General features: G+C 38.7%; 2 protein-coding genes across 4 annotated transcripts; one reads left to right on the plus strand and one right to left on the minus strand.

Annotated features, from left to right (window-relative positions):
- The first annotated feature begins 6744 nt into the window (after positions 1-6744).
- Positions 6745-24807, plus strand: SHISA4 (shisa family member 4). Of its 3 annotated transcripts, none has more exons than XR_005553651.1 (6): positions 6745-6897; positions 16987-17158; positions 19096-19229; positions 19972-20148; positions 21434-21588; positions 24689-24807. XR_005553651.1 is itself a non-coding variant. In XM_039319080.1 (5 exons), the coding sequence occupies exons 1-5, from the start codon at positions 6834-6836 to the stop codon at positions 21478-21480; spliced, it is 594 nt and encodes a 197-aa protein (XP_039175014.1). In that variant the 5' UTR covers positions 6745-6833; the 3' UTR covers positions 21481-24252. The 3 variants fall into 3 exon arrangements, 1 of the variants encoding a protein (XP_039175014.1); XR_005553650.1 differs by lacking the exon at positions 24689-24807 and adding an exon at positions 21680-24252; XM_039319080.1 differs by lacking the exon at positions 24689-24807 and having other exon boundaries at positions 21434-24252.
- Positions 24808-31940: 7133 nt separating this feature from the next.
- LMOD1 (leiomodin 1) lies at positions 31941-60612 on the minus strand. The gene is made up of 3 exons (XM_039319079.1): positions 60196-60612; positions 34646-36163; positions 31941-33654 (listed from the first exon to the last, which is right to left on the minus strand). The coding sequence occupies exons 1-3, from the start codon at positions 60454-60456 to the stop codon at positions 33628-33630; spliced, it is 1806 nt and encodes a 601-aa protein (XP_039175013.1). The 5' UTR covers positions 60457-60612; the 3' UTR covers positions 31941-33627.
- Between the last annotated feature and the right edge of the window lie 336 nt (positions 60613-60948).

Genomic DNA, 60948 nt, shown 5'->3' on the forward strand with positions numbered 1-60948 from the left:
AAACTCTTTATATGTTTCTAATTAAATGTCAAAGTTCTATCCTGGAAGCCTTAGCATCAATATATAGTAAATGAGGTTTTCTTGTCTTTGCTCTGATTTAAATCAACCAGCAAAGCCTCTTTCTATAATAGTCACAGTTCTAAAAAAACATTAATATAAGATTATTAGATTTTATCCCTAGTCATGCTGAACTTGTCTAGCTTGTAGCATGGATGCTTTCCATTAGTATTTTCTTTTAATAAAGCCAGTTCATAATGGGTTTTTTGGGTTGGAATCAGAAGCATCCATAGAAGAAGGGAAGCAAGAAGTCAAGAAGGTGAGTGTAACTGTACAAAACCCCACTCTTATCTGCCTAATGTGCACACTAAAAGGGTAAGTGGGTGGGTGGGAGTTTGATTGCATGGTCGCAAGGACAGACCTGACTTTTGACCATCACTTGGTAGATACTTCTGATTGTAATAATGCTATTAAATTGTCACAAGAATCTAAAGATCAGACTTCAAATATTTATGTGCTGGCTTGGAATCTACACAAACAACAGGAAGCCCTCTTATCACTCATATTCCTGCATCCACTGTGAGTCTTAGACTCCACATCACTGATCCAAGTAAATTTTGTGATGACAAACCTGATGGTAACTATGCTTATCCAGCAAATTCACACAAATATTATACATGCTCTAATGGGCAGACAATAGTCAAGAACTGTCCAGAAGGTTTGGTCTACAATGGCATCAAGGATAGGCAGGATTGGCCAAGTGATTTGATTGTGGATGAATTTTGTAAAGACAAACTTAATGGCAATTACACTTACAGACCAGATCCATTTAAGTACTATGCTTGTTGCAATGGGAACACTGAGCTCAAGAATAATAATAATAATAATAATAATAGTAAAGTTGGAAGGGACCTTGGAGGTCATCTAGTCCAACCCCCTGCTCGGGCAGGAAACCCTACACCATTTCGGACAAATGGCTGTCCAGTCTCTTCTTAAAAACTTCCAGTGTTGGAGCATTTACTGCTTCTGGAGGCAAGCTGTTCCACTGATTAATTGTTCTCACTGTCAGGAAGTTTCTCCTTAGTTCTAGGTTGCTTCTCTCCTTGATTAGTTTCCACCCGTTGCTTCTTGTCCTGCCTTCAGGTGCTTTGGAAAATAGCTTAATTCCCTCTTCTTTATGGCAGCCCCTGAGATATTGGAATACTGCTATCATGTCCCCCCCTTGTCCTTCTCTTCGTTAAACTAGACATACCCAATTCTAGCAACCGTTCCTTATATGTTTTAGCCTCCAGTCCCCTAATCATCTTTGTTGCTCTTCTCTGTACTCTTTCTAGAGTCTCAACATCTTTTTTACATCGTGGTGACCAAAACTGGATGCAGTATTCCAAGTGTGGCCTTACCAAGGCATTGAAGAGTGGTATTAATACTTCACGTGATCTTGATTCTATCCCTCTGTTAATGCAGCCTAGCACTGTGTTGGCCTTTTTGGCAGCTGCAGCACACTGCTGGCTCATATTTAAGTGATTGTCTACTAGGACTCCGAGGTCCCTCTCACAGTTACTACTATTGAGCATGGTGCCACCTATGCTGTACTTGTGCATTTGGTTTTTCTTGCCTAAATGTAGAACCTTGCTTTTTTCACCATTGAATTTCATTTTGTTAGTTAGTGCCCAGTGTTCAAGTCTGTCCAGATCCTTCTGTATCTGAAGCCTGTCTTCTGGAGTGTTGGCTATTCCTGCCAGCTTGGTGTCGTCTGCAAATTTGATGAGTTCCCCATCTATCCCTTCATCCAAGTCGTTGATGAAGATGTTGAAGAGTACTGGGCCCAGAACAGAGCCCTGGGGCACCCCACTACACACTTCCCTCCATATAGATGCAGTTCCATTGAGGACCACTCGCTGAGTACGGCCGGTCAGCCAGCTACGGATCCATCTGGTGGTGGTTCTGTCTACCCCACATTTTTCTATCTTGTCAAGTAGTAGGTTGTGATCTACTTTATCAAATGCCTTACTGAAGTCCAAGTAAATTATGTCCACAGCATTCCTCTGATCCACTAATTTTGTCACTTGGTCAAAGAATGCAATAAGATTTGTCTGGCATGATCTATTTTTGACAAACCCATGTTGGCTTTTAGTAATGACTTTGTTTGCCTCTAGGTGTTCGTTGATTCGTTGTTTGATTATCTTTTCCAGGATCTTCCCAGGTATTGAGGTCAGGCTGATAGGTCTGTAATTTCCTGGATCCGTTTTTTTTTCCTTTTTTGAGGTCCACCAGACCTGGTTTTTCCTTTTTTGAGGTCCACCAGACCTGGTTTTTATTAACAGTGAATGCCAATGTAGTTGGCCACGCAGATCTTTGTAAAAATAAATATGGTGGCAATAATTCATAGTTACGATTAACATAAAAATTGTATTTGCTTAATAGATTCATGAGCTGTTCAAAAAATCTTCTCTGTAATGCGATCACTGACAACTGCATACAGGCAGGAAATATTCCTTTTAATATGTGGAATATAATAGCAACTAATTATCCTTATTTAGATACATGCAATATAAATGCAATGGATGTGTTAGAAAACACATACATCTTGCATTGTTAGCTGAGGTGATAAAATTGCATTAAATCATTATTAAAATACAGAAAGGCAGACAGTTTTGTGTGTTTTGTATCAGTATCACTACTATTACTGCCACAGCATGTATGTTTGACAAGTAGCTTTATGAATATATTATAAATATGCTGAAACATTTGAGGAACATTATGGATTTTCCAAAGGAGAATACATACTGCTCAAAAAAATAAAGGGAACACAAACGTATAGGATCCTATATGTTTGTGTTCCCTTTATTTTTTTGAACAATATATTTAAGTAGGGTCCAAATTCTGTAAAAGTACCAAAAATATTTCAAAGGGACAAAGATTTAAGGCAGACCAATATATTAAACTATTTATCCATATACATGCTAGAAATACATTGGAGCAGAAGTGGGCAATTAACTTTCCCAAGGACCACATGAAAAACTGGGACTATTGTGGAGGGCTGCCACCATTATCACTGCCCCCTGCCCCCTCCCTGCTCATCTCCCGCTGCCACCACTGCCCTGCCCCGCCCCACCAACAACATCTCTGACACTGCAAGCTGGAGAGGGACAGCAGACTGGCCAGACATGGCCTGCGGGTCATAAAATACCCAGGTCTGCATTGGAGAGACACACATAATAGTAACAGAGTTGAAAGGGACCTTGGAGGTCATCTAGTCCAACCCCCTGCTCGCACAGGAGACCTATACCATTTCTGATAAATGGCTGTCCAGTTTCTTCTTAAAAGCCTTGAGTGATGGAGCATGTGTAGAGTGCAAGATTTTGAAATATTCCAGTAACTCTGCAAGGCTTTCTGTACTTGTTGCTAATACTGATGAATCTTCAAAGTAAGTGGGAAAGCCTAATTAACTCTCATGTCTGTTGATCACTTCATCTTCTTTAAATGCAGCAATAACATTTATTTTTTAATCTTGGTACTGTACTATGATATTGCTCTTAGCTTGGAAGTAAAGGAAAGCAATCACTGTTTGGCTTTATACCAAATATAATGATTAGACTTTTTTTTCCTCTTCATATTCCAAAGCAATCTCAAGAAAGTTATATAGGTAAATTTAGTGCGGAAAATTAGGAAGCCATATGCACAAGAAATTCTCTAACAAGACCTTAAATTCTGACTCTCTTCCCATCTTTTCAATTCAACAATCATGTGGCTACTGATTTCTTGGTCCTGAAAATTCCTGCCATCTTCCCCTTGTTTATAAAACAGTTTTCTCTGACATGAGAATATGCACTTCTCCAACTTTATAATTAATTTTAAAATGTATCCTTACAATTATAATTTTTAAAATGAAAGTGACAATTGCAACAAAGTTTCCAAAGGTTTTTTTTTTTTGTGTGTGTGTGTGTGTGTATTTATCCAAATAAAAAGCCCTATTAACAGAATAACAAAATTGGAAGGGACCTTGGAGATCTTCTAGTCCAACCCCTGCAGGAAATCCTATACCATTTCAAATGGTCCAATCTCTTCTTAAAAACCTACAATTTCTGGAGGCAACTATTGTATCATGTCCCCTGCATCCTTATTAGATCTAACATTTATAGACAGAAACGGAGAACCATCTTCTTCCTGTCTTCCTTAATTACTGGAAAGGTTGAAAGGTTTTGACATAATTTCACACCCTTCCTTCATTTACACAGTGGTCCCCAGCCTTTCAGGCTTTGCTAACTGGTAGGGGTGAGGAGAGGTGATAGCTCCACACAAGCAGCAGGCAAGTGACCAACCCATGCATACACAGCTCCATTTTCTTTCATGGTGTTTCTGGTCATGTGTAGAGAGCTTTTTCCAAAAGCTGGGTGGGTGATTTCATTGTGTTTCTGGTCGCCTGTATAGGGTTTTCTGGTATTTCTGGTCATGTGCAGAAAGCTTTCCACTCAAAGCCAAATGGGTGATTTCATGGTGCATTTGGATGGAAAATTGCTCGCTCTCTCACCTGCCTTAGGTATGGAGCCTATTCTTTTCAAACTTCCTTCAGCTCTAAGATCAAGACTCAGTTTGCTTTTAGTTCTCCCAAAATCAAATCTTTTCATTTTATGAAGGAATTGAGACTTTTCCACCTGACATGAATTATAGGTCATCTCATGTATCTCTCACTATTGGCTACTGGTGTTCTTAGTGATGCCCTAATCAAAAACTTTGCTTCTGCATAATGACACAGTGCTCTCAGTCATAGCTGAGATATGTATGGAAAATACATATTTTAGCCCAGATTTTGCTTTACCATCCCAAGGTACTATACTTTGTAAGACATTGTAGCATTTATTATCTGGAGCATGCTTCAACACATAGTACTCATATATAAAATACAGGAATATGATACAATGTAAGCTCAAGAATCCAAGTAACAAAGTTTTGACATTCAAACTATAATACAGTACCCAGCACACTATTCACTATCTCTCCCAGTAACAACAAGAAACACTGAAAATAATCTTAACTCTTAAAAGCCTGGTGGAAGAGATGTCTTTAATTATTCTGTAAACAGAGAGAAGGTGCAAGCCAAGCAAAACCCAGGGAGACATGCCACAGCCTGAGAGCAACACAGGTTCTCTCCTACATGTCATAAAAGCAGATCTCTGCCATGTGCCTTTCTTCACATCTTAATGATCGTATCGGTTTGTTATATTGTAAGACGCAACATAATAGTTTAAAACATAAGAAGAAAAAAGGGCCAAAGTCCAGAAAATAAAGTGTTTCAGACATGTGGGCCAACATGCAAGAAACGGGAAGGGAAGAAGCATAAAGCAACCCCCCCCTTTTGACACCCCAGAAATCACATCGTCTTAAGCTCAAGACAGGGATCAACAAAAGTGAGAGTTGAGGAACGGAGGAAGCACAAAACAGACACAAAACAAAAGATACACATAGAGGGAAAGGAAAAACTAGTGGAAGGGGAAAATCAAAAGCTAAAGAGTGAAATCTGTGTTCATGCAGAGGGATGTAAAGAGCAACGGTGAGCACTGTTCAGGGAGAGAGCAAGACAGGTACTAGAGGCTTAGGAACAAATTGGCATTCACAATATAGGAAGTGGGCCTCCGAGGCTGATGGGCAATATGGAAAAAAAGGAGGGAAGAAGGAGAAACGGCAAGAGAGAAGGTATGCAATTATGATGCAATTATAAACGTACAACCATGAAGTGGGATTACAAGTCAGAAAATAAGGCCTATGGAGACATGTCCAAACAATTATGGATGATGAGCATATGCTCTGAATACTTGGCTGTTTGGCTTAATTTTGCACTTTGACCTGGCTGGCTGGGCCAGAGTATCACTGACTGCTTCACTTGAAGCATCAAAGGATTTTGAAGCAGCCTTGTGTTCCAGACTGTCAGGGGAAAAAAAAATCTCACCTTACTAGTTCACTGACATAAAGGAAGGTTTGGTCTGCGTGCAATTATGATAAAATAAGAGATTTTCTAGTGATAAGAGTATGCATTTCATGGTGATCCAATGATTATTTGGGGATTCAAATGTCTTTCATTCATAGGCATCAGTTTTTTGAGGAATATGGGGATCTTAATCAAGAAATATTTGGCTGCAATAATGATTTTCAGGCAACCCTGAATGGAGCAAACAATTACCGGTAGAAGAAGTGGGGCAACATTGCTCTATAAGCCGGATTGTGAAGGCTGAGCTATCAAATCACGTCCCTGGAGCTTTCCTGGACTGGTACTTTAGAAACTTTTCAGATATTGAAAGTTTTAATTTTTCCAATTTAAAACCAGTTTTAAAAATAATTGATGCCTCTTGCCAGGTTGTTATGAGTTAATGTCATTTAGTGTCCCTGAAGTTTTTCTGTTGCATACCATTAAGTTTTGTTATGATCCTTTAGTTTTTAATTGTGACAGAAAGTTATTCAGAGAACTTGGAAAGGGAGAGAAATGAAGAGTTAAAGGCGCTTTCCTCAATTGCACAGTGAGGAATTGTTGCCTTGCTTTTTCCTTCACTCCCCCAACCCCCATGCATCTCTTTGAGACGCTCAGAGAACACAAATACCATCGTTCACCGTCCCTCCCACCCCCGGCTGCCGACCAAAGCAGTTTGCGACGAAAATTTTTACGGTCTTTGCTGATTCCGTAGCAGGCCCCGCAGCTCCGACAGCTGGTTTAGAATCCCACCGCGATTTGCGCTTCCCTTCTTGGGAGAAGAAGAGGCGTCCCCCCCCCCACCCGGATCCGGTTTCTCCCCGCCCGCCCCTTCCCGCAGCGTCCGCCGGGCGTCTGGAAGCCCTTCAGAAGAATGGCGATGGGGAGCTGGGCCGTGGTGTGGACGGTGCTTTGCAGCTTAGTCGCTACAACCCTGGGTAAGGCCGGGGTGAGGGCGCGCGGCGGTGAGGGAAACAGAGCGCGGCCGAGGCAGCTGCGCCGTGCATCCGGCGCTGGGCTCCCGGCAGGAGCGGAACAGGAGGGAGGCGCAGGCCCGCTGGGTGAAGCAAACGCTAGATCTGTGCCTGGTCAGGACAGGGTGTGGGTGAGTGATAGTGCTTCTCTGGGTTCTTTCTGGTTGAACCCGGTGTTTGTTTTGGAAACTATTTTTGTATTCCCTCTTGAAAGTAAAGGAACAACAAGGGCGCTCCTGAGCATGTGTGAAAATACCCATCATCGCTAGAGGAATTAGGAGGAATCTCTGTGATTCAAGAGTGGGACCTGCGGTGTTATTTTGTTGTTTTGATGTTTTGAACGGGGAATATTGCCGTTTTCATCTAAAGCCGCGTTTATCTCTATTGAGCTGGTCTGCATTTTTTCTATAGAAGGGGTTGTCATTTGTGTCATTTGGATTGAAACCCTCAGCTGGAATATCATCTCCAAATCAATCTTGGAAACTGGAGGACCAGAAAATAATCATTAATTTAAAGAAGTGATACAAATAGGGGAAACTTCCGAGTGTGTTCCATTGAACTACATTGGAGCTGTACAAAATTGTTTATATCCAGGACTTTGGGATGGGGAGAAACAGCACTTGACAATTACACAACAGAACTTTGTGTGACAATTGGCCCCACTCCTTTGAGCAATGCAGGCTCTTGGAAAGGCTTACAAACAGAAATGCCTGCATCTAATCATAGTTGGGTCTTTTTCCTGCCTTGCTGAAATGTTTATGGATGATGATTCTGTGTGAATTATTTTTGTCTGTGGTTAAAGAAGGATGCAAACTTGATAATTATAGGAACCCGTGGGAGTTAAATAACCTGAAGTATATGAGATTTAAAAATAAAGAGGCTATTTGTAGAAAGGTGAAATTGTGTCTGGATTGAAGAGCTTGTAGTGACTTAATGTTTAGAAACTAAATTTGTTGCTGTCTGCTACTCTCAAAACTGCATTGCTGATCCCTGGAAAAGTGGAGTCACCTAACCAGATATAAAGTTGTCTGATACAACGATTGTGCCAGTGGTATTTTCACTGATATTAATGTTACAGTATTATTTTTGCAATGTAGAATTTTTACACTATGGGATTCAGAATGTTCAGAAAAGACACATGGCTTTGAAAGTATAGTCCAATGATGGCGAACCTTTTAGAGACCAAGTGCCCAAAAACTGCCCCACTGGCCCCGCCCCTGCCCCCGCTCTGTCCCCCCACCCTGCCCCCACTACGCACCCGCCCCATCTGCCCGCAGGACCACAGCCCGCCATACCAGATTGACCAGGTGGCCCAACAGCATCATGGCAGCCATCCCCTCTGCCCACGCCCCGCAGCATCATCTATGCGTGACTGCACGAGGGTGGAGTCTTGTCCCTGCTGCCATGTGCTTGGCTGTGCTGCTGTGTGGTCCATGTCCAGGGGTGACTCTCCTCCGGGGGGGCTGCTGGTGAGGAGGGGCCATGGGGGGAGGCGGGGCTGGGGCAACGGTGCACGTGCCCACAGAGAGGGCTCTGAGTGCCGCCTCTGGCACGCATGCCATAGGTTCGCCATCACTGGTATAGTCTATCAACATTTATGAAAAGTTAGCAAATCAGGGAGACACCATAGAATAGTCTCCAGGTTAATGGTTTCAAAAATATAAGATAAGATAAGATAAGATAAGATAACTTTTATTGTCATTTTTTTACTATGGGCATAACAGCATACATCAAAAATGAAATTCAGTTGCCTGCTCTCAAAGTGAAACACATATACGACACACGCCTAAAACATACTATGTACAACATATGTATAGACCCACACCCCTACATATACATAGCAAATAAATATTAAATACTGTCCATCTTGAATATATAATATATTTGTAGATCTGCATAAAACATCTAAAAGAAATCAGGCTGAGATTGTTCTGTAAAAGACCTTGGAGTGAAATATGCTAATAATTCTAATCACTTATAAACTGAGCATGTTAATCATCCTTATGTTCATAAACATAAGAAGATGGTTTGTTTTCAAGAAGACTAACTCACTAGCTTCTAAGGTATATTCAGGTGGTGGACTACAACTTCTTTCATCCTCAGCCAGAAAGAACAGAGATGGACTATGTCCTAATCCTGGTATACCAGATATCCTGCCCAAAAAAGAAAAAAGGAAAAAAAAAAGAAAAAAAGAAATAAAGAAAGAAAAGAAATTGCGCATAAAACTTTGTGGTAAATTTCATGATGAGAAATATTGATGACCAGGAATTAGGGGACAGTATTAATTATGAATACATATAGATGGCTTCTCTCTCTTTGGTCACTTGTAATCCTGGATTCAGGGTCAGAAAACTATAGCAAGGACAACACCCAATGTCCTAACCCACCCAAGAACATACGATATCTTTAAGTAACACTCAAATGAGAACATGTTTAGCTAATTCTGCTTTCTCCCCTCTAATCTATGGTATGCCAGACTTACTGGGTGCAATCTTTATCTTATGTGTGTCAGCTTTGCTGGATGGGTTGCTTATGTAATTATACAGAATAAATACAAGGATTTCTTGTCATTTGTTGCTCCCCTCATTTAGAGGAGTCCGTCTCTATTCAGCTGAATAAACACGTAAAACTTAAAAGGCACTTTCTGGTTTCCTGTATTTCTTTAACCAGCAAAGCCTCAGAACCTGCATATCAATATGTTCTCAAATATTGGTGGTGTGAACAGCTCTAGTCCTGAAAGTGGCCTGTTCTCAGAGTATCCATATCTACTTGAGAACATTTAATATAAACCAGTTATTCCCTAATTTTGCTAATTACGCTACTGTGGCTGAAATGGAATAAATTACTGAAAACAGATTTCTTGTTGGTTTAAATAGTTACAATAGACAGACAAAGGCTTATTTTTTATCATAAGAGAAAAATTGTGTTGTGAGAAGGAGAATAGTTTATTATTCAAGATACAAAGATAATAATGAGGAAAATTTTTTTTCAAATTTCTGGCAGACAGACAGCATAATTAACTTTTATGTAATGTGCCTAGCCATCCCATAGTTTCTTTTGTTTTTAGCTGATTTGTGAATTCTGACCATTCTGGTGGTTTATGACTTAAGGTATTATGTGGAAATCTAGCTATTGCAGCATACTATGGTTAAAAATCCTGGCTCCCGAGGAATTTGTTCCAGGCAGTGAATAATTTTGATTATGATGTAGATTCAGGCTAACATTTTCAACCATAGAAAATTTTTTAAAAGGTACTTCAGACAAGAAAAAAAAAATCTTTAAAAAACCCAAGCTGACTTTTATCAAAGTCTCAGTTCAGATATATAACAGTACCTCTGTTAGATCTAATAACATTTTCATTAGATGAATATTTTTTCCTCCCAAATAACTATCTCTGAACAGAGGTGTCAGTTTACCTTCACTAATGAGTAGAAGAAGCTGTTGAAAACAATACACAAACAAGAGGTCCAAATGGTGTCATACCCTTCATCCTACAAAGCTTTAATACTATTCTGAATATTGAAGCTGGGTGGAAGAATCTTTGTGCAATACCCTTCTTTCTCTTGCTTTTCTTCTTAGTCCAGTTGTCTTGTTCATGTGCCTCACGCACATCCAGTTTGCATCTCCATGTAGTTACATTTCTTTCACTTATCCTGTTTCTCCTCTTGCTGAAAGAAGAACTTGAGCATGCATGTGTGCATATCAGCATGTTAAGTGAAAGTGGTTTATATGTGTGAGTTTATGTGGGGACCATTTAATATTGTAAGTGGGGTGACTTATTTTTAATTACTAATTATTAATTCCATTAATATAAATATAGTTTTGTTCTAAAGCAGCCTTTTGGAAGGGGAATGTTGCTTCTGGCAGCCAAAGATACACACATGTATCTTGGGTGACATACTGACTAATTTATTGGGTGGGAGAGAGAAATTTCAAAGATTGATTTTAGCTAGTGTTGGCAACCCTAAACAATGCATAAGAGTTTTGTCTTTTGTTTTGAATTTTCTCATCCTATGCTTCCTTTGAAGATGTGTTTTTTTTATTTGAAATTTTGTATACAAAATGTGCTTAGAATCCTTTTCTTTTTTTGTATTTTGACAGTTGGGAATTACACTGATCTTTGTGCAGTAAAGTGCTACTTGCTTGGGTTTTGTTTTATTTTACACCATCTGTCATCATAATAACAAGTAATAAAAATAGATACAATTAGAACAAAATCTTAACATATTATAAAAAAATATCCCTTTTGACTGTAGAACAGCATCCAAAAGGACAGACTTCTAATCATTAAATGAGGTTTCCATTGCCAGAGCCAAAGTGCTTCTTGTCAGCTTCACAGAAAGTTAGAAAATATTAATTTTGCTTTTACAGTGGGGGATGGAGGGACAGTGCTGTTGGCCCAAGGTTGCTGGTGCTAATTGAGCAGGCAGTTCCAAGGTGAATACCTTAGTGGAAATTTGGACTTTCTGAATCTGGGATAAATGAGAATTTGCTATGGATCTTTGAAGGAAAGGAAGTTCCAAAATAGTTGAAGGTCAGGAAATTCCAATAGCAAGGAGGGAAAAAATGAGATATCCACTGAGAAGAATATAGGAAGGAAGGGATTGTAGAATGAAATAGAAATTATGGCTGATGACTGAAGTCCCACTGATTCAGTAATTACTTGATGAAGAGATTTAGCAGGCTTTATTTTTAATGCCTAAAGTTATTTATTCAGTTTGAAAGTATTTCGTATCCCATTGTCCAGTTTGGATGTATAGCAGTTCTCAAGATCCCTTGTTCATTTTTGGGCTCATTGTTGGGACTAGTGCAGGGGTAGGCAACCTTGGCTCTTTTATGACTCGTGGACTTCAACTCCCAGAATTCCTGAGCCAGCATAGCTCATAACTGGCTCAGGAATTCTGGGAGTTGAAATCCACGAGTCATAAAAGAGCCAAGGTTGCCTACCCCTGGACTAATGAAATCTGCTTGTATCTGGAACCTGGTCTCCATCTGTGTGGTGCTGTCCATGGTGCTGACACCTGCAGCTGATTAAGACTCCTGCATTCTTTCACACAACCTGAGGGTGTTTCTTCATTGAGGCCCTGCTTGTAATGGGTATGCTGTATCTGCAAACTCTGTAAATGATATTTTATCATGGTAGTTAGTTTCTTGGCCTTTTGATAGTGGCTTTATATTCTAAAAAATTGTTGAGACAGGCTATGCAATGTTTCATTTCTGTGTCTTGTATAATTCAATTTTAATTTCCAGGTAGTACATCCAACTAATACAATAGCTAATGGATGTTCTGGCTAGGGATCATAGGAGTCGAGGGCGCTAACTTAGAGAAGTGGAGCTAAAGGATTCTAAACTTATTGTGAGTCCGCAAATAGTACTTACAGTACTACTATAATCAAAGCAATAATTAAACTATTTAGCCCAGCCTTTCCTAGCTTCATGTATTCTAGATGATTTTAATTTTAATTCTCATGATTTCTAGCAGATATAGGCTGTGGTCATGCTAGAAAAAATCCTGGACATCTTATTGTTGCATTTCTTAACTTACCGTTATGTTTATAACTTGCCTTTTTTGAGAGTTTAAGGTTTTTGGAAACAATCCTGTGAGTTATGTTTGCTTGAGAGAGAATCATTGGCTCAAGATTACCTGTTGAGCTCCATTATTAATTGAGGAATCTGGGTCTCTATAATTAAGCCTAACATCATAACAATGTTGGGCATGCTGGCTATCAATCATGGAATAATTTTACTTGCAGAAGATTGCACATTTATCAAACTGTTTATTCAGGCTGAATACATTTCTGAAGATTCAAAATGAAAAAGGGAAGTTAACAAAACTGGACTGGAAAAAACCCTTTCTGATCACAAAGAGGAAGGATATGACACAGGCAGGAATCCAGCCCTCCTGCAAATGCCCATTTTCCTCCAGAATAATTGAAGAGGAAGGAAAGTTTTTCACAGTCCTACATACAATAAGGAGCAGATGCTTTTACTGCATTGAAGAATTAAGGGTCAGAAATTTTAATTATTCTAATGGGAAAGCCTTTCCCATGCTTGGTAATATCCTTGAATAAAATATAAAAAAGTAATTAACTTCAACAATCAATAATTTAAGAAAAACCATTTACGTTTCATGAGCTCATCATCTAAGGTTCAAATGGACATGGATGTATATGTTTTAGTGGCTGAAAGACAAACACCTGCCATACAGCACCCTGGGCTTAACAATTGTTGATAAAAAAGATGAAGACATCTGGATAGTAGCAAAGTGGGAGAGAGAAAAAAACTGGAGAAAATCAGAAAATACAAATATCCTGATGAGTATGCATTAACATCTTTCTGAACCCAGATAGTTGACATGTCAGAAGATTAGGTTTCTCTTGCCTTGCCGTTTCATCTCTTCATTGTGTCAGTGGAAAAGAGCCCGAGCTGCCTTCTTCCATTTTGCCATTCTTTTAAAATGGCAAAAACACTAATAAATCAATATTAAAGGATTTGTGTGTTAATTGTTTCTTATAGTTGTCCAGTGCCAGGGAAAAGAAGGCTGCAGCTTTTCTCTACAGAAAGAGAGAAATGCTGTTTCTCTTACAGAAACAGAGAATCAAAGAAAGTAAAGGTAACGTAAGACAGAAAACGAAATATGAGGCCTGCTTATCCTTGTTCAGTGACTGAATGGAGCAACTTTGTGTTTCCTCAGTATACTTCCATCTCACTTCTAAACACCAGTCATTTCATAAACATGATTTATTCCAACAGATCAAGTCTGCAAAACTCTGCTATAGAGGCCCTTTAATCCAGTTGATCAAGAACCTTATATGGATTAGAGGAAGAGGTAGAACCAAATGTGTATATTTGAAAAAAGACACTATTTATGTTCATAATATTGTTCACATGAGTCAGCATAAGTAATACATTTGTGGCTGAATTTTGTTTTATCTAAGCAAGTAAAGAATAGAGTTATTCTTGTGTTTTAAATGCTGTATAGTGGTGAGTAGCTATCTTACTCTATAAGAAAAATATCTTCCTATGCGGGGAAATTAGTTTTAAGATTACAAATCCTATGCAAGGAGTTTAGAATCACTGTGCTAAAATCCAGCATAGTATATAATAGGCTAAAGTACTGTATTGTGTCAGATTTGGAATGTCCAAATTGAAATATCCATTTAATTATGATATTCTCTTGGAATAGACAATCTTTCCTAACAAACTTATTTACAGTGGGGTTGTCTGGAGGGTAATGAATAATACCAGAAAACTTAAGAAGAGAAAAGAGCATTGGGAGAATATATGAAGGATACTACAGGGGATGCACTGAAGTTGGGGCCCAGTGCAGGCTTACTGAGTAATGGAGAGACCTACCCAATGAAGAATAGAAAAGCAATATGGAAAGGCAAAATGTTACTTAAAACAAAAATAGCAGGCAAAGCAGATAATAAGACCTGGTGATTATTAAGAGCAGGAAACTTGAAGAAAGAGACAAATTCTGGCTACACAAAACTAGGCCAAATGCATGCAAAGTCAGCACTGAGAAAAGAGCAACAGACAGCAAATGTTGCCTCTGCAAAGATGCTGAAGAAACAGTGGACCACCTAGTTTAGGCTGCCAGAAAATTGCACAGACTGACTACAAATAACAGCATGGCAAAGTAACATCAATGATGCACTGGAATACCTGCAAGAAATACCATTTGCCTTCAAGCAAGAACTGGTAGGACCACAAAGTAGACAAAGTAATAGATAGTGAAGAAGCCAAAGTCCTCTAGGACTTTAGAATTCAAGCAGACAGGCATTTGCCACATAATAGCCCAGATTTAATAAATATTGACTAATCCCCCCCCCCGCCAAAAGTCTGGATAGCAGATAGCAAAACAGAAGAGAAAGAATATGAGAAAATCATAAAATATAAAGACCTGCAAATAAAAATAGAATGACTGTGGCAATCCCAAAATATCTGAAGCACCATTTGAGCACCATTGGTATTGACAAAATCACCATCAGTCAATTGCAAAATGCAGCTTTATTTGAAACAGCTTACATCAGCAATAACTTTAAAATTATAAAATAACAATGTCTGCCTATTCCAGGCCCATGGGAAGGATAAGAATGCTAAAACCAGTCTAAACAACTGGCTGACTGCATGACCCACCATAGTAGTAATAATAATTTATTAATCTTCTAGGCTGTCCAACTCTCAATAACTCTGGGCAGCTTGCAACAATCAAAAGTATTATAATTATATCAATAAAAAATAAAAGATGACAAGCACAATAAAGCAATCGGTGTCATACTCTTGTCAAAGACATGGGTGAAGGGTCAGAATTATATACATCACTTGAACTTTTGGAAAAGAGGCATAATGTAACTGTAATCGATAAAATGGTTGCAATGTTTAGAGTGCAGGGTGAGCATTTCCAGTCATCTCAAGACAGCTGGTCGTGTTCTATCTATGGAGGTCACATGTTTAAATGAAGGGGATTAAATCATAGGAATGAACTCATTCGATACTCTGGGTGGTAATAAAAAACCAGAGGCGTGACCAAACCTAAGTATGCCAGACAGTACAAGACTTTTAATTTTATCTTCCTCTGCTTGGCTAAGTTTGACATAACATGATCAACATATGTATATTTTTTATTCCCTTTTGACAGCATTTAGTCAACTGTATTTCTAAGAAATACAGCAAGCTGAGTATATATCCCTTATCTTTATTTTAATGATACAAGGTTTCATGTAATTCATCTTCTGTATCATTTTTTAAAAAAATGTAACAAAATAATACAACTTTAGATAGTGATGACAATTTACATAGTCACACCTATTACAACAATGAACATATATATCATATTTGAATATGCTATATGCTGCATACAATTCGCAGTTTGTTTTAATTTTGTTAGAATAAACATAATGCATTGTGGCAATAATCTACAAATTTAAGCAGCATTTATGTTGCTGTTTATACTGTATTTGTTATACAACATGGTTGCCATGATGGCCATGACCAATACACCCTTTTCCTTGAAGAGAAAATTGATGTGGATCAGCCCCTAGAACAGTGGTTCCCAACCTTTTCTATACCCCTTACTCCTAGAACGCTTCTGATATATTCTCACACCCCTTACAAAAGTTCAAAACGAATTATGCATATACACTATAATTTTGAAACTTCTAAACCCAAGTTTTTGCACCCCCTGGAATATCGTCTCACAAGCACCCCTAGCTGGGAACCCCTGCCCTAGAAGAAATTGTCTTTTATACCAGCTTTTCATTTCCTTTTGTTTTGTAGAAGGCAGATACCCACACTGTCTAAGAAAATACTGAACTATGTCCTGGTATACTTTAATTGTAAATATACCTGTTATAATTTCTATTATGCTTTGAGGCATTCTGATATTTCTAGAAGCTGGCACTTTACTTTGTTATATAGCAGCTTCCTATTAAACTTTTTAAAAGAAAAATATTAAGCCTGAGAGTCTTACAACTGCCAAAGAAAATATCCATTATCATTAGATTGCCAACCTCTGCAATATTGCTTTTATATTTAAAAAGAGAGAGAGAGAGGGGGGGATGATGTTTATATCCAGTGGCAGCTATCTGGGATTGTGAATGGTATAATTTATGAGAAAGCCATAAATAATGTATGTGGAACCCCATAATTAAATAAAAACTTTTTTAAAAAAATTGGAAAAACTCACCGTTCAGTACAAAATTGTGTGAGATTTCAGGAAAACCAAAATCTTGCAAGAAGTTAAAGAGATTTTGGCATTCTTGCCTAATGTGCCAAAACAGCTTACATGATTTTGTAAGATCTAATAATCTCGCAAACATTTTTCAAGTTTAATTTTAAATTTTGGGATGGCCCTGCTATTGTGAAAGACCATGTGATGATAGCTTGCAAAATTCTGGAAGGTCTCTGACTATAGATCCCTAAGCTACTCCCAGAGGCTGTTGTGTAGGAAATTTCAGGGTGGTCCCTGTACAGTGTTCTTAGAGAGTTTCTCACCGCTTTCTGTTTTCTATGGAATAGATAAAAGGAGTGTTTTCTTTCTCCTTTCAGTCTCGGCTGATGAAGACTGCAAGTGGTACATAGACAGAAATGGCTCCTGGCACCGTGGCATAGACTGCAACTTTCCCTCTTTCTGCTGTGGTGATTGCTACCATCGCTTCTGTTGCTTTGATTTCAGGAACCTTCTCACTGAACGGCAGCAAAAGCACTGCATGACCTTTGGGTAAAAATATGTAATAGCCACAGAAGGTGGTTGGAAGCATCCAGATTGTGATTGAAGACTTAGAGTTACCTCTGAAGTGCCAAAAGAAGCAGAGCAGAGGGATATAAGCAACCCCTCTGATATATATTCTTGCTCTTATGACTGAGATGCAGCTAGGAGTTCAGTTTGATCAGAGCAGAATGGAGTGGGGAGGAAATGCTTCATCCTTTCTCAGGAGGGTGTCTTTAGTTTTCTGAAGTCAAAATTCTTCCTGTGTAGCTGTAGTAATGGTAATTATGGTTTGAAAAAAAAGCCCATGGGGAAAGAGATGAGCTTTCCTTTCTTCCTTGTCCTGATCAAATCTAGTTTCCCTTGCATGGAGCGAGCACCCAAAGTTTTCATGAGCCACATGGTATCCAGGCCTTGATTATGGACTCCTGTCATAACCCATGATTTATAAGTCATAAAGCTTGGTTCCCATAACTTGCTAAGTCAGAATCCAATATACTCTTGCTATATAGCTTAGGATGAGAAGTGAGATACTAGTTTCATACTTTATAAGAGTTGAAGGCGGAGAGGCTGAAATCTCTAATTCTCATGCCAGAGAACAACACAAACTTCCAAAGGGAAGTAAGTAACCATGTGGCATCTGAGTTTTAACTTTTTTTAAAGCAAGATGAGACCAAGAATTAAACTGTAGACATATGTATATAAAGGTCGTGGGGTGTTTTTAAGAAAATTTCTAACAGATAATTTTTGATACGCAAATCTACTTACTTAAACTTTTCAAGCCTTTTTAGGAATGCTGAGTAGGAAGAGTTTCTAACACATACCTGATATACCTTCACACATTTCTCCTAACTCGGTCCAAAGTACAGCTAGAACAGTATTGATCAAGAATAAATGGTGGGTATTGGATATCAATCCCAAATGAGACTAAGCCTTATGGAGCTCCATAATCCTGAAAAGATAAAAAAAAGTTCAAGTTTAATTAAAGTGTCCTCTTGTAAAAGTGCTGGAGCGAGATCTGTGTTGGCCAACTGGCTTGTTGGTATCCTTTTGAAGGAAGTTGTGATTTTGTTTTCATTTTCAACCATAATGACGATAGCACGAATATTAAAATATTGAATTTGTATAGTATTGTAAGTACAGTATTGAAATATTGAAATAATTTGATCTATTCCTTCAATGGTTGCTGAAGCATAAAGTAGAGATTCTTACATTTATAACTGGGATTTGAAACTATCCATTTCTAATAGTTTTTTAAAATTATTTTTAAGACAAGCCGATTGTCTTGTCTTAAATCTACTCTTTAGTTGGAATGTACAAATGTATTTAGGATTTCCTCTAGATGGATTTTGAAGGGGGACATTGTTTGAGGAATTCATGGTCAAATAAATATTACCAAGATCCTCCTCCTCTTTCCTCTTCTTCCATCCCTGTCGGCCCAAACAGGCCACAGAAAGACTGGGGAAATATTTTTTTTTTAAGCAGCTTTGCTAAAGTCCATCTTTGCTGCAAAAGTCCACCATGATCACAGAAATGTGAGAATCTGTCCAGACACTGGTTCTTTTTGTGCATCATTTCTTGGGTTGTCCATTTGACAGTGTGCATGACACCCCAATCCATCCAAGATCTCAAGAAAGGAAGAAACCTTCTTCAAATAATACCTGGTTGCTATTGCTACTACATATTTCTTTTAAAATTTTAAATAAATCAGGAGGAAATTCCTTGGTCACCTGCTGTATTTTTAAAAGTTCTTTGCCATATTTGACAGATTTTTTTTCTTTGTTTTTTTTAACTGGACCCAAAGATACCTTGTGAAGGTGGGCAGTAGAAGTGACTGGACTTTTGAGAATTCATCCATCCCTGTCGTGTAAAGGAGTCATTAGTATCTGTTTCAGTGGCAGATTCTATAGCATGAACAACATCCACTTGTCTTTGTCTGTGCTCTGCAGGCCAAGGACCATTGCTGGCATCGCTTCAGCTGTGATTCTCTTTGTGGCCATTGTTGCCACCATCGTCTGCTGCTTCCTGTGTTCCTGCTGCTACTTGTACCAGCGACGGCATCACATGCAGACTCCTTATCAAGGTAGAAAAAGCCCTTCTGTTGTGGCCTCCTGGGAGAGATAGAGGGGGAACTGGGAATGCTGGAGAGAGAGTTAGTTGACTAATAATGTCATAAATAGCAATTCAGCTCAAGGTGGGAAGGGGAGACCTGGGGAAAAGTCTTCAAGCAGCTTCTACTGTAATTCTCACTACATAGGAAACTGGGAATTTCCTATTATAATTCCAGAGCCCTGCATTTTACTTCAGAATAGCATTATCTTAAGACATAATCTATTTCATTCTTGTTTTCTTGATTTTGCCAGCTATACTGGGCTTTATACCAAAATCGTCTTTCTCATAGATATAATACTATATTTGCAATTAGGCTTATGCTGCTTATATGAGCATTCTGATGGAGAATCTTTCCCAGAGTCAGGCTGGCTAGGAAATGATTGGAGCTGCAATCCAACACATCTGGACTACAAACTGGCAAATTGGAGAAGGCTACCTTATAATATGGAGAATTTTCAATAATGTTTCTGGTGAGCTGGATTCAAAGGAGGAAAGGTGATGCACACCAGTGAGCAGATTATACCTACTGGCATCTCCTTAAATCAAACATGTCATTTCCTGGGATTGCGTTATAAGGCTGGGAACAGCTTCCAACAGATGTGATGCCAATATCCATGCATGCTCCAAGTCACCTCTTCTCTTTCAAATCCAGATTGCTGCACAGATTTACTATCAATGCAGACCATGCACTCACAAAAGTTTGTCAAATCCAGGTCAGGAGATTCCACTTTCTGGTTATCCTGATCAGCCTCCAGACCCTTATCATGTGGATCCAAAAGCAGGGCCAGCATTTCATCCTGGATATGCACCTGTGTTTCCCTACCCACCTACAGTTCCAGCAGCACAGTATCCTCTATATCCACCCGGGCCACCATACTACAATCCTTCAGGTGAGAAAAGAGTATAAAGTAATGATAAACTTCCTATCCAGGTATGGTGCAGACATATTTAGTATGAACTCTCGAAATGTCATTTAAGAATTATGAGAAATACTGTTAAGAAAATATCATGCACAAATGATCCACAGTACTCATTACGTCATAGGCACCAAACAAGTCTTAGTAAGCGTAGATAGAAGAAATTCTATCAATGCATGTTTTTGGTTAGGCAATGGTAAGACTTAATTGAGTTTCATGTGAGAGATTTAATCTCTAGAGCAGTGATGGCGAACGTTTTAGAGACTGAGTGCCCAAACTGCAACCCAAAACCCACTTATGCATCGTCGAGTGCCGGGTGGATATGGTCCATTGGCTGGGTGTGGTCCATTGGCTGGGCGTGGCCCATTGGCTGGGCGTGGCTGCGGTAGTAACGGCAGACTGGGTGGAACTAAAAAGTTCAATCAATCAATTCCAACTTTGCAAGATCTTTTTTTTCCTGCGAGAAGTTGAAATTGACCGATTGAACCTTTTTTTTTTTTTTTGCACATGGCGGCGGAGGCCTAAAGCGAAAAGGTTTTATAAAACCCAGCTGAAGGTCTAGGACTGGGATGACGGCATGCTTGCCCACAGAGAGGGCTCTGAGTGCCGCCTCTGGCACCCATGCCATAGGTTCGCCACCACTGCTCTAGAGCATCTCTTAATTGGTAGGGGAAAGATTGATTAAAGTTGAAGATGTATTGGAATAACAGTGGAAAAGCAGGGAGGGAACATTAAGGTTAGAGGAACAAGAAGAAAGAAAAACATGGAGGTAGGCTTGTCCTCTAAAATCCAAGATGGCCATGAGTAAAGCAAGGCAAAATAAGAGGCTTTATCCCCTAATACTATACTAACATAAAATGTAGCAATGTAACAGAATAAAAGATATATAAATATGACATGACATTTCTCTAGGACTTCTATCTATATAGGGCTGCAAAGATGATGACCACTAGAAGATGACAGCAAAGAATTTCCTTTGCTATCACCTAGAGGTTGTCTGGATTTTTGCAGGCCAGAGTATGGTAACTTTATAATCCTCATATATGTGGAGAATATCTAACCTTGAATTAGACCCAGTTTCACCTTTGGCATTTCTGTAAAAATCTGCTTCAAGTTCAACTTAGTGCATGGCAATTTACTGACTGCTAGTTTCCTATCCAAGCACTAAAGTCTGACCTTGCTTTATTTTTAAAAGATCAGCAAAGATTGGCAAGGTGCTGCTAAGCTTATTCTAATGGTCAGTTTCTTTCTTCTGCAGCTCCCCCACCATACATCCCACCGCAACACACACAGCCTACTACTTGAGAAGAATCTTGGAGGACTAATGAAAAGAAGCCTTTCTCTCTGGGGCTGCTAACTCCCTTTTTACAGAACTTGTAGGGGGACTCCTACAATCCTGAAACTCCAGCCTGTGTCAGTATTTTCCAGTGTTTTTTTTTTTTTTTAGTTATTCTGCATGGTAGGAAGCATTGTGACTTTTAATTCTTTTCTCCATTCATCCTAGATATTGAGAGAATCGCCTTATCCTCCTCATTTTCTATATAGTTCAAGAAGTAGCTGATCATTACAAATGCAAGTGCACAAAGCTGGTGCAAGCACCATACATGTAATTTGACAGATTTGCCCTCTCTCCAACCAAACTTTTCAGAGGGAGTAGGGAGTAGGCAGTTTGCTTCTGAGGGGTTGCAAAGAATTAAATGAAGCTGTCTTTCACTAAATAGCCAGGAGGGTCAATTTTAGACCCATTCTTCATAACTTCCAGGTGATGTTTTATGTCTTAAGGAAGCCCTGAGGCCTAAGATACATATTGAAAGTCCCAAGATATTTGGTGCTGATAAAGATCCTTACATTAAGTAGATCATGATCAGAATCTGGAAGAGAAGCTGTTTGAAAGCCCATAAATATTTCCAAATAAAGCTGTAAGTGCAATTAATACATAGGAAAAGTAGGTGAGCCTAAAAAGACTTGTTTAAAGATGAGGAGTAGAGAAGACACATTGTCTTTCATGCTCCACGGCACAGAATAATAAGTCCAATATCATCTGAAGATACAGATATCAAACTGCTGGCATTTCATCTGCAAGTGAAAGTACAGATTTTCTGTGTTTTTTCCAAGAAAAAAAAAAGGGTGACAAAAGTAACTCTTCTCTGTTGAGCATAATTTCAATTTTCAGAGGGATTTATTTAAATGATTTCTCTACTGTATTGAAAAGCATTTTGAAATTTCTCTTGTGCATTCTGGACCAATCTAATGAGAGTTAACCTTTCACTGTTTATACCTTTCAGTATAAACTGCCCTGACACTAATATGAAATCTCGGTATTTGAAAAGGTAAAGTAAGCATTTAAATCGGATTTTGAATTCTTTACTAATGCCAGAGGTATCTTATGAGTTCATATATATATCTGTTAATTCACTCTAAATAAATCATTTCCCAAGGTAAATCAAGGAACAAAAAGAACCTGCCAAGAACTGGCACTTCAGAATTTAAACAAGCTTCAAAATGGTTCAGCAACAGTGTTAGGGAGATGCCTTGGTTAAACTACAGATATGGTAGTTGGATAGCCATTTGGAGGAGTGTTGAAATCTTAGTCCATCCTTTCCTGGTTAGTTCCATTTCTATATAAATCCTTCCCACCAACATCCAAATGGGTTGATCTAGAGCAGGGGTAGGCAACCTTGGCTCTTTTATGACTTGTGTTGAAGTCCACGAGTCATAAAAGAGCCAAGATTACCTACCCCTGATCTAGAGTTTCCAGCATTCCTAACTAACACAGCCTTCCCCAATCTGGGCATTCTCCATGGTTTCTATTTTAAATCTTGGAACTCATCAACCAGCATCTTTCACTTTTGTTTTTATGCAAATGTGAAGAGAGGGCAATATCATTTAGGATACTTGCTATTTTTGTTAATAGTCACTGCCCAAAAGTAACTGCAAGAATTTCTTTCAAATCTTATGTGAAAAAAAAAAAAGTTTTCTCCCATGGTGAGACCCCTTTCACGTACATAAATATATGTTCTTTCATAATATTCTAACTCAGTTTAGATTCCTTTCTTTTCACTAAGAAAGATTAGCTAATGTTAGCTAGCCCCTTTACTTGTCCTGAATGCAGCCTCTCAGATTTGCCTCTGATCAATTAATTGTACTCCTGGGGCATGGGAACGCCTATTAAGAAATGGATGCCTATTTTTTATGCAGTTAGCCTATTTCTCCTGGAAGTCCTTGCTGTTTATTGAGGCTCTATCTGCATTTTATTATGTGTAAAATCTATCATTCTGCTGCTGGAATGTTGCAGAGAACACTGAAGGTTTTTGTTTTCTTCCTAACTATGTCAGTCTGGCCATTCTAGGGCAATCTCATAGATTTCCAGAACAGAAAGTCATTTATAGTGTAGTTTAGAAGCTGTTGCAGAATAGTACGTTTTACACATTCCTGTTGCAAGACCCAATTTATCAATCTGCCACTACATCTCATTGTTCTTTCCAAACATCAACAAGATTTAGTGTGATGAGGTTGGATAGTCCCACCTATTCCTCCCCACCTGTTGAAGGGATATTAACTTTGTATCTGCAAAAGCTGTATTTAAATTATTTGGAGCACAGAGAAAGCCTGGGAAGCAAGACAAATGCATGATGCTTCAACCAGAGTATAAAGACAATTCCTGTGCAAGAAAATGAAAAGGCCACTATGTGCTATGATGCCTACTAACTTCATGGTTTCCAGCAGCTGGGAAAATGTGTTCACTCAGTTGAAGATGCCATGCATTGGGCATATGCCTTTTGATGTTGCACAGAGCTCTGCAAAACCAACGTGTTTAGCAATGCTGAAGCACCACAATGTAGACATCCTCTCCGTGCATTTGACCATTTCTGAATCCTGAAAGAAACTTTTGGAGGAAGAAGCTAACGGAGTCAGCCCTTTTGCTCAAACCATATTCCCACTGTATGGGAATGGCTGCTGAATTGTGGCAACGTTGCACCGCTGTCTCTTATTCTAACCAGAATGGCAAACATTTGCTTTGCAAAATGTCCGTTACAATGTAGATTAAAGTTGTAAATACTGATTAAGTTACTGCTATATGTGTATGCGTGTATTTCTTCTACTTCTGTAGTTAGTGGATAGATACTCCTAGAATAATTTTTGAGCAGGAGAAATAAACTTTCCTTTGCCAACAATTAAGAACTTGATAAAGGAAAATGTTAATATTTGACAAGGAGAAGAGAAAGCAAGTATGTTCATTGTTCCAATGCATTGAGGAGGGTATCCACAGGGAGGGGAACAAAGAGCCATAATGTTTTGAATCAATGGCAAGTATGTTTTGCTGATTCTTAAAATATAAAATTTCCTCTTAATTAATTTATATGCCAGGTCATCCCATGTAGTATATCTTAAATACTGAACAAAAGTCTGGTTGCCATAGAAATGTCGATTTCCGTTTGGATCAAAAGCTTTGGTGTTCAAAAAAAGTTTCAACTCAAGTCTTAAGATTTTAATAGTTGTTCTTTTCTTGCAGAATTTCCAAATATGATTTTCTCTTTCACTTTGGAACAGCCTTCCTAATCCTGGCTCCCTCCAAATGCATTAGACTTCAACTCCCATAATCTGTAGCTGACATTGCAACTGGCCAGAGATGATGGCCTTTGAAGTTAACTAGGCTGTTCTTCTGAAACAAAGCCATGTTTCTGGATAGAGTGACCATTGCAGAGGAGGCAGGAATGTTGGGTATGTTTGCCACTTCGAATTATATTTTAAAAGGCAGGATAATTAATAGGAATAAAAACAGACAGCAGTTGCCACCTCTGCAAAGAAACCAGAGAAAGAGTAGATCGCCTAATTAGCAGACTGTCCACAAACAACAATATGACAAAGTACAAACAATGGTGCACTGAACACCTGCAAGAAATACCATTTGCCTTCAAGCAAGAACTGGTGAGACCACAAAGTAGACAAAGCAACAGAAAATGAAGAACCTAAAAGTCCTCTAGTCAAGAGGGCTTTAGAATTCAAGCAGGCAGGCACCTGCCACATAACACCCGGATTGGAAGTCACGAACTATTTCACGCTCCCAGTAAAAGAGGATGGCGAACTTCACAAAACAGCGGCCAGGAGAGAGGCAAGGCCGTCCCTGCCCCATTGCAATCCAAGGCTCACTCTTGGTGAGAAACGCTGACCGCTCGAGGGAGCTGCCCCAACTTCCACGGTGCCCCTCAGTCACGTGTCCAGGGGACGCGCGCCACAGAAGAGCCGTTTGGCTACCCTCAGGAGGAATGGCGTGAGCGGGCGGCCTTGGGCCCAGCCAGCGGTTCCTGTCCTCGCCGGTCTCTCGCTGGTTGCGTCCAAATCCGCCATCAGATGTTCTGCTCAATGGCGTTGCTGGTGGCAACGCGGCCCCGAAGAGCAGCTGTGCGTCCCGGAGCTGAGCCTGTAGCTCCGGCGCATGCCGGCCTCCTGCAGGATGAAGTCCGACTTCGCGCCATCCACTCAGCAGGCCTCTGTCGCCAGCCGGTTGCCTCTGCCCGGCTCCTCGCCCTCTTCCTCCGCACCCGATCCCGCGGGAGCTCCAGCCAGCCAAGAGCGCCCAAGCATTGGGTGTCTTAGTGGGAAGAGACGCCGGGCCCTCCTGGCTGTTTCGGCCGCCCCTCTTTCGACCTTCGGGGAAGCAGAGGCGGGTACTGTAGCTCCAGACGCTTTGCGTGGTTGGGAAGGGTGCGGGTGCTCGCGAACGCAATGTAGGTTTCTCGATGATGTTAGAGAAAGGGCCTGTTGTTGCATTCGTCTAAATCTAAGAGGTTTTGCAACCTCCCGCTCTAGTCTGCAAACGGATCTAGGATTTCTTGGTGGTTTCCTATCCAAGTACAGGTAGTCTTCGACTTAACAACAGTTCATTTAGTGACCGTTCAAAGTTACAAAAGCATTGAAAAAAGTGACATATGACCATTTTCCAGTTACGACTGTTGAAGCATCCCCATGATCATGTGATCAAAATTCAGAGGCTTGGCAACTGGTTCACATTTATGACCGTTGCTGTGTTCCAAGGTCATGTGATCACCTTTTGCAGCCCTCTGACAAGCAAAGTCAATGGGGAAGCCAGATTTACTTTACAACCAGGTTACTAACTTATCAACTGCAGTGATTCTGTTAACAGCTATGGTAAGAATGGTAAAATGGGGCAAAAGTCACTTAAAATGTCTCACTTAACAGAAATTTTGGGCTCAGTTGTGGTTGTAAGTTGATTATCTTTACTAACAAGGCATAACAGCATAACTCAGTTTAAGTTTCTGAATCAAACAAAATTGGGCTGCTGCCATCATCTTAGCTTTAGCTGAATTTGATGGGCAGTTTTCAGTCTCTCAGTCTGAATCTCTTCTCCCATCTTACTGGGGAAGAGTACTGATTTTCGTGGAAGAGGTAAACAGTTATATCTCTTAGTGCTTGGTTAAAATTTGCAGTAATGTTATTCCCTTGAGTGACATGTTCTGATAATTTTGATACTGAGCCATATTTTGGAGGGGGCCCTCTCTATGTGTGGGATGTTGGGACCGCAACAACTTGTAAATGAGATAAATAAATTTACTTGCTTACAGACTGCTCCCTTTCTGCCCACCGAAATACAATCAGAGCAGGGCATCTGGCCTTGCTATTTTCCAACAGCTGGGAAATGCCCTCCTGACTATTGAGCAAGACACTTCTACTGCATTGGGTGCCACTGCCATCAACTCTGGTAACCCCATCTGAGCCAGCTGAGGAATTTTGTTATTCTTGACCAGATGGGGCAATCAGCAGTGGAATCCAGCTATGTCCTGGAAAATCCAGACATACAGTTACTCTGCCACCACAAAAGAGTCTTTAAAGCAGCTTTAAAAATGTTGTAGGTATTATTAAAAAAAGTTATTCAGATCCAGAAAATGGAACATACAAGAATCAACCATTCCCACCCTCAGCTGTACTCCAGAATGATCAAAAATTTCAGTGGGACTGATTTCCGGATGTGTATGTAGCATTGCTTTCTTGAAACTATGTTAATTCCAAAGAGAGGGCTAAGAGTATCCCTAAAAAAATTACAGACCTTAATAATGGCTGGACTATTAAAATACCTTAAAATCATTAAATGAATTAATCATCTCTGCATAATCATGAGTCTGTGTGTTCTTTCTGAAGATACATACTACTGCAGTTAAATTTATTGTGATAATGTCTGCTTCCACAAATGAATTGTATCATACAATTACTCTGCTTCACAGACTTCATGAGGTCCAGTGGTCAGAATCTTTTCTTCCTACAAAACATATTCTTATTGGTTATGCCCCATCAAATACTTTTCAACTTTTAGTGACAGCATAAAGTTTATCCACGACAATTTGTCCCCAACTTGGTCCTTCAGGTCTCCCAATAGTACACTCATTGCTACAATGTCTATTTGCTTTGCTGCTGATCATCCTTTCCTCCTTCCTTTCCCAATATTGGAGCTATTTTCAGAGTACTGGTCTTTGCACAATATGTCCGAAGTAGGATAATTTGAGCCTGATCATTTGTGCCACCAATGAGTTGCTTTGGGTTGATTTATTTGATGATCCATTCTTTTTTTTGCTGTCCATGGTATTCTCAGGAGTCTTCTCCAACATCAAATGTTACAAATATAGGACCATATGTAAAATGCCAGAGTACTTTCCCACTGTGTTTATATTCTTTTCCCTTTCTTCCAAAGTGTGTTTGGAGGAAAAGCTGAAATACCTGCACCAAGTATTACAGAAGTAGCACTAAAAACTATCCACTTGGAAACATTTGCGTCTTGACAATATGAGGGAAAACTCTTGCCACATGAGGGCATTCTTAACCAATGTCCCAAACTCTTTTTCATTCATTCTAGTGCTGAGTTATTACCAAAGTTGAAAAACCAACTAATAGAGAGCAGAACACTCTTCTAGTTTAAGGCATTAGCAATTTCAGTATTCTTTCTATATGGTCCACTTAAAATCCATAGCTTCACTCTTTCCACATAGGTTTTTCTGATCATGATTGCAAGACCCAGTGCTTTAACTCTCCCATTCTGTTTCTAATACTTAGAACATATAGACAAAGTGCCTCAAAACTTTGCCTATCATCCAAATTCTGCTCTCGTCTCAACTTAAGAAAAAACAGTTTCTACAGAAAAGTTTTGACTCAATAAATTGCCTCTTAGAACACTTTTGGAATGAAATTCTCATAATGCAGCAGAAGGCCTGGCATGGGCTTTAGGCCAATTTGGCATAACTGTTTCATGTTTGCAGGAAAAACTACATTGAACAACCCAGCTTCTCACCATTACTTCTTGGTACATTCTTGTGTTGTCCTTTCAGAGAGGAAGGACATGGAGGTTGATGGAAAAGTAACTGCTTACTCTGATGTAAAAGTGTACTATATGAAATTATATAAAACAAGCCTGTTTTTCAATCAAGAGTACCAAGTATCATTATTTCACGCTAGTATGTCTAATTTTTCTATAATTGTTGTTCAGTCCTGCCTAAAGTATTCAGGATTAATGGGCACTGTGCATCTAAATTAAAGTATAGCATTCTCTCCAATTGTAGTGAAGAAGCCCAAGGTGTCTTTTGGTGCCAGATGTTTCAGATTTACCCAAGTTATTTGAAGGTGAGGAGCTATAAATGTAATGTCATATGATAAAATGCATTGGAATAACAACAGACATTCCAGAAGACTTTTCTCCTGATGTAAATTCTACCTGTTGTTTTTAGAGGAAGCCTTGCTGTGAAGAAAGCAGAAAACTTCCCTTCCTTCAGATACAGAGGCAAAGAAGGAGACCCAAAGATTACTTTTCCTTCTTAGACTGATCATCAACCTGGACTCTCACCCTTAACAGTCAGATTGGCCAGACTAATAAGCATATGCACACACGCATGCACACGCATGCATTCATCAGTAGGTCCACAGTGTCAAAATAATGAACATGATCATGCTATCAAATACCTCCCCTTTTCCCATGCTTATACTGTGTAACACACACATGAAAAGGGGATGAGGCTTTAATAACCTGGGCACTTTCAGCATAGTTGTTGTCTTCTCTCTGCCCCATTGACAACCCTGATACACATGGTAAGCAACATGACACAGAGCAGAACATAAGACACAGCAAGCCAGACTGTAGGATTTTATAACCAAAAACCAAAAATACTTTCTAAGTTGTGAGAAAATGAAACTTCAGAAGATATGGCATTGTTTTCATACCATCTGTCATTTGTGTATCATGAAAGCATCAGCCTCTCCTGATTATCCATGATAATTATCTGTCAAAGATTTGCCAAATGTGATGGAAACTTACAAAATCAGGGACATCTGTGACAGCAACAAGCCCATAGGTATTTCAATAACGTGTGTATTGGTTGATAATAAACATACATGCACAGCAGTGAGAATGGCAGGGGAGCCACAAGAAGAATGGGAACCAATAAAGAAAAGTGGGGCTGTGAATGGCTAAGGAACAACTGTGTCAAACCAGGCCTTGTTTTTCTTCTCTGGGCAGCTGGAAGACTTCCCACTCTTGTGAAGTGCAAAGGAATGCTTTGCTTGGGCTAGTCCATGCAAAATGCCCAAATATAGACATTTCTCTGGGCTTCAGAGAAATAACTCAGCTACCTTGGACTCAGATGGATCCTAGTTTTTGCAGTGTTGGCCAGCAACCCAGTGATCTGGCAGTCAGAGGAAGGAGAAGCTCCTTTTCTCTGGCACAACGTCTCCCACACACTCAGACCATATGGAGGATTCACGTTTGTATGTAAACAGGAATGTTCCACCCCGGTGGCTTTTCTTAAAATTCTATGCACAGAAGAACTCATAATCATCAGTGCTCATCTCCTGAGGAGATACACCAATTATCTTAATCAGTTTGCCCTTGTGATTTGCCCATGTACTGCAATTTCTACAGAGATGTAAGGAAATCTCCTGTTTCTTCTCTTCTATGACCATATCCTCTACAAACACTTACTATATTGTACATACATAAAGTTTCTACTTTTTAATTCTAATGCTAGCATCACCAATATTGTAGCTAAATTTAACAAAGCTTTAAATTAAATTAAAAGGCATCATCAAATCCTGCCTTCCTGGTTATATTATACTTTTGCAGCTTTTTTTAAAAAAAAATCTAGACATTTTATCACAATAAAAACACATACATATAAAATTCTATACTCTGGTCAGTAATGAGAGCAACCTTTTCTTCCCTCAGGTTTTAGAGCCAAAATGATCCAGGGAATGGAAAATCTAAAATAAGAAATCTGATTTCAGTGATCAGAACAATCATAACCCCGTTACCCATTGTGAAACAGTTATAACTGTAAACAGTTGGGAGACAGGTTGGAAAATTATTCCATTGAAGGATTTTAGGCAACTATGTGGGATTAGCTCACACATCAATCAAGTTTGCTCTTTCTGTACAAACTAGCACATCTGAAGGGCTTCACAGCCTCTGGGCCCAGAATGTCTCATTACAATCAGGGGCATTTTGTGAGCTTTATTAATGAAAGTGCAGGTAATGGTATACATAATACAAAATTCAAGGGAAACAGAATTGAAAATGGCAACAATGTCTGCAATTTGAGATCACATGCTCAAGTGGTTTGTCTCTTGATTTTCTTTTTCCCTCCATTATTTTTGCAAATATGATGAAAATATAAACCTTTCTCTTCAGCAAGAATACCTTCATCTATCCTCTGCCTTTTAAAAAATAATTGAAGTGTAACATCTCTTCAAATATTTCACACATGTGAATAAGAACTACTTGTCTCTGTTCATTTGATCAGAAAAAAGAAGGCCTGTTAAGTTGTCATGATCTCCATAAGTTAGCCTGGTCATTCTTGTTGGAGATGAGGGGAATTGGGAACCAACATAACTGGGTAGGTATCCACCAATTTTTGAAAACAGGAAGGTCAAGACACACAATCTGGGAGAAAGAACTGTATTTTGTTAATAGCTATGAATTCTTGCTGCTTTCTATCATGCTGCTGAAATTCCTTCACTGCTTTCCTTATTTGGAACTTAATTGAATACACAAGACGATGAAAAACGTATAATTGTTTACACTTGCACAGAACCCTGCATTATCTTAATTCAGATACATGTTGGCATTTTGTGTGAGCCATGAAACATGGCTCCAAGAGAGTTAGATTTATCTGTTCATTTATATATTAATCTCTTAAATGCAAAAATATGTTTTCATTTACAGCCCAAGCCAGAAATTAGTTGAATTCAATACTTGGATTTAGGTACAGGAAATTGAGCCTACCAGGAAGCTAAACTGGTTTGCTGATGGAGTTGCTCTTTCTTCATTACCCTTCATAGGGGGAAAAATAGTCCCTTTAATATTGTTGTCTATTACATTCTTCTTCAGGTCAGGTATTTGGTACTCCCTGTCCAGTTCATGCTGTTTATGGTATCTACTTCATTAAGAGCTGATCCCACAAACCTGATATCCTCTAGAAGTGTTGGGCTACACTGTCATGTTTAGGATGGCCGGTGAATGGGGATGTGTAGCCAGCACATAACAGAAGAGCCAGATGGGGGAAGACAGTGAAAGGAAAACAGGTTACTTTTTGAGACTGAAAACAGACTCAACAATTTTCTAAAAACATTGCTGTCATTCTTCTATTATAACAGAATAACACAGAAGGGAATGTAGAGATTTTCTAATCCAATCCCCTGGCCTATATCATTTCAAACAAATGGTTGTCCAATCTTGTCTTAAAAACTTCCAGTAATGGAATACCCACAACTTCTCAAGGCAAGCCATTCCACTGATTAATTGTTCTAACTGTCAGGAAATTTCTCTTTATTTCTAGGTTGATTGATTAGTTTCCATCTATTGCTTCTCAGTCTGCCTTCAGGTGCTTTGGAGAATACTCTCAGAATCACTTCATATATTCCATTTGTGGTTTATTTACCATGTCAAAACTACTTACTGGTGACTGACTTCAGTATTCTGTCAGCATCCCAGCCATACCCTGATTTTATGAGTACTCCCTTCTTCAGGACTATTGAGGGTGTATGCATTCATGTAATCCAACTACCATGTGATGCTAAATAGCCACATATTACCAGGAAGTATTTAACAGTTATTATGCTAAAAATATAATTCATGAAATTGAGATTCATTTGGAGGGAAAGAAGACAGAGATTGCAAGGAAAGGAAGCCTGACACAGAGTGGATGGAGCACACAGCATTCTCAGTCCATGCAACATGGCTGATTGATGGACATTTCAAAAACAATGTCTCTTCCTTGAGAGTGTTTCTTTCCATAAATCAGCATAGTTTAAAAAAGTGTTACAAAAACCTTCTGGCCCCCAAATTTATTCCCATGTCTGTAGTAAATAAATGTCTTGAGAGATATTCGATGTAATCTTTTAAGTTATTGCCCACTTGATTAGTTTGCCTCAAACCCTAAAGATGCTGTCTGAATTTTTCAAATTTGAGTTTCTAAAGTTCAGGTGATTATATGTGTGGACTGCTTGCCTTTTTCATTATTTCCCACTCATAGCTAAGCTTGTTCTTTTTCTCCTACATGAATTTTAAGATTAAGTATTCTAAATTCTAAACTGAGATGGGAAACTGCTGCTTACTTCAGAGGTAGAAGCAGCAATGCCCCAGACCCAGCAGTAATGCAGTCCATTCAGCTGCCTTTGCTTACAGCTACATCATGGCACCATGACAAGTCTTTAGCAATCAAAGGTGAAGTGCACACCCATTTCTTTCCACCAAGGAGCCATGGCCTATAAGAACCTGTTTTTGCTTTTTGCTATCAGAGAAATGGAATCCTTGAGATCCCAGAGACATTGAACAATGAGTTTTGTCTCCACAATTTCTCCCCCACCCTCTTGCTTCAGTATACAGTACTCTAGGGCAAACAGAACTGACATTGCCATTTGAGTAGAGCAGCAATGGGTACAAATGTGACATAGCTTCATTTAGAGTCTTCTTGTACCGACAATATGCTGGACACCTTGTCATGATGCTACTGTTCCAGTGTAGCTCTTTATATGTTCCTAGTGGCAAGCGATTGCAGTGTTGCTGCCTGGGAAATGATGAGATAAGCAGAGATACCCCAAATTCAGACTTCTTCAAGGTTGATCACATTTGTCCCTTTACTTTCTGAGCTCCCATAAGGAAAACTAGACAAAAAGCCCAAATATACCATATCTGCAGACCCTTCTTTTCAGGAGAAAAATAAGTTTTGTTATTAAAAAGGACTAAAAATAAATATTACTTCTTCCTGATAACAACGCCTTTTGGCAATCCATCTAATTCTTCTGTCCAAATTAATCCCATAGAGAACACTGTTCATCTGGGACTAACACAGGGCGGGCTGTTGCTCTGTTGCGTTCTTCTCATGTAAACAGTTACCCGAGAGACAAACACAGTGATTCAGCCTTGGCAATCTCCTCTGTCCAAGATTCCTCTCCCTACTATTGAAGTAACTTGGGAACCTCCACCTGCCAAAATAAGACATGAACTTAGTACAAATTCTCAAATTAGAGGCATCTAATGGAGATCCAAAGAGCAACTCAAGGTTACAGCAGTTCATCAGAGAAAGAGACGTGTTAATATCCCCTCTTTCATTCTCTTCCATCATCCCTTTGTAGCTCCTTCCCATTTTAGAAAGCTTTATTATTAAAAAGCACATCTTAATTTAGATTAGTCCTGAAATAGCTTTGTTGAAAAGGGTTTGTCTGTTGAGAATTGTATTTTTAAAGGCAGATGATCTAAAAGATCTTGACATTATGTCTCAACTGCCATCTGTCGTATCTCCAGAAAATAGTGGCATCTGAAGAGATGATCTTAATAGGGGGTAATGAGAAAAATTGAGGGCAGTAGAAGAATGGAACAACAGAGAATGAGATGGCTGGATGGAGTCACTGAAGCAGTAGGAGTGAGCTTAAATGAACTCCAGAAGATGATAGAGGACAGGAAAACCTGGAGGAACATTGTCCATGGGGTCGCGATGGGTTGGACACGACTTCGCAACTAACAACAAAACACAGGTGGTGCTTTAGCTATCCATAGTCCCACAGAGTTGCTAAATGGAGGCCTTTTGTGTGTGAAACTCCACCGGGAGATGTTAGTAAATACCTAAGGAATGTAGCCCTTGAAGAAACAATGAAGAAATATTCCAATCATTAGACACAGAAATGTGAGGTGACTATGTGCAAGTAAGCATCAAAATAACTAGCATTATCAAAAGGGGTAGCTTTACTGAACCCAGCAATAACTCAAGTGCTGCTCCCAATATGACCACCATGATTGTGTCTTGATTCACATGTAGCAATAAGCCATTGCTTCTTTTAACTGGCTTGTTGAACTATGGCCAGAAGTATATGTAACACTATGCATAAAATATGGATTATAAATCACAAGGTTCAGTCAATGTGTAAGATTAGGCAAACCAAGCAAGCCATATTATAACTTAGTGCTGTAATGATGTACCTTTTTCAACTGCTTCTTGTTGCTAGAGCGAATTGCAGCCAGAAGTTGGTCTCTGGAATTCTTCTCCTGGGGAGGAAGTGCTTTCTCCACCATCTTCCTCTGAGTGGCCGGAGAAAGGGACAAGCGTAGGTTTTCATTAATCAAGGGAGGAGCAGGGGGAGGGGCTAGAGGTGGGGGTGGGGGAGGAGGAGCATCTGGGGTACCAGCTTTCTTAGGAGGGGCTTTAGGGGAAGACCTTGGTGAAGTTTTGGGGGATGGTTTTGGAGAAATTTTTGGAGAGCCAGCTGACAAGCATCCTGCCTTTGGCACCTCAAGAAAGTCCTTCTTCTCCATCTTTTCTTGGGCCTGTTTCTGCTCTTGTAAGCGTTTCTGTCTCTGTTTGTCCATATTCCTGCTTAGTAGGTTTGTGACCGTCATGCGTGGCCCAGCTAATTCAAAGTGGTAGCCCAGTTTCAGCAATGTGGTGTTCTCTTTCAGCAACTTAGCTATTTCCATCTCAGTCTTCCCTCCACAAATATGTCTCTGATTGTGAAAGCGCAGCTCCGTCAGAGTCTTGTTCTGCAGCAGTGCACGAAAGATGGCCAGGATCCCTTTGCCTGTGATATGATTGGAATCTAGGTTTACGCTTGTCAGTGTCTTATTGGACTTTAGCATGATGGCAATGGCAAATGCAACATGATCATCAGCACGTGTGTTGGCCAGAGCAAATACCTTGACCACTGTGTTGAATTCCAAGGCTTCAGCAAAGCGTACCAGGATCTCATTGTTGATGCAGTCAGAATTGTTGATGTTAACTTCTACCATCTCTGGGTCATCATTCTTGATCTTTTCCAAGGGTTCATCAAAAATGCTGGTGGCTTCATCCTCCTTGCTCTGGCTTGAAGAATTGTCTGCAGATTTAGAGGGGCTGCTATCAGGAGGCTCTTGGGTCATGTCCTCTTGCTCTAAAATTGGGACATTTGTCTCTGGAATTCCTTTACTATCCTTCAAGAGTTTCTCTTCATTGTCAACCTTTGAGCCTGGCTTTGGCGTTGAACTTATTTCTCCTGCTTTGGGGGGTTCTCTTTTATCTTCTCTCTTTGAGACTGGTTTTAAAGCTGATCTTCTTTCTCCTATTTTTTCGCATTCTTTTTTATCCTCAGTCTTTCTCTCCCACCCAGTCCCTTTCTTGTGTTCTGCTGCCCTCTCTTGTGTTCCTTTATCTTCTACTGACCTGCTCTTTAGCAGTTTACCCCTTTCTTCCCCTCTCACTTGGCCTGTTACACTTTTATCTGCCGCCATGGATTTTTCTTTCTCTCTGGAAAACCTTTTTTCATCCTTACCAGTTTTCTCTTTGGCTTGTCCCATTTTGCTGTTGCTATCTGTTTCATCCTTTCCCTTCTGATTTGTTTTCTGGACCTGTTCTTCTTTTTTCCCTTCCTTTATCAGATCAGGAGTTCTACTTTTTTTCAGATCTCTGCTGTAAGGCTCCTTATGTTTGGCTTCAAGAATCTTTGCCTCTTTCTTCTTCTTTGCTTCCTTATGAATGGGGAGAACAACAATAAAACTTGATAAGAGAGAATGATCTTATGCATGGCATCTTGAGCTCACAGAAAAATAGACAAGATATAAATGCAGTAATAAAGATTTAGTAGAATAAACATCAGCAGCCAGTCAATGAAAACCAGAGCTAATATTATTACTCCTTCCAAATATTAGTTAAAGCTAGTTATATAGATACCTATTTAAAATAAAAACTGCATACAATGGTGGTGTTATTAGCACAGTGTGACACAGCAGAAGTCTAGAATTTGTAACTATTGTGCAAACTGTACCAGTTATTGCAATTGTGGGATGCTTTATGCTGAAGTTCTATTCAGTTATGAATTGGGAGAAAGGTAGAAGTTGAAATAGGTGGTCCTTGACTTACAGCCATGTTTAGCAACCTTTTGAAATTACAACAGCACTTTAAAAAGTGTCTTATGACCAGTCCCCATACTTATAACCATCGTAGCATCCCCACGGTCACATGATCAAAATCTAGGTGCTTCGCAACTGGCATGTATTTTTCAATGGTTGCAGCATCTCGGAGTCGTGTGATTGCCATTTGTGACCTTCCCAACTGTCTTCCTACAAGCAGAAGCAACGAGGGAAGCTGGATTCGCTGAATGACCGCATGATTCACTTAGTCTCAGTCATTCACTTAACAATCATAGCAAAAAGTGTCATAAAATTGGGCACGACTCACCTAACAATTCCTTGCTTAGCAGTAGGAATTCTGACCCCAGTTGTAGTTGTAAAGTCGAGGACTACCCATATAACTACAATGGATACCAGATGCTAAGATTCTTAGGCAAGATATTTGAAAAATGACCATGGAATGAAACCACATTCTGAGGCAGAGGGCAAACTACATGTAATGACTTTTGAGCCTGATATGCTGGTGGTGACAGATGTTCATAAAGTTTACCTTTGTAGGATCTAAGATATTCTGCTTAACTAGGTTAGTTTTTGGTAAAATGCTTGGGGACAATCTTTTCTTCAGTACTTTGATGGATTTAATTTAGGATGTCTGAAATGCTGCTTAAATTCATGCTGTGATTTTCCTGAGAGTGCAGAGTTTGATTGCTATGATATAGTTTTGACCACTGTTTCTGGAATAACGCATATTTTGGTCTCATTTCACCTTTTATGCTATGGCTTTTTAGGGTTACTTTCCCCGTTTCATTTTCATTATCAAATTCTTTATCTATGGCATACACTACTGCACTCCTTTTAATTAACATCTTGGTTGCTTATTTTTAGAAAATGATTTGTTGTTTTGAATAAGAGGCTCATTAAATATATCCCAGTTTATTTCATTTTCTGCAGATGTTTCCTTTAAATCTGCATTCAGCTTATATGTGTAAATAGTTGCCACAATGACAACACAGCTACTTCTGACTTGTTATTGTCTGTGTATATGCTATTGCCAAGTTTATTCACATTTGATTTCATTTCTCACTAAAACTCTACTGTAACTTTAACGTTAGTTTCCATGGATACTGTATAGCAATTTTCTGCTCTTTTAAAAGTTAAATGTCCTGAAAATTTTATATTTGCTGAGTTTTTAAAATGTTTCTTTCAGATTTTTAATCGGTCTCTATCCCAGTCCACTATGGAGTCCTCTATGGATCTTTTTGCTCTGTATGCAAACTGGTGACTGTCGAGTGTGTATGGGAGGCAGGACATGATGTGCCTGCGGACCAGTTTTTCAAAACACTTCATGATAATAGGGGTGAGTGCCACTGGTCTGTAATCACTGAGACTTTTAATAAAGGACTTCTTTGGTAATGGAACAATGATGGAGGCCTTCAGACAGGATGGAATAGTGGACTGGTATAGAGACCAATTAAAAATCTTGGTAAAGATCCTAGCCAACAAGTCTGCATAGTCTTTAAGCACCCAGCCAGAAATGCCATCAGATCCAGCAGCCTTCCTTGAGTCCACAGCTCTCATGGTACTCCTCACCTCATGCTCCTCCACAGTGAAGAGAGGGCTGCGGTGGACTAGTAACTGTGGTAGAGCTGTCTCTGATGGCTTCACTTGGAAGCGAGCAAAGAAATAATTCATCTCCTCTGCCAATGAAGCATCCCTGTCAACAGGAGTGATGTTATTGGGTCTATAGTTGGTGATTTGTTGAATCATTGTTATGAAAATGATCTTCAATCTTCCTCTTATAAACTGCCTTGGCCTGCCGAATGCCATTTTGGACTCGATATAACTGAGGAAATGCAGCCACACAAGCTGTGTTCTATTTTGATCCTTAGACCAAACTACTTGGGCATAAGGTACCCCCTCAAATGAGCATAATGTTCCACAATCATAAAGAGCTGGGCCAAAATAAATAATTGGCATCAGTCAAGAATGTTGTGACTAATCCGGAGTGTGTTTTAAAATTGGAAAAATAACATGTTGATCACCTGCCAAAGACTTTGAGCTCAAGGGGCATCACTATCAAACGCTGTAGCCTTCTGATCCTACTGTTTTACTTTGTGCATTGGTATTGCTACCTGCATTTTCTGCTTTTTACCATGGCAGCCAGAACTGTGAGCAGAAGCACAATTAAACACACAGCATGCATCCTTTCTTTGAACAGTTTTATAAGTGGAATTCCCCCCCCCCCAAAAGACCAAATGAATAGATAGAGGACAAAATGAGTTTAGCCAGTTTGGTACATGGGAATTGAGTCTGGCACTAGAATTACGGATCCAATCTGGGTCGGTCATCAGGACCAGAGGTTTAGTCTTCTAAGCTTTTAGACTTGTGCTGGTAGCCCATTCTCAAGAGGATGGGCTCCACCACATGTCCAAAGGCTCAGAAGACTAGACCAGAGATTTTGTCTTCTGAGGTTTATGAAGATTGGCTCCAACACAGGTCTGAAAACTCAGAAAACTGAAACTCTGGTCCTGGTGCCTGACCCAGATTGGATCCAGCAACATTACCCTGGAACATGTACGTTTGCCTTCATTTACTAGAATTACAGCTGTCACTGTAATATCAGCTGCTTTGGATTGCATAATATAGCTTCACTTTATTTGTTTGTAAAATAAGGCAGTGAAGGTGTCAAGTGCTTCTCAGAAGACTTGTTCATCAGTATATACTGGTAATATGACTGAAAATGCAAGTTGAATAACGGAGAATTGAGAAAAATCCCCACAACTCAATAATCTTTACAGAGACATTTTCCATACCATTTATTTATTGCATATTGCTGTGGTTCTTAAATTGTTTGACACAATTAACCTTTTCCCCCAATTTTCCCAATTCCTTTACACCCAGACCAAGTGTCTCATGGCAGTCCTAAACCGGATCCTCGACTCACAAAGAAGCAATTATACATTACCCACAGGATTTGCCCAAATTAATCCCTTCAGTTAATTATCTCCTGTTTAAGAACCACTGGCATATTGTATTCATATTTCTGCAAAACTACTGTGCTGCTTAATGAATGTTAAACAAAAACTAAAATGATGAGGGGGTAGTTGGAAAACAGAGGAATGTTAAAACTTGCCAGTGTTGCCCATGAACCAGGCACGTAAATTGCACAATACAAAGAGATTCATACGCATCATTATTTTGTTAAAAGAATCAGCAAATAAAGTACTATTTTCCATTAATGAACTTATATTGTGTTTTGTATTTCTGTTGAAAATTAGAGAGAACTCTCATAAGATAGTTGTTTAGTGAATTAAGCCAAATTCTCTGTTCAATTGGAATTGAGGTGTATTAAAATATAACATCTGGTTGTCTATTCCCATGTAAGAATAGCTTAGCCAAAGTATTAGAATTTAATCTCCCAGGCTTATATGGATTTTCATTTTTGGCATTAGCAGGAGTCAGTGATTCTCTACCTTCTTGTTCAAGAAAATGTACAGAAAAGGCCATCTGTTCTAAATAAGTTGAAATAACAGATTACATGATTCAACAGAGTTTGCCTTAAGTTATTGTTTATATACTGAAATAAGCAAGTTCCGTTTTTGGAAAACAAGAATTTCTGTAATTAGTTTGAGATTACTTGGACTTATTTGCACTGTAAATATCTAGAGTTGCTCTTCATAGTTAGGGATACAAACAAACAAAATATTCCAGGGTAGACAGTTTATGATCTCATTTACCTTTCAGAAGGGCTACTAGATCTGAAGTAAAACACCCAGAGGATCACTAAATATTTTTTTCCTCCCTTTGCTGCTACCTAATGGTTATTTACATATTTGAAGCTCAAATGTAGCCTAGCGTTACATTACACCACCATCCTTTTCTTCCTCTCATCAATTTTCAGTCCAAGCCTCATTGTCACTCAAGAAAAAAGGCAAAAGGCAGTAACAGTGTTATACTTTTTATTTAGCTCTGGTTTCCTCAACCTAGTTTTCTAAATTCACATGATACACTGGACCATAATGTTGTGGTAGGCTGATTGATTGTGTCAACATAACCTATCAATACATACAGTTTCACCTTGACTAGCCATTCCATTCTCAGCTAACATTATCATATGGTACAATGTGTGAACCCAGAAATGTGTGTTTGTTGTTAATTAAATAATTAAGCTGCAAGGAGTCTTGGCTATTCAAGACCTGTCTTGCCATCAACAGTGCATTACCCAAAGCAAGGAAAGAAATAGTTACATGGTATTGATTCAGCCATTGTAGTGTTTTGTTTTGTTTTTCATGCTGAGAAAACCTTCTTGGAAGTTTCTGAAGCACATTTTGACTTATTTTACTTTTCTTAAACTTTGAACCTCTTTTCCCCATTATATTAAATTTCTGGTCTATACAATTAGAATGCCTGTAAATAGTAACGCTACTAGAGTAGGGGAAAGAACATAAAATTCCTCTAGAAGTTCATCTGAATTAAAGTATGTTAGAACATCTTATTTCATTACCATATCATGCCACTGTGGTATCAATGCTTTTGAAAAGAATAAGATTGATATAAAAATTCCTAAGAAATCTCAAACAGTAAACCAAACTTACCCATTATGAAATAATGAGAAAGAAAACCCAGATAAATTGTCTAGAATTCCTTTGAGTTTAGGGGATTAAAATAAATGTAAGATTATATTTTGAGATGACTTCCTGCATTATTTTAAATTTACAGAATACTGATACATATCAAGACTCTCCTATGAGAATTTCATTGTACAAATTACAATTACCTAATGGAGTTAGTTTTCCGTTTTTCAGGTCATTTGTTCTTCTCTTTCTTTGATCACTGGTTGATATAAGCAATTTTAGAATTCAGCTCCTCTTTGGTTTCTGCTTTCCAATTATTATTTGACCCCATTAAAATCCTGGCAAGTATTGGGATTTGTTTTTAATATCTGTACATAATTCCACAATTGTGGAATAGAGAAAGAAATTAATAGATGGATAAATTTGTTTTGCAAATGTAATTTAAACCTTCAGGAATGTTTAAACTCAGCTCTTCCAATGAAACATTAGTAGGCTGACTGATACTATTTAATCTGAATGTATGTATTATTAAGTTCTTATTATGGTTGATTTTGTTTAATTTGTAATGTTTCTCTCTGTTTTAAGGACATTTATTATAGAAGTTTGTTTAATCTGTTCAGCACCATTAACTACAGGGGATCCTGTAGGAGTTAGTAGTATACAAGTTAAATGAATGAATGAACAAATATAATATTGTTCTAACAAGCTGGGTTCCTAGGCCACCTAAATACTTAAAAATTAAAGGATGCCAATCTTTGTTGCTTTTAAATCTGGTCCATTTATAAACATCCCAGAATTATAATTCTGAAGCCTTGTTCATGTTTGCAATCCTATATGTGATGCCATGTTGTGTATGCAGAAAATGTCTTCCAGGTTCACCATGTTTTATAGCTCTTGGCACAAACTTTCCATTCTTTGCCCATGCACTTTCTTTAAAAAGAAGCAGTCCTTTAGGATTAATCACAAATGTTTTGACAAACTAAAATGGAGCTAGTTTCTCCTTACATACGAAAGCAAGGGCTGTTGGTCATTGCTGGCAATTTGCTGAACTTTATTCCACTGCAATGTTCCCTTAAAAGGAAAAGGCAACTTCGGAAATGTCTTGTTTTGGAATCTAAACAATGATGCATTAATTCTGCCTTGGTCTTCTTCAAGTGCAGCCACTCTGCTGGATTTGGACCCAGAGAACAAATGATTTAGATATTATTAGCTTATACCAATAAATATATTTAAAAGAGCTGCAAAACTTTGCAGAAGTTGGAAAAGAATATAAATTATGAATTTGTTTCAAGAACTTGTTGGCAGTCAAAAGTTAATAATACCGGTTTTCTAATAAGCATGAATAAAAACTATGATTGGATTGACACATCATGCTAATCATGTTTTGCGTGACAATGGCTTATTGAATAGGCATAAATCATGCTTCACCAATCACAGCAGCTGGGTTCATGCAACCAGACCAAACTAGGACATTAGGATATAGTATGATGCTTAAACTTAATCATTGATCCCAACTGATATCGCCTCTTGCAAAGGAAATACTTTAACTCTTTCCTCCAGCCATGTTTTCCAACATTTTTTCTTCCTCCTGAGGATGTTAAAAACAAAACAAAATACTTCATTGGTGCCAATGGATTTAAAACAAAACTCTTCTTGAGGATTTTTAAGATACTGCTAGGGGAAGTGGTTTTAAAACTTTTCCCTCTGCCCAGAGATTCCTATCATACAAACCATACATTTCACACAGCATATAATTTTTTCCTAAAGATTAGGTGTGCACTGCATGATAAAGAGAGAGAGAGAGAGAAATACCCATCTATGAAAAATGCACAGTTTATCCCATAGGGCTGCATAACTTGGCCGGAATCAATTTATCAGCTCACCAGGGATAGTTTCAGTAACTCCCGTGCAGCTCCCTTTCGCTTTGAAGGGTCCAGCGCTAATGCAGCAGTTCTCAAACATGTGAGTCTTAGGATCTTTTTATTTATTTATTTATGAGACTTATATACCGCTTTAAGTGCAAGCACTCTCTAAGCGGTGTACACCAGTAAGCAATGTATATATATATATATTTACATTGCCCCCAACAATCTGGGTCCTCATTTTACCTACCTCGGAAGGATGGAAGGCTGAGTCAACCTTGAGCCGGTGAGATTTGAACCGCTGACCTGCTGAACACAGTCAGCTAAAGTGGCCTGCAGTACTGCACTCTAACTGCTGCGCCACCTCGGCTCTTTATATTCTTAAAAATGATTGAGGGCCCCAAAGAGCTTTGGATTATGTGTGCTGTATCCAGTGCTTTTTTTCTAAAAAAAAACAAGGTGCCGGAACTTACACATGTCATACAACCTGCCTTGCCTACTCTACAAGGTTCCATCCAAAAAAGGTGGTGGAACTGCGTTCTGGGCGTTCTATGAGAGAAAAAGCCCTGGCTGTATCTATCATTCTTTCTTGTAGTAGAAATTAAAACTGAGAAAATTTAAATATTTATCTGTCTCCTCAGACCAAAATCTATGAAAGAAAGTTCATACTGTATAGCCTTCAAGCAGTAATCTGCATAAAGAATATCATGCTTCTTCAATCGGGTGCTTTTCAGATTAAATATTAGCTAAACAGAGAAGGGGCTTTTAGCAAAACTGGATTTCAGGAAGAACAAAATACTGCAGTTTATGAACCTGCTCTGTGTAATGTAGTTCTGGGGAAAGCACTTGTATCTACTTCCGGTGACTTAGAGAGTCACCTCTCAACATAACTTCTGTCAAGATGGCATTGTATCTGCCCTTTCCGACATTCCTTGCAACATTTTCATTTTAAGTGTACCTATTGGTAATAAAACCAGATAGGTGTTTTCTGTTTTGAATATCAGAGACAGCCTCCTTGTTTTTTATCTAGATGATGCCCAAGACTTACTAGTTATAGGTGGTCCTCAACTTTTGACTCTAATTGAGCCTGCACTTTTGGTTGTAAGTTGTGACAGTTGTAAAGTGGGTCACCATGTTACCTTGCCTGACTTTTTTTGCAGCAATCATTAACTGAATGCTGCTGTTGTTAAGTGAACCCATTATTCAATATGAAGTGGGTTTGCCAGAAACCAGTTTCCAGCAAAAATGTCGTAAATGCGATCACATGACTATAGGGTGTTGCAAATTGCCATAAATGCAGACCAATTGCTGAACGCCCAAAATGAAGTCATGTGATCGTGGGAGGGGCGGACACTGGAACTTCAAATCTGGATTGTAATTAGCTTTCTCAAAGTCTTTTGTAACTTCAAATGGTTGCTAAGCAACCAGTTGTAGGTTAAGAAGTAGCTGTAGTTGTAGATTTAATAGACTTATATGAAGACAAATTTGTAATTTTAACATTAAATGGTTAAAAAAACATTTGACGAGGTATTTAAACAGTATACGCTTGCTGTACTAAACAGATTCAGATTTCCCCTGGAATTCATAAAATGGATCAAAGTATTATATAAATCACTCACATCTAAAGTAAAGGTTAATGGTATGTTTTCTCCTACTTTCCCATTATTTTTAGAGGACCTAGAGAAGGATGTCCACTCTCACCCTTCCTCTTTAAATTCTGCATAGAAACCTTGGCCTGTACTATTAGACAACATATGGAGTAATGCATATCAGTTGAATACAAATGCAAATGACATTCTATTTGGAAATGACATTCTTTTGTCTTTTGTTTATTTCGAAACCTCACATTATTATGGCAGTATTGATGCAAATGATAGATGCTTCAGTAAAATAGCAAGATACACTATTGGAACTAATGTCATTTGATGAGATCCAAAGTGGAACTGATGTCATTTGATGAAAATTTGCTTACCCATTAATCCAGGAGTGTCAAACTCAATTTCATTGAGGGCCCCATCAGCATTGCGGTTGCCCTCAGGGGGCCGGGTGGGTGTGGCCAGGGTGGGTGCAGCCTACTGGGTGAGTGTGGATGGAGTGGGTGTGGCCTACTGGGTAGACGTGGCCAGCTCTACATCGTCCACATCAAGAGTGCCTGTGGGGGCCTGGGCAGGAGTGGGACAGATATTAGGGTCTCTGGCAGAAGAGGGTGGGACCAGGGCAAGTGCCAAGGCCTGGTCCACTGGAGGAGCCTCACTGTTCCTCTGAGGCCATGCGGAGGGGCCTGGATGGTGGTGCGGGCTGCCCGGAGCCCTGGGCAGCAGAGGTCAAATGCCCAGCCTGACCCTTGAGCACACGTGGCACCAAGCCCAGCCCCACTTCCTCAAGGCTGCTGCTCAAGTTTCTCCTGGTTCCTCGCTGTTTCCAGACAGTCTTGTGGAGCTAAGACTGAATGCGTTTCAGCATAGATTGCCACCACAAAATTGTACATTGGCTCCCGGCTGGCCTGGGCCAGGGCCAAGGCAGGGGGGACCGTTCCCTCACTGTTTCCAGGATGGCTTCGTGGGCCACATGAAACACTTTGCCAGCTGCATCTGGCCCCTGGGCCTTGTGTTTGACATGTCTGCATTAATCCATTTAATATCAATTCCATATTTGTACCAAATTCAATAAGCATTTAGATATGTGTGTATATCAAAACTCAGTTATATGTAATAGAAATAAAATATAGAGAAAGGTTTCTTCAGATATTAATAGATGGGAATTATTAAACCTTACCCTATGGAGAAAGATGAATGCTGTCAAAATGAATATTATTCCTAGATTAATTCATACTTTGAGAAGAATTCCCATTCATATATCTGGAAAATATTTTCAGAAAATAAATTCTTTGTTTAGAAAGTTTTGATGGGATTCTTTGATTATGAACATATTTTACACAAAATACAATTACCAGTTAATGAGGAAGGATTTGGTTTCTCAAATCTGAAGCTGTATTATCATGCTTACCTATTGTCAAGTATTACATATTGAAAGCCAACAACTGGTATTAATTTTCTGATTTGGGCATTGGATGGACAGGTGTTAGGTTCTATGTACATTAAAACTCTGGAAACAATTGCATTAGTCTGGAAGATATGGTATCTATTGTCCCCCCTCCTCCAAAAAAAAAAGATTTGGGGAAAAAGATAGTGATATTGAAAAATTGGATGAAAGTGGGGATATTGACTATGGCTCAACTGATTGATGAAGTTTTAGCATACACTGCTAAGAGATAAATATTATTTATCAGGTGTGTAAGTGGCACCATTTACAGCTACAATATTTGTTAATGATATTGCTTGGATCAGCAGCATTTTCAGCTTCTGAGACATCTGAAATGCTAGAAAAACTTGTTAAATCCCTTAAAACCAAAAACCTACTATTAGTTTTTTTATAAATATTTGTTATCAATAAATCAATTTGATATGCAGATTCTTGGATAAAAAATTAGAGTTCCTATATTGCCTAGATAATGGGAGATTATATTAACTTCTAAAGCAAGAATGTCAATGGACCTCAAATTACAACTTATACAACCACAAAAAAAAATATTTAGAATGTATTGACTCCACATGCAACAAAAAATAATATTTAGAATTTATTGGACTCCATGAGAAGTCATGGAAAAAAGGACTGTCAAAAATAGAGCCTTAACGGTGCAGTGGTTAAAATGCAGTATTGCAGGCAAACTCTGCCTACAGCCTGGCTTTTGATCCCGACAGGGCTCCAGGTTGATTCATCCTTCCATCCTTCTGAGGTTGGTAAAACGAGGACCCACATTGTTGGGGGCAATATGCAAATAATGCTTACATTGTAAATCGCCCAGAGAGCGATGTAAAATGCTATGGGGCGGTATATAAGCCTAAATGCTATTGCTATTGCTATATGCTCTCATAATAGATCAGCTGCAAAAAGATTATACATCTAGCGTCAGCTTTCTACATACTGCTGTCTACTTCTTTCAACTGAAAGGTGTCAACATGTCATAAAATGTTGAGTGATACTCAGTTACACCCTGTAAATCATTCAGATGTTGTGATCAGGAAATATAGTATGCAGAATCCTGGATTCAATACGATGTAGAAAAGGCATGCCCCACAAGCACTTTTGGGATACCATATCTGCAACATCTAGCAGCTATCTTGTTTCTTATTTTCCATAAATACCTATTATGATTCACTGTAATAACATGCAAAGTGAACATTTAAATACGGTGCATTTACATACAATCTGTTGCATTTACACATAAAAATAATATGTTCAGCAAAACTTGTAACTTTTGTTCCATTCGCACATGGACTGTGATAGAATAAGGTTTTGGATTTGAAGCCCAGAGATGCTATGGGGGATATAAGGGCACCTAGAACTAATTAAACCAAAATGTCTGAACTGTAGATCAGACAGAAAGATAAAAACAAATAAAAAAATTGCAAAAAAAAAAAAAAGAATGGCAAACCACTTTCCTATCACTGCGAAGAAAATCAAGGGTCAAACCTGAATTGAAGGCAACTTTAACTTTTGACTAATAGCAGACAAAATGTGATCCACTGGAGAAGGAAATGGCAAACCACTCCAGTATCTTTGCTATGAAAACCCCATGGACAGTACTAAAAGGCAAAAAGATATGACGCTGGAAGATGAGCCCCTCAGGTCGGAAGGTGTCCAATATGCTACTGGGGAAGAGCAGAGGGTTAGTACTAGTAGCGCCAGAAAGAATGAAGCGACTGAGCCAAAGCCGAAAGGACGCTCAGCTGTGGATATATCTAGTGGTGAAAGGAAAGTCCGATGCTGTAAAGATTTTTTCTCCATAGGAACCTGGAATGTAAGATCCATGAATCAAGGCAAGCTAGACGTAGTCAAAAAAGAGATGACAAGACTGAACATCGACATCTTAGGAATCAGCGAACTAAAATGGACAGGAATGGGTGAATTTAACTCAGATGACCATCAGGTATACTACTGTGGGCAAGAATCCCTCAGAAGAAATGGAGTAGCCTTCATAGTCAATAAAAGAATAGGAAAAGCAATACTGGGATACAATCCCCAAAATGACAGAATGATCTCAATTCGAATCCAAGGCAAACCATTCAATATCACAATAGTCCAAATCTATGCTCCAACCACTGGTGCTGAAGAGGATGAAATTAACCAGTTTTATGAAGCCCTACAGTACCTTATAGAATTAACACCAAAAAATGATGTCCTTATCATCATGGGGGATTGGAATGCTAAGGTAGGAAGCCACAAGATAACCGGAATAACAGGCAAGTTTGGCCTTGGAGTACAAAATGAAGCAGGGCACAGGCTAATAGAATTTTGTCAAGAGAATACAATGGTCATAACAAACACTCTTTTCCAACAACCCAAGAGACGGCTCTACACATGGACATCACCAGACGGTCAACATAGAAATCAGATTGACTACGTGCTCTGCAGCCAAAGATGGAGAAGCTGCATACAGTCAATAAAAACAAGACCAGGAGCTGACTGTGGCTCAGATCATGAGCTTCTCGTTGCAAAATTTAGGCTTAAATTGAAAAAAGTAGGGAAAAGCACTAGGCCACTCAGGTATGAACTAAATCATATTCCTGATGAATATACAGTAGAGGTGACAAATAGATTTAAGGAACTGGATCTGATAGACAGAGTGCCTGAAGAACTATGGATGGAAGTTCGCAACATTGTACAAGAGGTAGCAACTAAAACCATCCCAAAGAAAAAGAAATGCAAGAAAGCAAAATGGCTGTCTGAGGAAGCTTTGCAAATAGCTGAGGAAAGAAGGGAAGCGAAAGGCAAAGGAGAAAGAGAAAGATACACCCAATTGAATGCAGAATTCCAGAGAGTATCTAGAAGAGATAGCCTTCTTAAATGAACAGTGCAAAGAAATAGAAGAAAACAACAGAATAGGGAGGACCAGAGATCTCTTCAAGAAAATTGGAGATATGAAGGGAACGTTTCATGCAAAGATGGGCATGATAAAGGACCAAAATGGCAGAGACCTAACAGAGGCAGAAGAGATTAAGAAGAGATGGCAAAACTACACAGAAGAACTATACAAGAATGAGCTTAACATCCCAGATAACCACAATGAGCTGGTCACTGACCTCGAACCAGACATCCTAGAATGTGAAGTGAAATGGGCCTTAGAAAATCTGAGCAACAACAAAGCTAGTGGAGGTGACAGTATTCCAGCTGAGCTATTCAAAATCTTAAAAGACGATGCAGTAAAAGTGCTACACTCAATTTGCCAGCAAATTTGGAAAACTCAACAGTGGCCACAGGATTGGAAAAGGTCAGTTTACATTCCAATTCCAAAGAAAGGCAATGCCAAAGAATGTTCAAACTATCGCACCATTGCACTCATTTCACATGCTAGTAAAGTTATGCTTAAAATCCTACAAGCTAGACTCCAGCAGTATGTGGATCGAGAACTACCAGAAGTACAGGCAGGATTTCGAAGAGGCAGAGGAACTAGAGATCAAATTGCCAACATACGCTGGATCATGGAGAAAGCTAGGGAGTTCCAGAAAAACATCTACTTCTGCTTCATTGACTATGCAAAAGCCTTTGATTGTGTGGATCACAACAAATTGTGGCAAGTTCTTAAAGAGATGGGAGTACCAGACCATCTCATTTGTCTCTTGAGAAACTTATATGCGGGTCAAGAAGCAACAGTGAGAACTGGACACGGAACCACTGATTGGTTCAAAATTGGAAAAGGAGTCCGGCAAGGCTGTATACTGTCGCCCCGCCTATTTAACTTATATGCAGAGCACATCATGAGAAAGGCAGGGCTAGATGAATCAAACGTTGGAATTAAGATTGCCGGGAGAAATATCAACAACCTAAGATATGCAGATGATACCACTCTAATGGCAGAAAGTGAAGAGGAACTAAAGAGCCTCTTGATGCGGGTGAAGAAGGAGAGTGCAAAAGTTGGCTTGAAACTCAACATTAAGAAAACCAAAATCATGGCATCCGGCCCTCTCAATTCCTGGCAAATAGATGGGGAAGAAATGGAGGTAGTGACAGATTTTATTTTTCTGGGCTCAAAGATCACCTCAGATGGGGGCTGCAGCCAAGAAATTAAAAGACGCTTGCTCCTGGGGAGGAAAGCTATGGCAAATCTAGACAGCATACTAAAAAGCAGAGACATCACCCTGCCAACAAAAGTGCGTATAGTCCAGGCCATGGTTTTCCCAGTTGCAATGTATGGCTGTGAAAGTTGGACCATAAGAAAGGCTGAGCGCAAAAGAATTGAGGCCTTTGAACTATGGTGCTGGAGAAGACTCCTGCGAGTCCCTTGGACTGCAAGGCGTTCAAACCGGTCAGTCCTAGAAGAGATCAACCCCGACTGCTCTTTAGAAGGCCAGATCCTGAAGTTGAAACTCAAATACTTTGGCCACCTAATGAGAAGGAAGGACTCACTGGAGAAGGGCCTAATGCTGGGAAAGATTGAGGGCAATAGAAGAAGGGGACGACAGAGAATGAGATGGCTGGATGGAGTCACTGAAGCAGTAGGTGAGAACTTAAATGGACTCCAGAAGATGGTAGAGGACAGGAAGACCTGGAGGAACGTTGTCCATGGGGTCGCGATGGGTCGGACACGATTTCGCAATTAACAACAACAACAATAGCAGATTTCAGATATGTATGTTGTTGCTAGCAGTTCAGACTCCTTAGTTCTACATTTTCTTTGTGAAGCTTCCTTTTATCACCCTTTTTACCAGAGCAAGGCAATTCCCAGGCTGCAGTTGACTCATGTCTTTGGACTTTTTGGTCAGACACAGTGTAACGTTGGCAACAGCAAATTAACTTTGTCTGCCATTTCATCATCAGTCAGAGATGCTATTGAGGCTGTTCAACGTGGGAGTATAAGAAGTTGTGGAAGTCAAAAGAAACCTTTTCCTGACTCCTCTGATTTACATACCTAGAAAGAATTTAGTTCATCCTTTGGTATTGTGATTTTTAAAATTAATGTTCTAGATCAGGAGCGTCAAACTACCGGCCCATGGGCCGGTTGCATCATACGGAGACCGTGCCTGCCCCAGCTCCAGCAATGCAAACAATGTCGTGATATGTCACGCCATGTCACGTGATGTGGCGAGTTTGACACCTATGTTCTAGATCCAACTCTAAGGCAATTCTGGCTCCGGCGTTTTTATTATAAGGAAAAATAAGTACGTTCAAGTGAGACCTTCAACAAATTGTCCAGGTATATTCACACCTTTGAAAAAGGAATGCTATTGCATGGGAACATACTGTACCTATCCAGCTATGTGCTCCTCCAAAATGCATAATTTCATCCTTCATCTTCCTCATTTTTTTCTTTCCAAATGATACTCAGCATTCCTTGGCTTCTAATCAAGTATCTTTTTTTGGAGAGGACTACTCCCTCAATTTCCACCTCTATATCAATAGCTAGAAAGCAGCAGTGAACAATATCAATTCTTCTGAACTGCAGAATGCAGTTAGAAGAGTGGATCCATCTGGCACAATATCTATTACTTACTATTCCTGGACTGCATTGTTATATCTCCCAGCCCCCTACCCCCAAGTTTAAAGAACTATGGATTTCCTTAAGTGCAGTGCTGTGATGGATTGATTTGTCAGGACTCTTTAGAGCCAACTTAGACTTTTTCCCATGTTCCTTTTAAATTTACATATGTGCACTTCTGAAATAATGATCTGGTTTGCCTTTGTCACAGAGACTTTAAAAGATACAAGAGCTGTGCAATTTAAAGGTACTTCCATGTTGTTACTGCTTCCAGTCTTCAATCCTTCAAAAGCAATGTGAAACTGACCTTCAATTATCCTCACACCCCAACAGTTAACCTAGAGAACCAAGCTAAGGCAAGAGGAAAAGAACTCTGAAGAGCAGGATGAAGTCAGAGTTCCCACCAGTGAAAAAACTACCTGCCTAGAAGCCCAGTGGAGCTGTAGTTATTCAAGAGAAAATGCATATAAAGCCACAGAGCTAATAGTAAATTGACTTTGCTCCCAAACCTTCTCAGAAAAAATACAAATAAATAAAGACAAATAAAATAACAGTGGTCAGCAACCTGAAGAGAAAGAGGTCATGATCTCAGCAGACTTTAGGGGGCCAATAAGAGGTAGATAGATCTCTGGCCCTAATTATATAACCCCCAGACTTGAGACCAAGGAATTCTTAGTCCTATGGCAAGTTTTATATCTGAAGAATAACATTTTCATACTGGAACTAAAAATAATTCTAAGTTGTCTCCATAGCAGGCTGGGGATAAGACAGAGTTGACATCATGAAGACATGTTCCTTAAAAATGATGAGTGGATTTACTACATGCTTGATAAGGAGGGAGATGAAGAATAGCCATACAATACAGTTCTACTTTATGCAAGTCTTGGTCTTTCTTTCTTCAAACATTATTTTAAGCTAGTCCATTAAATAGTTACATGGAAGACAGAATGAATGTGATGTCCACATCTCACAGTACTACTGATGACCCCAAAGCATAGTATTACCATGGACAAATTTGGATAGCATTCTTAGGAATACTTATGAGAGCTCATCTGGAAAAGATAAAAAAAAAAAAGGCAAGAGCGAGACAATATTTGCCTCCCTGTGTGCAGTTCACAGCCTGCCTTCTCTTTGACCATATGGTGTTCTGGCTGGCACTTTGACATCTGAACAAATAGGAATTCAAGTACAGGGCAGAATAAGAATGCAGCATTTTATTCTACTGCCTGAATTGCACCATGGAGGTGTGTTTGTAGAAACTTGGTGAAATGGCTCTGTTGATGGCATTATCAACCAATGCACTAGACTAAAATGTGGTTGGCTAATTTGTGGTTCAGTATATATGTGCAAACCCAGATAATTGCATTAATAGTAAACCATAGTTTAATTAAGTATGGGTTACTGTGCATACAAACCATGTTCTTCATTTATGTAATAGGTTAAGACTTTAATAACTAAGTCATGCTGAGTATCAACTGAATGACTATATGTATTTGGAATCTAGAGCACAGGGAAAGGGAAAAGCAGTTGGATGGGAAAGTATGAAATTTTTGTTCTTTCAATTGTGACAGATGTCCCCAGGAAACAGCCACTGGGGTTTTGTTATATGCAAATAACAGAAATATGTAGTTTGGTATGAGGTTTATTTGCAGTTATAGCTTTTTGTATAGGCTGGCAATTTCCCACAATTATAGAATGATGCTCGCCTGAAACTGGGTTTTGACCTTTTGTTAGGAACAGAAAATAAAGGTTAACTAATGCCTTCTGAGCTGATTTTTTTGGCTTCTTGAGTGTGAAAGTATCATAGGGACACTCATTCCTATTTTAGGTTGTTTATAGACAATTTACTAGGCACCTATGGTTATCTTAACATTCAGAGAAAAAGATGACATGCTAGCTGGTTAGAATACTTCTAAATATAACTTAGTTTTGAGATTCAGGGTAGAACGTTCTTTTTCTCTCTGAACAGTACAAGGTTCATCAGATTCATGCCCATATATGCTCCAGAAGTTTTATGGTTTGAACCAATTGATAACTAAAATGTTAAGCTTAGACAAATAGTACAAGGTTCATCAGATTCATGCCCATATTTGCTCCAGAGGTTTTATGGTTTGAACCAATTGATAAATAAAATTTTAAGCTTAGACAAATTAAGCTGGCCATAAATCCAACAGAGATTACTTGAAATAAGGAACAAAAATATATGCCTACTCCAATCTGTAGAATCTGCTTTATCTTCTACTTTGACAGCTAATTGCTTGTACTGAAAAAGGTGTCGATATTAAGTGATAATGCGTTGAGACGTATTAGAAACCAGTAGGGATGTTGCTTGGTAAATGTACATTGGCCAGGAGATCTAAGAAGTCGCCCTCTTTTTCAGCTGTAGAGCTCATTATGATCTAGATGTTGTCTTTCAACTCAACCCACCTGATTACAGTCTTTTATTATGTATGTTGTAGATGACTTTGTTTTTTCTTCAGCTACTGGGTCTTTGGTTTAATTTAGAGGTTTAGTTGCTTTGTGTGCTATGGTGATGCTGTGTGCTTGTAGTAGTTTGTTACTTGTTTTCTGAGATGTTTTTAATGTGTTAGTGTTATCTTTTTTTCATAGCTTGTGTTGGTTGTGCTATAGAGGCTTAATGGTCAGGCACTCAATTCCTTATTTCCAGCAACTGCTATTCAGAGATATAATGTCTCTGAACTTGGCAATGCCATTTATAACTATCATGACTACTAACTGTTGATAGATCCTCCACTAATTTATCTAATCCCACTTTTAAAGTCTAGCTTTTGTAGGACAGACATAGGGTTGACTGTTGGCAGAGGAATCAAATTATTTCGAATAAAGAGAAATTAACATGAATTAAAAATAAGTGGCTGTGCAACAGTTTAGAAGATAGCTACATGCATATTGAATCTCATCTTAAACTGTTTTCCTTGCTGCTATTAAAGCATAACTTTGTACAGTATCAACATTTATCTTACATATTTCTAGTACTATTTTTCTACACTAATTACCTACTGTATGCAAAATAATCCACATGGCTCTGAATTTAATCACAAGATTGCATTCCCTTAAGGCAATAAAATCTAGTTGATATGTTCAAGACTTCAAATTACAATGATAGAAGCTCAAATAATCAAGTGCTAATAAAACTGTCTCAGGTATTATTTCTGCTTCTTTATAACTGGCGTATATCTGTGTAAGCAATAGCATATAACTGGGGAGAATAAAAAAATAATGTCATTAAAGTTTCAGTCTTGATCAGGTTCATACCACTCAGGACTGATTTTAGAGCATCTTCAGAAGACCAGCCTTTTCTTCACCAAGCTTACCAACTTCTTATTTGAAATGGAACAAATTGACAAATTTGTATGAAATATTAAAGTGATCAGGATGCTATGGGCACCTCTGATACCATTATGTCCATACAGAATCTATAACTGAATTTTCTGGCTGAGATGTCTTAACCACCCTCTGCCAATCTGTAGGTCAGTAACAGAATACTCTACATTCATTTTTATGCTGAAAATTAAACCCCTTCCAATTCCAAAAAATCAAATATAATAAAGGTTACTAAGGTACAAGTTTTGCCTCTGGCTTCCTGTTCCTGGCAAGCTGGAAAGAGCAGGAAGATGAAGTATGCCAGATGTCCCCTCCAAAGACCTGTTTGGACTATTCATTTAAAACCAGCATTGCATTGCAGTGCTGCTGCTTCTGCCGAGACAATTGTAGCTTAGAAATTCTCTATTTGCACAAAGTCTTGTAACTGCAGCAGTAAGAAGTTAAATTTAAGCACAATATCTGCACAGATATCAGATGATTGCTTATGTAAGCAAATTGGTAGCATCTTATAGAAATGCTCTCAGCCTTGAGAAAATTATTATAAAATGGGAGCTAGTGTATTAATAGCAGTTAAGGGTTGGACTGGTACTGGAAAGGTTTAGATTCTAGTCCACACTTAGCACAGAAGCTGGGTGTGGGCAGTTTGGGGGCCAGTCCCCTTTTTCTCAGCCCAATCTATTTTACAGGGTGTTGTCATACGGAAAAATATGAGGGCAGAGTACAGAGTATGCCGTGTTGAATTCCTGAAAACAAGGCAACAAACAAATAAAGTTACTTATATAGAATGTCAGTTCTCTTAACAGTTTCAATTGCATTGTGCATTCTGGAACGACATAATGAAACATGAGCATGAAAAGCCTTTCCTTATGGAAGAATATAGAGAACCTCTGGGATCAAGTGATTTGTTCTCCCCATATGGTGAAGAGCTATGTGGTGTCATAACAAACTTGGCCCTTGTAGCCTTCCTACTGCTGCTTTCAGATGTGTTAATCCATCTGTTACTAACAAGCCCGTGGAAAAGAAAAGGAATAAACAGGATTTTTTTTTCTCTTTCTCCCTAGAGACAGAAAAAGAAGAAAGTCAGCTCAGCATATCAGTTTACTGTAAGATGATCTAAAAGACCAGATTTATAACAGTAGAGAGTTTGACCACTGGCCAACTAGCTTTGTTTCCCACAGTTCAGCATTACAGAACAGAATTTCAGACTAAGTAAGATAGCAATCCTCACTCAAAGAGGCCTGATGCTGAACAGTGTTTTAACATGTGTTAAAAGAGATCTGTCTTTATCTTAGCTTGAGAAAGCTATATATTTTGTTATACTCTGACTCTGGATATCCTTCCCTATATAATGTAAAAAACAAAATAAGTGACATGAGGTAATTTATTTGGATTTGTTACTCAAAAGATGTTCAGAGATGTCCACTTTCTCAATTTGTCAAAGGGTTCTACAGTGCTTCAGCCATTAAGTGGAAGCTAATTCTTGGCCACAATGTCTAAATCTTTCATTAAGATTGAACTACTTGTGTATTTGCATAGTAATTAAAAAATCCTGCTCCAGAGTAAAGGTTTTATGTTGTGAGAGAAATGTAAATCCTCCATAGCATTCAAATTATCTATGAGGAAAACATTGTATATTTTATTTATTTTTTCTAAAATTACTTATTTCTTATTATAGCAATATTTAGAACATGCAATTATGAACTCCATTAATAACCCATATAGAACCTTTGATTCCTAATCTGCAAAAAATTACTCCTGTGTCCTTTAATATACACAGAGAATAACTGTTCACCAACAAATAAAGCAGTCTAGTCCATGTTGGTGCCCCCTAGATGTGTTGGGGGCACCAAATCCTTAATGCCCAGTCACCAGGCTAGATAAGATTGAAATAAAGAGAAACATGCCATAAATCTATGCAAGTCTAAAGCTTTCTGGAGTGTTTCCTATGCAAGAATCAAAGAGCTTGTGACTCACCAAAGTAAAGATCATTTACTAACCTCTGGATACTAAAAGTTTAAAGAACATATTATTACCACTGCTTCCTGAAATGGCAAAATCAAGCCACTTGTTAGCTATAATACATGGCATACATAACACATAACATACATAGCTCCAGTTCAGCTTGGCGAATTACAAGTTCTGAAAAGCAAATGTATGGTCTACTTTGCTTCCTGCTTGTTTCCTTTTGTTTTCACCAACTTTCAAGTTCAAGATGCTTCCTAATGATCTCTAGGATGAGACAGAAAAATGATCTTCAAGAAAGATCATTCTGCTGAAACACCATAATGTCTGTTATTATTGTCCTAACCCTCTTTCCAATCAGCCAGCAAAAAAATAAATAAATAAACTGGCATGCATATTTTTTAAGTCCCCCTTCTCATAAACACTTGAGTTGAGACAGGTTGTTAGCAAGAACTGATTTTGAAATTATCTTCCCAGTTCCTGTTAACTAGTGTTGTTACTTTACATTTGTGTAATATACCAAATCATCGGTAAGCCTCTGTCTTTGGTTAAAGAGCTGTGGGAATGGGAAGATGTGTAGCGAAACTGGAAGGTGTGATCCCTTTCACCAAGTATGGTAACTTAGCATATTATGCAAACATGGCAATAAGTCAAAGTAAAATAGAGCTGTAATGAGATAAGCTTTCCAAAATATGTTAACATTCTAGCAGATTTTAGAGAAATAAAGGGAAAACATTTTTACATACTGTATTTCTGATAAATGCTGAGATTTTAATGTGCTTTTGGAAGAAGTCAACCAAATTGTATTCCTTGTATCATGCTTAAGGGGAAAAAGCCCATACCATCTGCAAAGAAGTTATTCTTCCTATCCCTCTGCCAAATTTTACTTGGTGACAGCTGCATCCACTCACCCACTTGCTGGTAGAACTTTGCAGGTCTAGGCATCTATATCTGAGCCAAAGTATACAGCCCATTTCTTTTTCATCATTCGGTGTATGCATCGATTGTTGTATTCTCATTATATGTTTTCCCTTGGTTAACTCAAACATGATTTATTCAGTTAATCTGATTTCAAACAGCACTAGCCACACCAGAAGAGATTGTACAACATTTAAAATGAGGCTAATTTGTGGCTCAACGTATAACGCAAAGACAGCCTAAATATATAGGTATGAGAGAAAGAGAAAACATGAAAAAGATATTCAAGAATTGCAATAATATTTTCAGGGATTAAATGTACAAATTTGAGGTGTGATCAAAACCAGACATTTCAGGTGCCATAGTCTAAGCAATATCAATTAGTGAGAGTGAAGGTTCTTTCTCCAAATTTGGCAGCTTGCTGGCCATTCCTTGAAATTAAAGATGAGCCTGTCCTGTTGGGGCTAACTTGTTAAGCTTGTGGTCAGTCTGATAGATATCATAAGGAAGAAAGAAAATATATAAACATTATGTTCAACCAATCACTAACTAATGGTTTAACAAACCATGGATATGGTTTTATCCCAGTTTTTAAAGTTTTCATTGAATTATTAACATGTGGGATGAATTCTAACTATGTTAGAGTAACATATGGTTGGCAAGTTTGTGCCTCAGAATATATATATTGACAACATATTCTGTGCCTCAAGCAAAAAAACATAAGCTGTCCTTAGATATTTTTTTTAGCTTATTCCATTTGGACTTGTGTTCCTAGTCTACCACCTGAAGTCTCTGCTTCATTATGCTTATGGACAGAACCAGCCTTGCTTGTTGCAAGTTAAGGTTCTTGTTTCCCCAAGGGATCTCTTAGTACTGGGTAGATTCAGCTCCTCTCCATCTACATTTATACTTATTGCTGATCTAGCCTCACCTCTCAAGGAACATAACACAAAGCCTGGGTTTACGTAAAAAGCTAGGTAAAATTGTATAGTTAATAAGCTACTGTATGGTGACTGTTTTGAAAGAATTTAGTCAACTGTGATTTACGTAATTGTCATAGATAAACAAAATATGATTTGGTACATTTATAAACATAGTATAGAGCTTACCTCCCATCATTCCTTGTTAGGTGGCTTGACATATAGCCTGGGCTTGAACAAAACGCTACTCTAAAATGCATTTGTCTATTGGTATGAACCCAGACCATGTGGCAGCTTATTTTCAGGTGGTGTGAAAATGCAAGCTATTTAGTAAACCATAAATCTATAATAAACATATTGTAGAATCATATGGGTACTTATCTCACTTTTTCCTAGACTTCGAAAGGATTGGGAATGGTATTATCACTCTACTCCATGTTTTTTTAAACAATGGGATTCACATGAAATGCTAAACCTCAAACAATTAAAACACATTTTGGCTTTGCATACTATGTAAACACATCCCTTATAGTGTTTTGATGTTAGCTGCTGTAAAAGACAAAGAGAGTAAAATAGTGGTTGGATTTGTTTAATAATAGTTTATTAAATGTTTAATAATAGTTTATTAAATGTCAGAATAGATATTTGCACATTTAGCATGCCCAACATGCTAAACTATAAACCATGCCTTAACAAATCCTAATCATTGGGTTAACTCATGCCACCAATCCATATTGTGATTTGTTTGATTCTGATCTAGAGTGACATATAAACCTAGTTTTGTGGTTTTCAAATTATACTTTAAAGCTTACCATTGTGGCACAAGACTATTCAAGCTTGTAGAATAATTCATCATTAAAGTAAATGATGGCTTTCATAAATTCAGCAATTGTGGGTTGACTTTCTCTATTTTATCTCTTGCAGCAACCAAGCTCTCAGATATCACTTGCACAGCCACAGAAGCATTAAGACTGGACTCCCAATATTAGAAAACTAGAACAGAAACAGTTTTGGGGCTTCAGCCCAACCTAACAGGGAACAACTTTCACTTCCCTACATGAGACAGTTATCTCCAACTTCAAGAAACTAAAAAACTGCTCTGTGACAGCATTTACTCATGTTAATAACATGGTATCATTTTGACTTTACATAGTAAATGAACTTAATCATTGTGATTGACCCAATAAACATGATGAAACAAATATGATTTAGTAGGAAGTGTAAATCCATTCAGTTTTATTCGGTAAAACTTTAGGAAAATATTTGTGACTACAAAAAGCAATAAATATATAAATGCAGCTCAGTAAACTTGATTACATTGATCAAGTTTATGAAAAACAGGATATAGGTTGCATCTTACTATGGAAAAGCAATCTTTTCCTTTTGACTTTCTGACTAGGTTTTCACATTGCAACCCCCCCCCCCCTAAAATATGGTGTTTTAATTTAGCAAACTATAATTCTAGCCATAGTTTACAGCTAGCATTACTCCACCTCCCCTTATACCAATGCACCTTTCCCAAAGAGCAACTTACATCCGTTGACTGTTCCTTTGGCATAAATTTCTTGGTCTCCTTTTCAGAGTAGCTGAGTGTTTCCTCTCGACTGCACTTGCCACTCAATTGCTTGTCAGTTTTATCTCTCTGCTCGAGGTCTACCGGAATGCTCCCATCTGTATCAGATGCATCTAGTTCTTTTTCTAGCTCCTCCATCTCCTCTGGAGACAAAGTGGATAATAAGTTGTCAATATCTGGATCTTCACTGACTTGCCGTCGGTATTTTGCTACTTTAGACATCTTGGCAGGTTGCACGAGTACACTGTTATATGTGTATCTATATGTATTTGTGTATATATTAAAAAGCAAGCTTAAAAAAAAGTTGGGATTTCTGCAAAACCAAGTTCTTTTTTCTGGTACTGTAGTGGTGTTGAAATGTTATGTGTAAGAAACCAAACCCCCTTTACAGCTTGGATTATAATGACTATGCAGATGTAGAGAAACTGACCAATGAAAAGTAACAACAGTTTAGCCAAGCAGAGCAAAGCCAATCATACAAGACAAGAGGTGGAGCTGATGTCTATCAGAGGAGTTTGAAACTTGAGGACATTCCAGGGAATCTTGAAGTACTGCATGACCAAATTTAGTCTTGAACTTTTAGGTTTTTCAAGGCAATGAAAGAAGAGAAACTTGCATATTTTCTAAAAAGAAAAGCAAAACAAAATTCACTAAGCTGCTGGCTGGCTGCATGGATGCAGAAATGAAAAAAAAATCTTTAAGTATGTATATCAA

The sequence above is a fragment of the Crotalus tigris genome, unplaced genomic scaffold (genome assembly GCF_016545835.1).
Source record: "Crotalus tigris isolate CLP2741 ecotype Arizona unplaced genomic scaffold, ASM1654583v1 scf7180000022411.5474196:2289641, whole genome shotgun sequence".
NCBI classification, from domain to species: Eukaryota; Metazoa; Chordata; class Lepidosauria; order Squamata; family Viperidae; genus Crotalus; species Crotalus tigris.

What these genes read in the sequence shown, in the direction of transcription:
- SHISA4 (XM_039319080.1), top strand. Translation starts at nt 6,834, where the DNA reads ATGGCGATGGGGAGCTGGGCCGTGGTGTGGACGGTGCTTTGCAGCTTA. An exon ending in CATGCAGACTCCTTATCAAG is followed by an intron (nt 19,230 to 19,971) that starts GTAGAAAAAGCC and finishes TGTCAAATCCAG; the next exon opens with GTCAGGAGATTCCACTTTCT. An exon ending in ACCATACTACAATCCTTCAG is followed by an intron (nt 20,149 to 21,433) that starts GTGAGAAAAGAG and finishes TTTCTTCTGCAG; the next exon opens with CTCCCCCACCATACATCCCA.
- LMOD1 (XM_039319079.1), bottom strand. Translation starts at nt 60,456, where the DNA reads ATGTCTAAAGTAGCAAAATACCGACGGCAAGTCAGTGAAGATCCAGAT. An exon ending in CAAAGGAACAGTCAACGGAT is followed by an intron (nt 36,164 to 60,195) that starts GTAAGTTGCTCT and finishes CCCATTCATAAG; the next exon opens with GAAGCAAAGAAGAAGAAAGA. An exon ending in ACAAGAAGCAGTTGAAAAAG is followed by an intron (nt 33,655 to 34,645) that starts GTACATCATTAC and finishes TTATTTTGGCAG; the next exon opens with GTGGAGGTTCCCAAGTTACT.